This window comes from Carcharhinus amblyrhynchos, chromosome 20 (assembly GCF_965287045.1).
Source record: "Carcharhinus amblyrhynchos chromosome 20, sCarAmb.v2.hapA, whole genome shotgun sequence".
NCBI classification, from domain to species: Eukaryota; Metazoa; Chordata; class Chondrichthyes; order Carcharhiniformes; family Carcharhinidae; genus Carcharhinus; species Carcharhinus amblyrhynchos.
The window spans coordinates 40630021-40702109 of NC_137343.1; the positions used below are offsets into that span (position 1 = coordinate 40630021).

Here is a 72089-nt window from a genome sequence, read left to right on the forward strand (position 1 = left end):
ACTAATTTAGGGACAATTTATTTCTTCCAATCAGCCTAATAGCACATCTTTGGGGTGTGGGAGGAAACCGGAGCACCCGGAGAAAACCCACGCAAGCACGGGGAGAATGCGCAAACTCCCACAGACACCGGCCCAAATCCATGTGTCTGCACAGCCAACAGTGATAGTCACTGAGCTGTCATGTTGCCCAGCATCTGGTCCGGTTTAAGCGTACACTGACGACGTGAAGCACAAGGCCAATCTCGAACATTCAAGAGCAGCCCACACTCAGATTACAGAATACTGATTAGAATGTGAGTCTTTACAGCTAATCAAGTCTTAAAGGTGCAGACAATGTGAGGGGAGAGAGCGTTAAGTACAAGTTAAAGAGATGTGTATTGTCTCCAGCCAGGACAGTTAGTGTGATTTTGCACACCCAGGCAAGTCGCGGGGGTTACAGTTACTGTTGATCCTGGTTGAGGCCGTCCTCATGTGTGCAGAACTTGGCTATCAGTCTCTGCTCAGTGACTCTGCGCTGGCATGAGTCATGAAGGCTGCCTTGGTCACGGGCATTTGGCCTCTGATTTTCGGGTAAACGTTCTCCAAGGCGGCCTTCACGACACACGACAGCTCAGGCTCGCTGAGCAGAGACCGATAGCCAAGTTCCTCACACATGAGGACGGTCTCAACCGGGATCTTGGGTTCGTGTCACACTATCCGTAACCCCCATGACTTGCCTGGGCTTGCCAAATCTCACTAACTGTCCAGTCTGGAGACAATATGCATCTCTTTAACCTGTGCTTAACCCTCTTTACATTCACATTGTCTACACCTTTAAGACTTGATTAGCTGTAAAGACTCACATTCTAATCAGTATTCTGTAAACTGAGTGTGTGCCTTTATAAGCCCTATTTGTGATCAGAACTCTCTACTCACTGACGAAGGGGCAGAACTCTGAAAGCTAGTGTTGTTTGCTACCAAATAAACCTGTTGGACTTTAACCGGGTGTTGTGAGACTTCTTACAGAGTAGACCATCCAGCTGACTGGCTCCAGAGGTGAAAAGTACTTTAATTCCCTCTGTTTTTTTTTGTTCACCAAAAGCTATGCAGCAACCCCTTAAAATTGTTTACGTAAAGTTCCTGCCAATGTCTCCTGGAAAGGCCATCCCAAACATTTAGCATCTTCTGTGTGAAATGATCCACAGCAATGTGGTTGACTCTCAACTGCTCTCTGCAATGACCAAGCAAGCCACTCAGTTCAAGGGCAACGGGGGAATGGCAGTAAACGCTGGCCCAGCCAGCGACACCCATGTCCCATGAATGAATTTAAAAAAATACTTCAAATCGTACTGCTTACTCACATTCCCTTCTCTGACACCATGGTTTGACGGAGACGTGGCCTCATGATCATGGTGCTATGTTTTATGCCCTGAGGATGCTGGATTCGAATCCATCCACTGCAAGGTGTAAAATTAACACCTAATTCAATAAATGTGTTGTCTGGGGCCAGAATATGACCATGAAAGCAGTTGTGTCACTGGAAAAACCCAGCTGGCCCATTAACGTACTTCCAGGAAGGCAACGGGCCAACCCTGAATGTAATTTTAATCTTTCATTAGATTATTAATTTTTAATCTCATCGGAACAACTAACATAATAGAAGCAGTTAAGCCAGTGCTGTCTGCATCCCAGGAGTAAATGGAAATGAGCCTTCTCTGGAGTAAGTGTTTGCAGCCTTCAGCATCTCCTCTAGGGGGTCTTTTAAACACCAGAGAATTCAATCCCTCCTTTTAGAACAGCCTCACTTGTCCCAGCAATCAATTCCAAGAGCAATTTTTGTATCCCCTCCAGGGTAAGTTATATCCTTCCTTAGCTACAGAGGACAAACGTACACAGTGCTCCAGGTATAGTCTCACCAATACCCTGTACAGTCACTGCAATTCTCCTTGGACTTTTTCTCAACCCTGTGTAACGAAGCTGTGGCTCAGTTGGTTACTGTTGTTACTGAGTTAATAAATAGTGTTTAGAGACTGAGTGAAATCTAGTCCAGCGATGCGCAGCTAGGCTGGTCACGTGAGTGATCCCTCCTTCATCTTAGTGGGCCGTAGGATTGAAATCAGGATTGTTCGCTAACCGTGTCCCCATGAATAAGAGTAAATACATTTAATACACGCTGGATATCTCATAAACCATAGAAAATGCTTAATTATTCGTATATGTATAGAACGGACTTCAAATGGTAAGAAGACTAAAGGTATATGGACACTTTGGGCACAGAGGGAGCGTACAGCTCTCACAGTCAGTGTTGTGAGCAATCAGCTCGCACCTCACTTCACGCGCCCTTGCTTTATGTGCGAATCACTTCAGACATTGGGAGTTAAAAAAAACTACTGGATGGAAAGTGGCAACACTGCACGTGGGCAACAGTCAACAAAATGTCTTGTAGGCCGTGCTCAGAACCCGGATGGGCTACATGTAGCCCCTGGACAGCAGGTTGCCCACTGCTGGTCTAGATGGGTCTCCAGAGAAAGACTGAGAGTAGTTTGTTTATATATTACCGTCAGCAGGACTGGGAGATTTGGCCAGAAAATACCTGAGGCCTAAGACTTGATCCTTGCTGTACCCCACACTAGTTTACTGTCCTGAAAGTGGCCCATTTAAACTCACTCCATACTTCTTGCCTGATAACCAATTTTCCATCTGATGCTAATATACTATCATAGAGTCATAATACCCCTACAGTGCAGAATGAGGCTATTTGGCCCATCGAGTCTGCACTGATAACAATTCCACCAAGGCCGTATCTCCATAACCCCATGCATTTACCCTAGCTAGTCCTCTTGGCATTAAGGGGCAATTTAGCATGGTCAATCCACCTAACCCACATATCTTTGGACTGTGGGAGGAAACCCATGCAGACACGGGGAGAACATGCAGAATCCAAACAAACAGTAACCCAAGCTGGGAATCAAACCCGGGTCCCTGGCGCTGTGAGGCAGCAATGCTAACCATTATGCCAGCATGCTGCCCCTAATTCACAATTCCATCAGCCCTGGTGTATTAATATTTTGTGCAGCACCTTATTGAATGTCTTTGACATTTTACTGGAATGACAGGCAGTTTCAGACTATCAAAGAAAGGACCAAGTATCACCAATCTCGAGAGACCTGGCTGTCCTGATTTAGACTTCATTCTTACCGAATAGGAGATAAAAAACCAAGTCCAGTTCCTGCTCCATCCAACTCACTCCAACCCACACTCCTGCCCTCCTGCACCCCTCCCCTCGCTTCCCCCTCCTGCCCAAACTGTCCCACTGCCCCCTGCTCTACCACCCTCTGCGAATTCACTCTCATACACTGTCCTCTGTCCCAATCTCCCCTGTAGCCTTTGTCTTATCTCCATTCCTCACCCACCGACAGTCATGGATATTCAGTGGTTCTATCAGGCTGTCACTGAAATGGAGATCTAGCTTTGTGTGTGCAGTCTTACTCAGTGGTGTGACCAGGAGATGTGGCTCACGTACAATTACGCGCTGTAAATCTGAGGCATTTTAATTCAATTCCAAATAGCTGCAAGGCGCCTAAGTCGGGAGGGGCAGATGCTCCAGTTATTTTGCTGTCTTTGATTTGGCAGAGAGTGCAGACCTATTGGGACACTGAATAATGTTTCTGAGTGTTGCTGCAGGATTACCTGTCAGAGCTGGCGCCTTCAGATAAGGAGAGTAATCATTTGCTGCCTTTTCTCTTGTTTATTTTGTTTTCTACATCCCCAGCGCTCACCCTCACCACTCCTCCCTCCATCCCCTCTCCTCTGCCCCCAGCTCCCTCACCAATTCTCCCTCCCTTGACTCCCTCACTAGCTATGTTGATTTCCCCCCACCCCACCTCCATCTCTGGCTCCATCTCAAATTGACCCCCCGCCCCCCCCAGTTTTACCCTCAAATCTCCCTCACCCCTGGCCCTTCACTCATCTTTGTCGCTGTCCGTTTCCAAAGTGACATTTACATTTGAGGGTTTTGTTCCTCTCCTCTAGCCAAAGCTGGCCATATTTGTATCTTGCCCTTACTGTTGGCTACGGCACAGACCCGAGTTTGGGTGTCCTCACGTCCGAGAGGTAGAATCTGATTGATTCATCCATCATAGTCAGATTCTCTGGCCTTGTCAGACCTGTTTAATCCTCCATGACAGGAGTGGAAAGACAAGGCTCTTTATTCCATGGTTCTTCGATCCCCTTTCCTCTGTAACCCTTGTCTCCAATATCAAAGAGTTCACGGGATTCTTCACCCTGAAATGATTCACAAAGCTGCCTCAGCTTTACTTCCTCCCTTTTCCTCCTTGCTGTTTCCCTCAGTCTCCAATTTATTCTAGAATCCATCTTGTTATTCTGGTTCCTTTCCCTTAAAACGTCTGCCCTCAGTCCATCCATTATCTCTGTCTATGGCCCATTATCCTTCCTTTCCTTTTTTAGGTTGCTGTAGGAGTTCCCTCAATCCTGCTGCCTCTCCTCTTTCCCATCTTTAAAACCACTCTCAGGTGAATGTCGAGGCTTCCTCGACTCCGTGCAAGGAAGGCAGGTCAGTTCTTCCTGGGTGCTGGCCCAAAATTTATCCCTCAGCCAACGAGACCAAGAGCCGACCATTACAGAAAATCACGGAATCCCTACAGTGGAGAAGGAGGCCACTCGGCCCACCAACTCTTCGAAAGGCATCTTACCCGGGCCCACCACCCTCTCCCTGTAACCCCCAGGCATTTACATTGCTAACCCCCTTAACCTACACATCTTGGGACACTAAGGGGCAGTTTAGCATGGCCAATCCACCTAACCCACACATCTTTGGAAAGTGGGAGGAAACTGACTCAGACACTGTGCAGACTCCGCACAGGCAGTGACCCAAGCCAGGAATCGAACCTGGCTCCCTAGCGTTGTGAGGCAGCAGTGCTAATCACTGTGCCACCGTGCCGTATTTGTTAATTGATTATTCATTGCTTTTTGTGGGAGCGTTCTGTGCATACATTGGCTATTGTGATGCCTCCATTGCGATGACTGGATTGCAATTGTATTGCATTGGTTTTAATGTGCTTTGGGACACCTCGGGGATGTGAAATGTGCAATATAAATGCAAGTCCTTCCATGACAGCTTTGTGGTCCAGGTTATGGCTTGGCTAAGACAATGTGTACAATTCTCAGAGGCTGAACATTTTGGCTGCACTGCAGTAACTGTGTGAAATGACTCATTGTTCAGAACATTGAATACAGGAGTTGGGACGACTTGTTAAAGTTGTACAAGACATTGGTGAGGCCACTTGGAATACTATGTACAGTTCTGGTCACCCTATTATAGAAAGGATATTATTAAACTAGGAAGCATACATAAAAAATTTACTAGCATGCTACCAGGACTTGATGGCTTAAGTTATAAGGAGAGGCTGGATAGACTGGGACTTTTTTCCATGGACAGTAGGAGGCTTAGGGGTGATCATATAGCGGTCTATAAAATGAGGGGCATAGGTAAACTAGATAGACAACATCTTTTCTCAAAGGTAGGGGAGTCCAAAACTAGAGGACATAGATTTAAGAGAGGGGAGAGATACAAAAGTGTGCAGAGGGACAGTCTTTTCACACAGAGGGTGGTGAGTGTGTAGAACAAGTTGCCATAGTGGCACAGTGGTTAGCACAGCTGCCTCACAGCACCATGGACAGGGCCACTGTGTGGAGTTTACACATTCTCCCTGTGTCTGTATGAGTTTCGACTGGGAGCTCTGGTTTCCTCCCACAGTCCAAAGGTGTGCTGGTTGGGTGCATTGTCCGTGCTAAATTCTTCCTCAGTGTACCCGAACAGGTGCCAGAGTGTGGCAACTAGGGGACTCTCACAGTAGCTTCATTGCAGTGTTAATGTAAGCTCCTTGTGAGTAATAAATAAACTTTAACAGAGGCAGCAGTAGAGCTGGGTACAATTCTGTCTTTTAAAAAGCATTTAGACAGTTGCATGGGCAGAATGGGTATAGAGGGATATGGGGGCAATTGGGGCTAGCTTAGTGGTTAAAAAAAGGGCAGCATGGACAAGTTGGGCCGAAGGGCCTGTTTCCATGCTGTAAACCTCTATGACTCTATGACAGATCAATACAGCTCCTGACGAGCTGAGCAATCTCTGCTGCTTCAGGTACAAAGCTGATCTGTTCACTGGCTTGATGTTTCTGTGAGCTTGTGCTATTGTTCGGAATTTCTTTGGGAAATTAGAGTGTGGAAATCAACGAATCCTAAGTGTGAGCCTTCTGTCATTCACTAAAACCAAGAGTCATTGATGAAAAAGCAGGAGTGATAATACTCAGACTGGGGATATCAGTATGACACAATACGTTAAATAGGAGCAGATCGCATCACAGCAGTTCCTCCTCCTGCAGGTACCAATGCCCAAACACCAAATTGGCATCCATGGATTTCCATTGGATTGGTCAATGACTGTGTTGGGCTAAGTAGTCCAGTGGTTTGCCATTGTCTTCTGCAATATGGCTGAGCAGGAAGCTCTCCCACCCTTACCGCCTGCCACTGGGAGGATTTACAGCCTGATAATCAAACTGCTTGGCCACATTACCAACACCTCTGTCAAGTCCTGATGTGGGACTTGAACCCAGAGGTAGGGGCACTGTCACTGTGCCACAGGATCACCTCAGGGCATTCATGCGTCAAATACTGTAGAATGAAGACATTAGCAGTGCAAGATTCGGTAGAATTCTCAAGTTAACTCAGGGCGGCACAGTGGTTAGCACTACTGCCTCACAGTGGCAGGGACCCGGGTTCGATTCCTGGCTTGGGTCACTGTCCGTGTGGAGTCTGCAAGTTCTCCATGTCTGCGTGGGTTTCCTCCAGGTGGTCCGGGAACTTTGCGTTCCCATGTATCTGCTGCCCTTGTCCTGGATGGAAGTAGTTGTGAGTTTGGAAGGTGCTGTCTAAGGATCTTTGGTGAATTGTAGATAGCACACACTGCTGCTACTGAGTGTCAGTGGTGGAGGGAGTGGATGTGTGTAGATGTGGTGCCTATCGAGCATGGCTGCTTTGTCCTGGATGGAGTCAAGCTTCTTGAGCTGGAACTGCACCAACAACAGCTGCACTGGGCCCATTGCTTGGAAGAGGAGAGACCGATGTGCACGGAGGAGAGGGGGACATTGATCCCAGGGTGTTGGGATAATTCAGCACCCCCCCAACCCCCTTTTCTCCAAACCACTGTTACCTCCTTCCCTGCCCTCAAGAGCACTTAATTAAAAGATAAACCTGTCACTGAGCCTCGGTCTCACCCTAATTTTCCCCTTTTCTATCTGCTGTTCACCTCTCTGTAATTTTGTATCTCCGTGACCACAATGTAAGAATACAGTTTATCATCTTGCCTGACGAGGAATGGGGCAAGTTTTATGCAGCAGTCTTCACAGCTATTGAACGTGTCAGCGTACTCCTTCACTCATACGCAGCAATTGCCACAGTTTACCAGTCAGTTGGAAGAGCCACATTCTGATAAACTTCTGCTGAATGGACAGGACAAATTGCCACTAACTTACTCTCCTCATCCGATTCTCCTGCCAGGAAGAGGAGAGCCAGCGTTTGCTGTGGCCCATCATATCTTACATTGTGATGCCATTTGTGGTTTTTGTCTGACCCCACAAAAACCTCAACTTGGAAAACAAACTTTTACGCCAGCAACATAGATTCCACATGGTCCATGATGGATTTCCAGTGGGATTGTGAAGCAGGCTTGCATGTTAAAGGCAGCTCCGACTGAATCAAGTTATTTTTAAACTCATTTACAGACAGTGTACAGAGGCCGGGCCAACATTTACTGCACCAACCGCCTTCTGCTTCAGAGGGAATTTAAGAGTCAACCACATTGCTGAGGCTCTGGAGTCACATGTCGGCCAGACCAGGTAAAGACAGCAGATTTCCTTCCTTAAAGGACATTAGTGGGTTTTCCCGATAATTTAGTACATGTGCTCGCTTCAGCAGCACATATACTAAAATTGGAACGATTAGCATAGCTCTGCGCAAAGATAACACGCAAATTTGTGAAGCCTTGCATGTTTCAGGGTGCCACAGTGGTTAGCACTGCTGCCTCACAGTGTCAGTGACCCAGGTTCAATTCCAACCTCAGGTGACTGTGTGTGGAGTCTGTATGTTCTCCCTGTGTCTATGTGGGTTTCCTCCGGGTGCTCCAGTTTCCTCCCACACTCCAAAGATGTGCAGATTAGGTGCATTGGCCATGCTAAATTGCCCATTAGTATCGGGGGAAGTGGCTTGGGTAGATACATGAGAATAAGATTTGGGTGGGATTGTTGTTGGTGCAGGCTTGATAGGTTGAATGGCCCCCCTCTGCACTATAAGGATTCTATGATTCTTTGGCAATGGTTTCATGGTCATCATTAGACTTTTGTAATTCCAGATTTTTAAAAATTCTATTTGAATTTCACTATCAGCTATGGGGCGATTCGAACCCAAATCCCCCAGGGAATTACCCTGGGTCCCTGGATTACTAGTCCAGGGACACTAGCACTGCGCCATCACCTGTCCTGATGAAGAGAACATGAGGAAGTATTCCAGGAGGGATCAGGTGTAACAGATCATGCCCCAAAATTATCCCCACCCTACTGCTACTTATTCATTCCAAATAGCAGGTGAGTGTGGGGCCAATTCTCCTCCAAACTGTTGTTGTACGAACCAGGCTCTTTTCCATCCTTCAAGCACCTGGTCTAATCCCACTCTGGCTCCCCATAACTATCATTTATTTTCAAAGGGCAAGAGGCAATACTTTCAGCTTTACTAATCTGTAAAGGATCAATTGCTGGTTCATTTTTTGAGATTAAATTTATGCCTTTTTAATTTTTTACTCCATTCTTGAAGTTACAAAGCCAGTGCTCAGAATGGACCAGGTAAATCCAAATCCATAAATCCAAATCCTTGCTTGCTCCAAAAACCAAATTCAAATTGAATCCAATTCAAGGTCCCCACCAGAGAGAGACAAACCGGATCCAAGCTGGCATTGCACCCCTTCTTGGGCTTGATCTGACTTTTTGCTGTCATCTTGTCTAACCCATCACTTTCTCCCGACCTTTCACAAGGTTGAAGATCTCTTTCATTGTCTCTGCATTGAAAATATCCCAATTTTCAAGTTTTTTTCCCTTAATTATATTCCCTCATCCCTGGTAACATTCCGGTGAGTTTGAACGGCAAGTTTGTTACGTTTCCTTCTGATCATTGTGATGTCCAAAACCCAACACAATTCTCCAGGTACAGCAGTCTAAGGCCTCGTATGATTTTAATCTTGTTTAGAATCCAAAACATAGTGTCAAAGAGGGACATAACACATCTTACAATGTTCTCAACATGCTCCAAAGTGCTTCACAGTCAATGGACTGTTGCTGTTGTTTTATACGCAAAGATAAGTGTTTAGTAAGTTTGTTTTATTCGTTTGAGAAGTGGGCATTATTGGCCAGGCCAACATTTATTGCTGATCTCTAAACCTCCTTAAGGTGGTGAGCTGTCTTCTTGAACTGCTGCAGTCCACGTGGCATAGATACACCCACAGTGCTATTACACAGGGAGTTACTGGATTTTGACCCAGTAAAGGAACGGTCATACATATTTCCAAGTCAGATGGATCTGCTGCCCTTGTCTTTCTAGGTGGTAGAGGTCACGGTTTTAGACGGTGCTGTCCTGGTGAGTTGTTGCAGGGCATCTCGCAGATGGTACACTGTGTTGGTGTTGGAGGGAGTGAATGTGGATGGCTGGTGGTTAGGGTTGGGCTGCTTTGCTCTGGATGGTGTGGAGTTGTTATTGGAGCTGCACACATCCAGGCAAGTGGCGAGTATTCCATCATTCTCCTGCCTTGTAGATGGTGGAGAGGCTTTGGGGAGTCAGGAGGTGAGTTACTCGTCGCAGGATTCCTGGCCTTTGACCTGCTCTTGTAGCCACTGTATTTAGTTTCTGAACAACAGTAACCTCCAGGGATGTTGACAGTGAGGGATAGTAATGTCATTGAATTTCAGGGGAAGATGGTCCTTGCTTTGCATTTGTGTGGTGAGAATGTTACTTGTCAGCCCAAGTCTGGTTATTGTCCAGGTCTCGCTGCCTTTGAACACAGACTGTCTCAGGATTGGAGGAGTCACAAACAGTGCCTGAACATTGTGCAGTCATCAGCTAACACCCACCCCCCCCTTCGAACAATATGATGGAGGGAAAGTCATTGATGAAGCAGCTGAAGATGGTTGGGCCCAGGACAGTACCCTGAGGAACTCCTGCAGAGATGCCCAGGAGCTGAGATGATCGACCTCCGACCACTACAACCATCTTCCTTTGTGCAAAGTATGACTCCAACCACTGAGGGGTTTTCCCCAATTCCCACTGACTTCCAGTTTTGTTTGGGCTCCTTGATGCCTTCCTGGACCAAATGCTGCCTTGATGTCAAGGGCAGTTATTGTCAAGGAAGTTCAGTTCTTTTATCCACGTTTTGATAAAAGCTGTGATGAGGTCAGAACCTGCTCAATGTGAGCATCATTGAGCAGGTTATTGCTGAGTAAGTGCTGCTTGATAGCACTGTCAGTGACATTTTCCATTACTCTGCCGATGATGGAGAGTAGACTGATGGGACAGTAATTGGCCAGGAAGGATTTGTCCTTTCTCTTATATACAGGACAGAACTGGGTAATTTTCCACATTGCTGGGTAGATGCCAGTGTTGTAGCTGTCCTGGAACAGCTTGGCCAGGGCACAAACGAGGTCTGGAGAACAAGTCTTCCATATTATCACTGGAATATTGCCAGGACCCATAGACTTTGTGGATCCAATGCTTACAACTGTTTCTTACTATCCTGTGGAGTGAATGATAGAATCCCTACAGTGCAGAGGAGGTCATTCGGCTCATCATCTCTGACAGAACCTCTTATTCAGGCCCAATCCCTACATATTTAATCCACTAATCCCCCTACACTTCTTTGGACACTAAAGGACAATTTAGCATGGCCAATCTGCATAACCTGCACATCTTTGGACAATCATAGAATCCTACAGTGCAGAAGGAGGTCATTTGGCCCATCGAGTTTGCACCTACCACAATCCCGCCAGGCCCTATCTCCATAACCTCAATCATTTACCCCAGCTAGTACCTCTGACACTAAGGGGACAATTTAGCATGGCCAATCCGCCTAACCCGCACATCTATGGACTGTGCAAGAAAACTAGAGTATCCAGAGGAAACCCACGCAGACACAGGGAGAAGGTGCAAACGCCACACAGACGGTGACCTGAGTCAGGAATCGAATCCAGGTCCCTGGCGCTGTGAGGCAGCAGTGCTAACCACTGTGCCAATATCAATCAAATAGGGCAGCTGCGGTGCGGGGAACCTCAGTCACATGCTACTGCCATTCTTTGACATGCATGTAGTCCTATGCTGTAGCTTCACCAGGCATGGGTCCATTTGGGCTGATCAGATGCCTTACTGATCCAGTGAAACCCAGGAACTTTCTCTCAGTCGGGACCCTTAGATGTGGCAAGGGGGGTATGTTGGGGGTGGGGGGGGGAATGGGCGCAGAATCTCCCATCCTAGCCTTTTCTCCATGAGGTGAAACCCCAACAAAACTGGACAACTGTTATGGTGCCCAGGGCAAAATGCTAAAGGCCCCAGTTTATCTGCTGACAGCTAGAGTGAGGCAAACTGATCTATAATTCCCTGACAGGTGCCTGTTAAATTGAAGCAACAAAGAACATGGTGATGGACAAGTTGGCAGACAGAACCTCAATTCCATCATGTTCTATAATGATATTGCAGCCCAGAGAACAAGATTTATCTGTACATAAACCACAACAGACAATATAGCATCGATCCAGGAATCCACACACAAGCAACTGGAGCCATACATTTATAATTGGCATTTTAAATCTCCATTTAATTATTCTGCATTCTGGTCCCAATGGAGCATAATTAATAACAATTGAATGCTTAATAATCCTTTAGAAATGAGGTTGAGCTTTGCCCACATGCATATTTATAGTCACAGGATCACACTGAATCCTGCATTTCAGCTTTTTATTCATTCGTGGGACATGTGTTTCGCTGGCTGGGTCAGCATTTATTGCCCATCCCCAGTTGCCCGAGGGCAGCTGAGATTCAACCACATTGCTGTGGCTCTGGAGTCACATGTAGGCCAGACCAGGTAAGGATGGCAGATTTCCTTCTCTAAAGTGAACCAGATGGGTTTTTCTGACAATCAGCAATGTCTTCATCAGTGGTTTCTTAATTCCTGATTTTTTTTTAAAATTTGAATTCAAATTCCACCATCTGCCATGGCGAGATTCGAACCCAGGTCCCCAGAACATTAACTGAGTTTCTGGATTAATATTCTCGTGATAGTACCACTCGGCCATCACCTCCCCTCTCCTCAGCTACTCCCTATTATAGACACTCACCAAAACCTTTAACCTGGCCCGTCCAGCTGGGGTCAGTTTGGCTGCCTGGTTAAAGCTCTCCTGGGTTTACGCTGCACGGACCCAGTTTCCATCCTCTCGTTCATCCTAGTGGCAGCTTCCCTTATCCCCACTTTCTTTCTCACTAACTGGTTGTTTGAAGATGGCTTCCCAGCAGGCTGGGGCACGTCACCCTCAAAGCCTAACTCCCTCTGCCACCACCCCACACACAAACTGCACAATATTAAATCATGCAGACAGGGAAAGGAGAGAGTTGAGTCTCTGGTCAGTGTAATGTCAGCCAATCTGGGCCTGTGCTAAGATGGGATTTCTCTCTCCTAGGCCCTGAGCAAGGGGAAGGTGTTTCAGACTTGAATGGATCTTTTAGTGAGGGAGGAGAAAGAGAATCATGGGAGGAACCTTCGCAAATCGTTCAATTGCAGCTCCATGGAGATGTCCTTATAAGGAATACTCTATATTCCCAAGCTGGGAGGAGAGTATGAATGGAGACCAGCAAGGTGTAGGCCAGATTCCAAAGCTAATGGTCAGCTGTTCATGCAATCTCTACAGTGCAGAAGAGGCCATTTGGCCCATCAGGTCTGCACAGACTCTCTGACAGAGTATCTTAACCAGGTTCTCTCCTCTGCCCTATCCCCCGTAACCCCATACGTTTACCATGGCTGATCCCATCTAACCTACACATCTTGGGACACTAAATGGACAATTTAGCCTGAACAATCCATCTAACATGCACATCTTTGGAGGAAACCGGAGCACCCGGAGGAAACCCACGCAGACATGGGGAGAACGCGCAAACTCCGCACAGTCAGTGGCCCAAGCTGGGAATTGAACCCAGGTTCCTGGAGCTGTGAGGAAGCAGTGCTAACCACTGTGCTACTGTGCTGCGTGAATTTCTAAGGCCTCAGAAGACACTGTCACAAGGACTGTGTCACTGAATCTGTGGTTAAAGAATCACAGAATGAAGCAAAGGAACTCTGGCCCCTCCAGCTTCCTTCTCCCCAATGTCCAATACGTGCTCCTGGTGGACATCACCTACATTCATTCCCAGGAGAATGACAGGAGGCAGATTGGATCATCAGGAAGGGGTTGTGGGGTAACAGTCAATCTGTGTAGCTTACAGAGCACTTACAGCCGCTTGGAGGAGGATCGCTCACCATTTCTCTCAGTGACTCTCACTACCACAGCAGCAAAGAGAGAGACTGAGAGAAGCCAACACCTGGGGGTAGTGAGGTAGAGAGCTGAAAAACTGTTCTGGAACATTCCAGATCAGCTACTTATGAAGTTTGGGACGGGGGTGGAGGTGTGACAGGGTGAAATCTGCTTCCAACATTCCTCAACTTGATGAGCATTAGAAAGAAAAAAAAATTAAACAGAATTGAATCATGGTGTACGGGTGGCCACTCAGCCCACTCTCTCTGTGTGTGGGTTCTCTGTAACTGCTAGCCACCTCTAAATTCTCTCACTCCCTCACTCTTTCCCCATCGCCTCGTTATCCCATTCCTTTGTTTGTTAAAATTCACCATGGAATCTGCTTCCCTGCCTTCCAGATCACAACGTGGAACAAGAGGACAGAGTTCATTTAAAATCCAAACTCTCCAAAGCAAAGGTCAGCAAGCCCCACTGTGACCTCTGGTTTCTACTAACGGAGAGGCTTTGTGTTCCCGGAATGATTCTGACATGCTCGAGGGTATGAAATCCAGGGGTATATCACCACAAAACCGACAAAACACCAGGATGTTCTGCAGTGAAGCTATGTGAGTTCATGCAAGAACGCATTGCAATCTTGTTTCTGCTATTTCAATGCAATCACCAGGCCAGTCACTATAACGACTTAGTTACGGTGGGCGCAGAGATAAATTAAATACTAACGTCTCGAGTCGGTGTGAGCATTAGAGTCATTCTCATCCCTGATATTCTGAACTGTCGCTGAAAGATAAATCCTCTGATGCTGCATAAAAGACCGAGGAGTTATAAACAGCTTGTTACAACTTCAAATATCACCTGTTAATGACATTAGTGATTTTATATTGAGCACTGCACCATGGTGTACAGTCCTTGGTGAGGGTCAGCAAGCTGATATTGGACCCGGGCTGATATTTACTGTGGAACTCTGGCAGCAGAGAAATATAAAGAATGCTGTTGTTTCAGTTTATAGTTCCAGCTTCTTGGAAACTCGGGATTTCCTCAGTAGTTTGGAATAGAAAGAGATTTTGCTCTGAATCTGGAAGAGTCGTTTGATAAAGTCTCCAGAGCGTTACGATATTGCCTCAGTTTCTGTCAGTTAGTGCTATTTGCAATCCTGATCCAGGAGGCACCTCCTCTCGGTCAGCGAGACATCATCCGGACAAATTCTGGAAATCAACAACAGTGTTAAATCACAAAGACACGAGCTCTGAGAAACTATCACAGAATAAACTGATAGGATACAAAACCCAGCAACTCTCCCAGAGCTCTCCCTCTGATAGCTCAGGGTCAGAGTTCACTCTCTGATAGCCCAGGGTCAGAGTTCACTCTCCGATTAGCCCAGGGTCAGAGTTCACTCTCCGATTAGCCCAGGGTCAGAGTTCACTCTCTGATAGCCCAGGGTCAGAGTTCACTCTCCGATTAGCCCAGGGTCAGAGGTCACTCTCCGATTAGCCCAGGGTCAGAGTTCACTCTCCGATTAACCCAGGGTCAGAGTTCACTCTCCGATTAGCCCAGGGTCAGAGGTCACTCTCCGATTAGCTCAGGATCAGGAAGGGTAAGGGAATTATGGATCAAACTGCTGTAGAAGACAGTGGTCACTGGATAAACCAAGACTGAGTCTGACAGATAACAGTAGGGTAAATATCAAAGGCTGTGGAATAAAAAGTATGTAAATGGAGTCGAAAACCAAATTAACCGCAGAAGGATAGAATCAGTTCAAGGGGCTGAATAGCTGACTCCTGCTGTTACCTCGATGGAAACTCAACAAATGAAAAAGTACGTTTAAAATGTGAAAGTAAATCAGGACTGCCAGCTAATAGTGACTAGTTCACATCCTGCCTTCCTGCAATTGACGCGTATAACAAGAATGGAGCTGTTGACAAATCACTGTAATCAATCTCTAACAACCAGTGTACAACAGACCCAGACACGACACAAGGAAACCCCAGGACTGGAGAACTTTAGCAATGTTTGCTGAAAATGTTAACGGGGGAGTGGGGGTCGAGGCTGGGCTGGGCATGTTTGGGGGGGCCACTGATCGGGCCGTTGGGGGGGTGGCAGTGCTAAGAGTGTTTCGGGACTGGCCAGCGATCGAGCTGGCCAGTAATCGGGAAGCTGGCAGACAGAGGCCACTCCACATGCCCGTATCTCCCACATTATGGCTGCAGTGTAAGGTCCAAAATAGCCTCCGTGGCGCGTACACACTTCAGCTGACAGCCGCTTCAGACCCTATTGAAGAGATGAGTGTGTATGCCAAGAGCGTTTGTTAAAAGTATGCAGAATAGGCAATCTGCGATGTAGGTCAGTCTGCAGCACTGATTGGAGGCCAGCACTGTCATTTTCCACCCCAACCCTCCAGCTCTCTCATCCCTGGCACAGTGGCTGCTACAGCCGTCACTATTTAAAGGCAGCACCCACGACCTTGGCTGGGTTTGGAGTGTTAGAATGTAACCAGTGATAACATTGGATCTGTTGTAATGCGACCAATGGTAATAAGCTGTCAGGGTCAGCTGACCCAGTAAACTATGTAACCAATGACAGAATGATGTGATGATCAGCTGACTCAGTATAAATTAGAACAGGTTGGGAATTGTGGGGAACTTGGAATGGCTTGAGGTGAGGCTTCAAGTTTGGAGTAATGAAGTTTTTTATTAAACCTTTTCTTTGATTTATAAATTGGAGTAAGTTTGGTAATATCTTATGTTGACACTGGAAGAGTTCTCTCTGGGTTAACATGTAGAAGGGCTTGGTGGTTTGTACTCCTGCTTCCAGTTTCTAGGGAGTGTTGTGTAATGCGAGGGCCTTAGATTTGACTTCAACGGTTCTGTTCTATTTGTGCTGTCCAGATCCCGGTGAGCATTTACAGACTCATGCTGTTTGTAAGCTGTCTGCTTCAGAAAGTAGCAGTAAGGGCTAATCATGCACTATGATCCCTGTGTCCTTTACCAGTAGCTAAGTCCCCAGTTTCTTCCAATTCAATGCTGTCCCCTTTTTTCTACCCTATACTGTATGTAGTGTACCATAGAATAGAATCCCTACAGTATAGAAGGAGGCCATTTGACCAACAATAATCCCACCCAGGTCTTATCCCTCTAACCCCACATATTTACCCCACTAACCCTTCTAACCTATGCATCCTGGGACACTAAGGCAATTTAGTATGGCCAATCAACCTAACCCGCACATCTTTAGAGTGTGGAGGAAACCGGAGCACCTGGAAGAAACCCACGCAGATATGGGGAGAATGTGCAAACTCCACACAGACAGTGACCCGAGCCAGGAATCGAACCCAGGTCCTTGGCGCTGTGAGGCAGCGGCACTAACCAGTCTGCCACAGTGCCACCCTGTGCTTTGTCTGGATAGACCCCTTGCTATGAAAAGTTAGCTAATGGAATGTTACAAAGCTAAGACAATAAAATTGGCTCTTACCTTCAAAGTCAACACGCCCATCCCCATTCAGATCAACATCTTTCAGTATTTCTTCAATGTCTCTGTGTCCAATCTGCTGGCCCAGTAATTTCTTCATGGCTTCCCGAAGTTCCATTGTGCTGATCTCTCCATCTCCATTGGTGTCAAACTGTGGATTTAAGAGCGTGCGTGAACAGGGTTTGCCTTTTTGCAGCTATTTCAACAACCAAGTAATTCTGAAGCCCCCTCTGCACGTTCTTTTCACATTTGCCCCTTGCGCTATTGTTTAAATTGGTCGTATTCTCACCAGACACAAGGCTGTGACTTCAGTTCCCACTCCTGAGACTTGAGCACATAATCCAGGTTAATAGCTGAGTACAGGGCAAAGGGAGTGCTGCACTGCTGTCTTTTAAAGGAGACCTTAAACTGAGGCACCGTCTGGCTGTTTATGCCTGTGCTTTGTGCAGACTGAGGAGGGTAGGTCTGCGTTTACACCAGTGCTTTATGTGGATCAAGGAGGATGTTTTGGTCTGTGTTTATGCCTGTGCTCTGTAGAGACTGAGGAGGGTGTTTAAGTCTGTGTTTATGCCTGTGCTTTGTGCAGACTGAGGAGGGTGTTTCAGACTATGTTTATGCCTGAGTTCTGTAGAGACTGAAGAGGGTGTTTAGGCCTGCGTTTTGTACAGATGGTGGAGGGTGTTTAGGCCTGTGTTTTGTGCAGACCGAGGAGGGTGTTTAGGCCTGTGTTTTGTACAGATGGTGGAGGGTGTTTAGGCCTGAGTTTTGTACAGATGGTGGAGGGTGTTTAGGCCTGTGTTTTGTGCAGACCGAGGAGGGTGTTTAGGCCTGTGTTTAGGCCTGTGTTTTGTACAGATGGTGGAGGGTGTTTAGGCCTGTGTTTTGTGCAGACCGAGGAGGGTGTTTAGGTCTGTGTTTAGGCCTGTGTTTTGTACAGATGGTGGAGGGTGTTTAGGTCTGTTCTCAGTGTCTCTGAACACAGCAGGACTCTGATTTGAAGAGATTGACGATAACTGAAGTGTAATGAGAAGACGTTCCAATGGCACAGTCTGAGGAAACCTGACATTGCTAATGATACTAAAGAGCAAGAATCCATTGGATTAAACCTGGATCCCCAACGCCATCCCCCCAGGGGTCAGAGGGAATGGGAAAACGGGATGAGCAAATTGCTGTGTCTAATAAAACCACGAGGCAGGAGGCTGACTGCTTCAGTTTGAAAGGCCTTCAGGGTGAATCAAGTCATGGGTTTGTTTACCATGGGTGACCTTAATTTTCCAGATGCAGTGCAAACATTTATTTGTAATATCTGTGTTCAACTATCTCAGCGATTAGGATGTTGCCGTTGATTTGGAACTCTCAGGTTGGGAAGATGTAAAATTCTCCAATAGTCGGAAGCAGCCGGTGTCCAAAAGAATCACTAAGATGGCTGTCCTCTGGCATTTTGCTCAGTGACTGCTCTTCAAGACCTGGCCCAGGTACTGAGTGTTGGCAGCTTCTGTGACCCTGACCCTTACCCACTTTCCATCCACGTGAATTTAACAGCAATCAGGAGTGAGAATCCTGACTGACTTTCTCCTCTCCTCCAACCAGTGGTACCAACTTAATAATGATGGCAGGAGCAGCATTAATTGTCCATCCCTAATTGCCCTGGACTTGGGTGCCTTGCTAGGCTATTTCAAAGTACAGTTAATAGTCAAGCACATTGTTGTGGGTCTGGAGTCACATGTAGGCCAGACCAGGTAAAAGTGGCAGATTTCCTTTGCTAAAGGGCATCAGTGAACCAGATAGGCTCTTTTTAAAATAATCGATGATGGTTTCATGTCATCATTACTAATATTAGCTTTAAATTCTAATTTTATTAATTGAATTTAAGCTCTACTAGTTGTCGTGACAGTCAGAATATGAGAGGGGGAAAGTTCAAAAGAGATGTGAGGGGAAAGTTTTGTACAGAGAGTGATAGGTGTCTGGGCTGCCAAGGGTGGTGGTGGAGGCAGATACGATAGGGGTTTTAAGGGGCTTTTAGATAAGCATATGAATATGCAGGGAGTAGAGGGATATGGACCAAGGGCAGGCAGGAGGGATTAGTTTAATTTGGCCTCATGCACAACATCGTGGGTTGAAGAACCTGTTCCTGTGCTGTACTGTTCGATATGATTTAAGCCCATGTTCCCAGGCCTTCAGCCTGGACCCCTGGATTACTAGTCCAGTGACATTACCAATACACTAGCAGCTCTCCCTGCAGTAGCTCTTCTCACTATCCCAGCTAAGGCCAACTGACTTAGCACAGACTCAGCAGGATTGAACCTGGCACTGTCTTGGTCTGTCTGCCTCAGTTCCACACGCAGTGGTGAATCTACCCCGTCAGCTACCAGAGACCAAAATGGGTGATTCTTCAGCCCATACAGATGTTTTTTTCAAAATAAAGTTTTCGCTTTTAAAATGCAAAATGAGAAGGGCGAAAGAAAGGCCATTTGCTCCACTGAAAATAGACCTCTTGGTATGCTAACTTGTGCAACCTAGCTTTTGGTTGCGTCTCATTGTTCAAATTGTAGTCTGTTCTGCTTCATCAATTATTCCAGAATGACCTGGGCTAATATAAAACTAACACTTAGAATTTCCCTGGAGGCTTTTCTGATCTGCTGTATGTTGGGTGGAAAACCATAGAGAAATAGTGAAGAAGATATGGAAGGAGATCAGGGTGGCATAGTGGTTAGCATTGTTGCTTCACACGTCCAGGGACCTGGGTTTGATTCCTGGTTCAGGTCATGGTCTGTGTGGAGTTTGCACATTCTCCCCATGTCTGTATGGGTTTCCTCCAGGTGCTCCGGTTTCCTCCTGCAGTCCAAAGATGTGTGGGTTAGGTGGATTGGCCAAGCTAAATTGCCCCTTAGTGTCTCGAGATGCGTAGATTAGAGGGATTAACGGGTAAAATACAGGGATAGGGCCTGGGTGGGATTGTTGGCGGTGTAGACTCAATGGGCCAAATGGCCTCTTTCTGCACGGAAGTGTTTCTATGGTTTCGAAAGCCCAACGAGAATCCCAATTACAGCTATCTCACAATCACTGAAATAAGACTATGGGATATAGGAACAGAATTAGGCCATTCAGCCCATCGAGTCTGGTCTGCCATTCAATCATGGCTGATATGATTCTCATCCCCATTCTCCTGCCTTTTCCCCGTAACCCTTATTGATCAAGAACCTATCTATCTCTGTCTTAAAGACATTCAATGACCTGGCCTCCACAGCCTTCTGTGCCAATGAGTTCCACAGATTCACCACTCTCTGGCTGAAGAAAGGAGTGTCCCTTCATTCTAAGGTTGTGCCTTTGATTTCTAGTCTCTCCCACGTCCACTCTATCTAGGCCTCACCTCCTTGAAAGCGTCTCGAAGCTCTTTCACTCCAATCATGTCTGCCGTTTCCGCCAATAGCTTTGGTCCCATCAGTTCCAAAAAGTCATCAAAATCAACATGGCCACCCACTAAAAATAAAACACAAGGGAACAAGCAGCTGGGTGAGCTCATTCTGTGGTGTGGAATACATAGAAACATAAAGATAGGAGCAGGAGGAGAACATTAGGCCCTTCGAGCCTGCTTTGTCATTCATCACGATCATGGCTGATCATCCAACTCAATAACTTAATCCTGCTTTTTCCCCATAATCTTTAATCCTATTCGCCCCAAGTGTTATATCCAGCGTCTCTTGAATACATTCAATTTCATTTCTTTTTATATAAAACTCACAGCCCCTAACATAGAATCAATTTAGTACATTCCATATCGGACTGTCCAATAAATAAACAATAACAGCAAAGACCTTACATCACAGATTACTGTGCTTGATATCAGTGGATAAGTGTCCAATAGTATTGAGTGATTTTAATAGAGCTGCATCCTATTTAAATTAAACAGGATAACATCTATAATCAAGTAACAGACAAAGGAATATCTCTCACACACACACACACGTAGACACACACACACACACGCACACTAAAACATCAACTGCTAACATCTGCAACTGTTATTTTTAGATGCCAGTCTTTTCACTCTTTTTTCACTCCCACTAAGGAACATAGACTCACCCTTTCTCGAAATCACCTCACTGCACAAACCTTTCCCTAATTATACATATCGTTATTGAGCTGTGTGAGTTGGCACCTGTGACTGTACATTTGTTATATATTTCAAAGGGTTGCAGGTTGCTTTAAAGAGCTGATCACATGATTTGACAGTGATGTCATTAGGGTGTTGCAGAGTTTCACTTTCAGTTTGCACTCTGTGCAGTGCAGAGAATATCACTTTCAATAAAACCTGCAACATGTCAGTTTGAATCTATGTGTGCAAACTACATCTTTTTCTTTTGTGTAAAATCCATAACCCCTAACATAGTTAGGACATCACAGCACTAAAACATTATCTGTTCTTATGCTACGAATAAATCTGGCAAGGCTGCATTATTGGTGATTCTTAGCTGCTCTGATGCAATGATGATGGTGACAAGCCTTCTTGACCCTCTGCAGTCCTTGCAGTGACGGTGCTTCCAACAAACACAGGACAGTGAGCGGGCAGTGTGCAGGAACAGTGTTTCCTGTGTGGCAGACCTCCGAAACTGGCATGTGCTCAGGGACCCCAACCGAGATGTCAGTGACCCAAAGGAGAGCTGTGCGATTGTTGCAGTCAGATTTTTGAGTTTGTAGAATGCGCTCGTGTAGAATGGGTAATAGGAAATCGCAGCCTTTCAATCTGAATTAAATGAAAATCGGGATTGATATAGGACGGGCTGTTTGCTCATTGTCACTGATTCAGGCTAAAGTACTCCCTACTCTAACACGTTATTGGTAGACAGGAACAGACATGATGTTCTAATAAATAAAGATTTCAGAATTCTCCCTTGCCTGTCCTCAGACACTCAAATATCTAATGACCCTGTGGGTCCCCACAGTCACCCTCCACTGACTGTCTCGGGCCCGCAGCTCTCAGCTGTCATATGCTTTCATGCATCCCTTTTTAGATCTTCTTTTTCCCCTGATCAGAATACATTGCATCAGGGATTGCGACCCTGTCATTAATCTGAGCGTGCCTCTGCTATTTTAAGCCGTTTAGCTTTCTGTTCAAGGGCTTCGCGTGAACATTATTTCAAAGTGTTTTCTAAGCCTCATTTCATTTCTCCGGCAGTTTGCATCATGGTGACGAAGTGCTTCAGAGTGTTGCTAAAACGTCACTGCCTCTGCTCTATCCAGCGTGACCAGGGACCTTTTCATTCTCCAGGTGTATTTATGATGGTTAGCATTTGGTTTCAGTGTCTCTTGCCCCCACCGATATAAAGTTATCCTTTCTCTCGCAGTAAGGCTCAGGAATCACGCAGTCACATTTTTTAAAAAAAGCCACAAAAGTGCTAAAAAGGTTATTTGTTTAAAATTGTAATAAAGATGCTTGTATTAGTCAGAAGGCTGTAGCCCAGGGGGAGCAGTGAGTCGCTCCAAAAGGACATCATTTTATTTTACAGTCTGTTAAATCTGGTTTACGATTATTGCAGAGAAACCTCCCCCGCCACAGATTCAAGGGGGAGGCAATTTTATTTTTGGCTGCTATCGTTTAACATCTTCCCCCCCAATATTCAGTTCTATTTTCACCCCGATTCAAGCACCCCCAAAGTTCAGTAATGAAGCTGTCATTCTGAACAGTAGGGAGACCAGTGGGGTCTGCACAACCCAGTTTGGTTATAACTGCGACAACTGGGGGGCACTGCACATGCACGAGTGCTGGATAGAAGGGCCAATCTACCCAAGACACCTAGCTGCAGGGCTTAGAATGCCAATCGCCTGCTCCAACAGACTCCCCGGAAGTGGGAGGGCTGTGAGCTCTCACTCGGTGGAAAGCCAGCCGATCAGTTTGAAGGATTCACCAAGCATCTCAATCACAGCAAGGTACATCTCCCATTCGTCAGTCAACGTCAAAACCTTTGGCAGAGATGGGCACTGAGAAGGGCAACAGTGCCAAGCCACAGTGCAGATGAGGAACAAAATGTCTGGGCCATTCAACTCTGTCACACTGCTAACAGTGTGTCACTCCTGTATTAAATAACTGACCCAATGACTGCTGATGGACAGGTTTGTATAAATAAATGCAATGTCGTAGGAACACTGACCTCCTGACAGGAGCGGCATGGTGGCACAGTGGTTAGCACTGCTGCCTCACAGTGCCAGCGATCCGGGTTCAATTCTGGTCTTGGCTCACTGTCTGTGTGGACTCTGCACATTCTCCCCATGTCTGCATGGGTTTCCTCCGGGTGCTCCAGTTTCCTCTCTCAGTCCAAAGATATATAGTTTAGGTTGATTGGCCGCGTTAAATTGCCTCTTAGATTCAGCATTAGAAGGGTAAATACGTGAGGTTATGTGGGATTGTGGTTGGTGCAGACTCAATGGACCGAATGGACTCCTTCTGTACTGTTAGGGGTTCTATGATTAAATGATCAGCACACTCACACGATGATATCAAATCTGGCTCACAATACAATGTGCCAACTCAATGCCCATTCCCAGAGCAGAATCTCTTCCTTACAATTAAATATCTGACCTTGCAATAAATCTCAATACTGTACTGAATTAGGTGAATTGGCATCTAAATGCTAAATTCTCCCTTAGCGTACTGTGACTTTAGTGTATCTTCAAGAAAGTTTTTTTTTCATCATGATCTCTGCAGTTCTGGCAGCTTTAGTGTTTCTCAGCTCACAGCCTCAGTTTGTTTTTCTCATTGCTATTGGGCTTTCTACGAGAGTCTTTTTATTGCTGCTTAAACAGGGGTTTGTTTATTTTTATTGGGATGTTTATGATGCTGCATTGTTAGGAGAAAAACCGGTTGGCGAGTCATTTTCAGTTTGGAGCTGTAGGTTTTAGTTTTAGAAGGGGCACCAAGCTGAAAAAAAGTCTCTCTCTCTCTCTGTCTCTGGTTTTAGAAATTCTGCTGGTGAGCTGAAAGCAAAGTCTTGCCCTTCTGAAGAGGGGGGGGGGGAAATCAGCTGTTGGTGGCTTACCTAGAGCCCCTGGTGTTTTGGGAAGCTGTTCTGACTTCAAACTGTTCTGAGTCTATCCAGAGAACTGCAAGTTTCAGCCAAAGTCCAGTATCACGTGAGCATTAGTCTCTGGTGCAAAAACGGATTTTGTCTAAGGGACTGGTTTGATTGGAACACATTAGATATATTTTGTTAAGGCTTATATATTATAGTGGTTATTTTGTTTCTTGTTTGTAATTGACAAGAGTTCTTGCTAATTTTCTTACTATGCATGTCAACTGTATTCTTAAATAAACTTTGTTTGATGAAAGCTCCCTAGTGGGTCATTGGAATCATACCTGACGTGAAGCTTATCATTGCTTACCCTAGCCAAATTCAAGATGCAAAATTTGTGAATCAGGCAGGCCTTCATAAAACACTTTGGAGTTTCTGACCTGAACCACAACAGTGTCTGAAAAGGAGTGTGATTTTCACTGTAACTTCATTGCAGTGTTAATGTAATCCTACTTGGGACACTAATAAATAAACTTGATAACACGGGATCTGTAAGATTTGATACCAACTTAGTGTGGCAGGTCAGAAAGCAAACTCCCACACGGTAACAGGGCCACTGAACAACAGATACTGAAAATTCCTGGATTGAAATCACTTTTTACGAGGTGCGAAAAGCTCTGTTTAATCGAATGCGGCCTAACCATTATCAAACATAGCATTTAATCATTGGCTGGGATTACTTCACTGAAACTGATCAATAACAAACTCACTGCAGGCTCAACAAATCTAAACGGACTTGGCTGCAAAAGAACCTTGGGTGAGTTGTTAATCTGAACAAGTGCTGAATAAACCGGTGAGTGTCGGGGGAGAGCTGGATTTAAAATAACACACACTGAATTGCTTTTCTCTTTCCTTTTGGAAGATCACAGATTGCAATGCTTCGCACTTGTTTCCTCTTGGTTGCAATGCATTTTTAATCTCCGTTTCATTGAACTTGCCACCTCACTCTGTGTCGCAGTTCCTTGTTGACAAGGCTAGGGGAAGGGGTTGTGTGTGCTGTTGTGGGGAACGGCTTTACACTGTGTCAGTGTTACTCTTGACCCAGACACTTAGAGTGGTTAATGTGTAGCTGAGTCACGGTCTCTTAGAGGGAATCAGGCTTCTGCCCCTGTGAGATGTGTTGGGTTAGGTGACCCCAGGCATGGGGAGGGGGGGGTGTGGTGTTAGAACAGACCTTAAAATCACTGACTTGAGGAGGGCTAAAGTCATTACCCGACTGCTTAAGCAAGAATCAAATGATGTGGGTATGCTGATTTGTAGTTTGGGCAGTGACAGGATTTGACATGATACTGCGGTACCCCATTAATGTCCATCCAGGCTCACAACACAAGAATGGGAAAGGCACGTCAGACAGACACCTTCATGGGGGGGAAGGAAGAAAATGGGGCAGTGTAAGAACTGAAGGTATTGGGACCAGCTACCCAAGGCCACAATAGCACCAGAGTCACTGGGCACTGACCAGGTGGCATCAACCTGCCCCATTGAGGATATGCCTCCTGGTATGGTGAAGGAGCCCTGCACAAAGCTGCTCCATCAGCAACATCAATTTGGCAACTGTCATAAGCACTTGGCTCCGTGATGTAACTGTCATGTGCATGTGCACACGCACTCTCATGCAGATGCAATACATGCACGAAGATACAATACACGCACACGCATACGCAGATACAATACACGCATACGCAGATACAATACACGCATACGCAGATACAATACACGCATACGCAGATACAATACACGCATACGCAGATACAATACACGCACACGCGTGCAGATACAATACACACACATGCACGAAGATACAATACACGCACACGCGCACAAAGATACAATACATGCACATGCATACGCAGATACAATACACGCACACGCATACGCAGATACAATACACGCACACACATACGCAGATATAATACACGCACACACATATGCAGATATAATACACGCACACACATATGCAGATATAATACACGCACACACATATGCAGATACAATACACGCACACACATATGCAGATACAATACACGCACACACATATGCAGATACAATACACGCACACACATATGCAGATACAATACACGCATACGCAGATACAATACACGCACACACATATGCAGATACAATACACACATATGCAGATACAATACACACATATGCAGATACAATACACGCACACACATATGCAGATACAATACACGCATACGCAGATACAATACACGCACACACATATGTAGATACAATACACGCATACGCAGATACAATACACGCATACGCAGATACAATACACGCATACGCAGATACAATACACGCACACACACACGCAGATACAATACACACACACACACATACGCAGATACAATACACGCACACACACATACGCAGATACAATACACGCACACGCGTGCAGATACAATACACGCACACGCATGCAGATACAATACACGCACACGCGTGCAGATACAATACACGCACACGCGTGCAGATACAATACATGCACATGCACAAAGATACAATACACGCACACACATGCACACGCACACACATAATACTCATGTGCACATGCACCTAAAGCTGAAACTCTGAGATGCTTCAGATGTCAATACCTGAAAGAGAACTCGATTACAAACACATTTGCTTAGGGTCATCATTGTGTCTGAACTTACGGTTCATGTTGATCTGCTGGGAGAGTTCGATCAGCTCCATCTCTGTTGGCATGTAGCCCATTGTCCGCATGCAGTTACCCAGATCCTTACATCCAATGAAACCATCCTTGTCCTTGTCAAATTCCTTGAATGCGTCTCGGAGCTCTGCCAACACAGAGTAATTTGTTCAAACACAAACCTCACTCCATAAAACAAAATCAAATAGAGAGCGAGACCAGCAACCACTTGCATTTATATAGCACCTTTCATGTAGAAAGATGCTTCACAGGAGGTTAATCAGACAAAAAACGGGATATGGAACAAAAGGAGGCGAACACAACTTGGTCAAAGAGATGGGGTCTGGTGGTGGGGGTGAGGGGAGGGGGTACGCTGGGGAGAGAGGGAGTGATGGAGGGCAGGATTTTCCGGCCATGCTCACCCCAATGCCCGAAAATCTCACCCGAGGCCTACAGACCTTCGCACGGTTCTGTGTCCTGCCCGCTACGATTCCCACGACAGGCAGGATGGGAACATTCCGCCCGGAGAATTTCAGGGAGAGAATTCCAGGCCTCTGAGTTGCGGATACATTCCAATTGTTTGAGTGTATCCCAGACATTTGGAACGGCTGCACTGAGTCAGATGACAGGGGCTGAAAGCAGTGCAGAATGAGAGGTGGGAGTTGGGAGTACATGGGGGAGGAGGGAAACATAATGAACAGCCTGTCAAATATATCTAACAGTTCGTCTTCAAACACTCTGTGATGCTTCTTCAGCAGGCTTATTTCAGCCTCTTTGTTGGTATTTTGCATTATCTTTTGTGCTAAGTCAATTTGTCAATAGATTAAGAGTTTCTTCCAAGGAAGGTAAAATGAAAGAGGATGAGAAAGGGAATTCCAATGATCCCGATCTTCAGGTGGACCCTTTGGGATTGCGAATGGACAAAGCTCCAATGAGCTGGACACGGGTCCAATCCCACTCCTTGCCTTGTCTCATACCCATTACCAGGATTGAGTAATCTCAGGTCAGTTTTACCCCAGAAACAAGTACAGTAAAGCCCAAATTCTCCTCCTCCAACCAGGTGCCTTAATTCCAACCTCACAAAGATTCATTCTTTTAATGTCTTCATGTTTTCAATAGATTTTTCCAAGTGTGCTATTAAAAAAAACCCCGTAGTTGTGAATGTGGCCCAGTGTTTGAGCATGTGACCCTGCATTTGTACCTGTGGCTTGGTGTACGCGGGGCCCTGTGTTTGCCTATGAGGCCCTGCGTTTGTACCTGTGACCCTGCATTTGTACCTGTGCCTTGGTGTACGCGGGGCCCTGTGTTTGCCTTATGAGGCCCTGCGTTTGTACCTGTGACACTGCGTTTGAATACTTAGCCCCGTACTTGTACCTGTGGCCCACGGCTATGTGTGAGGGGCCCTGTTGCTGTGTATGCGGGACCCCGGGGCTGCGTACACTCTCCTAATGAGTGTCCTGCATTGCCTGGTCTAAGGGAGGCGGAGTAAAGTTCAAGTACTCTAATCCTACCAGCTGACTTCAGCCCTGACCCCAACCTTACAGAGCGATCTTGTCCCTCACTGTTAGTATCTCTGATGAAGGTTACTGATTGAGTGTTGATGTGCGGGCAGACCAGTGGCTGTAGGATCTCTAGCAGCTGGCAAGGCTGCATGGTTTTTCATTCTGCTGCTCTGTGGGGGTTTGCACCCAGGCCCTGAAGGACGGGCAGTGACATGATCCAGGGCATCACCCCGATTTCATCCCCAACATAAAGACGATTGCTGAAGAGCCTGAAGGATGTAGTCGTTGGATTTTGGTGGCTGTGTAAAGGTCTCATCATTTCAACTCTTACAAAACACACACAAGCCTTACTGTAAAACTCAGAGAAATCCTTTAGTGATGCAGTAATGAGAGCTACACATACACACACCGAATGTAATCAATCGGACAGATTGGAATCATTCATTTGTAAGCAAATGACATCTCTAAAAGGAACAGATTATCCTTTCTGCCTTTTTGGAGATACACTTTGAGGTTAATTTGGTAAATACCACCTCCCCACTAACCACCCTGCTCCTGCACCTTCTCCATCCCAGGGGTCTTTCTGCATTGTCAAACTCCCCGCTTTGTGTCCTGATCTGTACTCAGCTACCTGGTCTCAACGTTGGGCAGCACTCTGGATGCTACAATTGGCCTCAGTGCCCCAGGACAAAGGAGAAAATTAATCCCAGTGCCCAGCTCCCGACCGTCTCACTGTGGGGCTGGTATGGGTTGAATCTGGTTGGGCGACGAGGCTCTCTCCATTCAAACGGCCCCTCATTTTAGCTTCTTCAACTAAGTTTAAACATTGGAGAGGCTGGGACTGCCCTCCTTACAGGCAAGAAACTGAAGGAGAGATTTGACTGAGGTTTATGAAATGATGAGAGGTGCAGATAGAGCAAACAGAAAAACTATTTCCACATTTGGCAATGTCGCTAATTAAGAGGACACAGCTTTAAGATAACAGGCTCAAGAATAAGAGGAGGAAGCTGATTCAATAATAACTAATCCTGAGTACAGTGTTCTTCTAAGCCTTTTCCTAAGTAATTGTTTTACGGGTGTCTGTTGAAGGTTCTGAGCATGTCGGGTTTTGGACGCCTTTACAAGTCTGTCAAACAGCGTTCTGCAAAAAATACCTGTTTTACTCGTGCTCCTGTTTTCATAGTTATTATTGGTTATGCAAAGTTGGTAGTATTGTTAAACTATGTTATGTATTTACATAAGGTTCATTCTTTAAACAATGCATTTGAATACTTTATTGTTGTCTTAAGTTACCAAACTTTCTAAAAAGAATTGGAGAAATATGTGAAATGGAAACTGTTACACGGGTATGTGGAGCACAGTGGTTAGCACTGCTGCCTCACAGTGCCAGGGAACTGGGTTCGATTCCAGCCTTGGATGACTCTCTCTGTGTGTGGAATTTGCATGTTCTCCCTGTGTCTGCGTGGGTTTCCTCCAGGTTCTCCGGCTTCCTCCCACACTCCAAAGATGTGCAGGTCAGGGGGTTGGCCATGCCAAATTGCCCCTTAGTGTTCAAGGATGTGTAGGTTAGCGGGGGGGTTAGTGGGGTAAATGCGCGGGGAGAGGTCGGATGTAAGCCTGGATTGAGAATCTGTGTAGACTCGATGGGTCAAATGGCTTCTTTCTGCTTTTGGGGATTCTGTGATATGGGAGAAGAGAAGGGAGAATGAGACAAGGAGCCAGCACGGTGGGCTGAATGGCCTCATCAGTGCTGTAAAACTCTATGACATTGATGAGTGTATAAGTGAGGAATATATCTTAAGTTGTGCAGTAAGTAACTTTTTCTTTTCATACGAAATATTGGGATAGTTGACCCGAATGCAAGTAGGAATGACACAGCCATTGCGGAGTTAAGGGGTTTCTGAGCAAATATCTAGCTCCAGAACGCTGGTTAATTGCACTGATTACTGGAAAAATGGCATCTGGGTAAAGAAACAAATATTCTCGCCATATATGATGCTTCAAAATGATTCTGCAAAGAGAGGCCACCAAATCCCCCACAAAGCATTCTAAACATCTTCACCGCATGCGTTTTAATAAAATATTTCATCAGGTTTTCAGAGAATCTTACAGGGCAGAAGGAGGCCATTTGGTCCATTGAGTCTGCACAGACCACAATCCTAGCCAGACCTACCCCCACAGCCCCATGTATTTACCCTAGCTAGTCCCCCTGACACTAAGGGGCAATTTAACATGGCCAGTCCACCTAATTGGCACATCTTTGGACTGTGGGAAGAAACCGGAGCACCCGGTGGAAACCCATGCAGACACAGGGAGAATGTGCAAACTCCACACAGACGGTGACCCGAGACTGCAATCGAACCCGGGTCCCTGGCGCTATGAAACAGCAGCGCTAACCATTTGCCACCATGCCACCCGCATGGTAAAGTGTTCTTGTAAATACGACACAAATGAATGAAAATCAAAATAGTTATTTACCTTCAATTTCCTCGGCCCCGAGTTCTCTGTCCTGGTGATAAAACAATTTGATATTAGACTGTTTCCCATACACTCTGCCGATGTTAAACACACACACAACGCAAACACAACAGTGCCAATCACATTAACAACACAAATAGCATTTGGTTATCTTCAACAGGAAGGCAATAACTTCATTGATTCATTCCCGTTTTTAACAGTGTTAGCTGTGTTTCTTTTCATTAAAATAACCACACATTGGATTTCCCAAAGGGATCTAACAGAGGGATCACTTGGGGTACACGATAGAAACCCAAATGATTAAAAAAAGATCAAATATTATCGTCACCACCCACGCTGCACTCGAGTCCCTGTGGTTCTCACTGGTCACAAAACATAATAGTCAGAATTTTATCGGCATGCCCACCCCACGAGGCTCACAGAACGGCATTCTCCATTGGCCTCGGGTGGCCAAGGCTGTGAAGTTCGGGTAAATCTGTGAGCTCCTCATTGAGAACAGTCCACATTAAAAATAACTGCTTCCGTACAGCATGCAGAATTAATGGGCTCACACTGTGACCCAAAGCCGCAAGCCGGGGGCAGCACTGACGGAATGCATGCCCGAGAACACTGTACCATCATCACTGCATTGTCACCATTGCAGCGTCACCACTGCACCATCATCACTGCATTGTCACCATTGCAGCGTCATCCCTGCAGCGTCACTACTGCACCGTCATCCCTGCACCATCATCACTGCATTGTCACCCCTGCAGCATCATCCCTGCACCATCACCCCTGCATTGTCACCACTGCAGCATCACCCCTGCACCATTACCACTGCAGCGTCACCCCTGCACCGTCACCACTGCAGCGTCACCCCTGCACCATTACCACTGCAGCGTCACCCCTGCACCGTCACCACTGCAGCATCACCCCTGCATTGTCACCACTGCAGCATCACCCCTGCACCGTCACCACTGCACCGTCACTGACCGCGGTCCCTGGGGATGAGCTGCTCCTGAAACAGAAAATGCTGATAAGCACTCAGCGGTTCTGGCAGCTTCTGCAGAGAATCAGGTGACTTACCCGAAATGGTAACTCCCAGTGGGATTTCCCACTCCTGTCCGCCCGCAGGAACCGCCGTGAGTGGGACGGGAAATTCAGGGCAGGAATTCTCCCCGGTTCCTCCCTCCGCGGATGCTTGACTGACCTGCTGAGTATTTGCAGCAACTTCTCTTCCTGTTTTGGGTTTCCAGTAATCCAAATCCCTTCACATCTTAAAAGATACATTTGTGGGTGGGGATTGGGGGGGGGTGAGATTTCTGGCTGCTCACCAGACCTCGACCTTCTGTACGTCGGGATGGTAAAAGCTATGCCTCGATCTGAACAATATGAGGGTGCCGGGGAATGTGATAGAAGTATATTCCTCCTATACCAGTGGCGGGCAACCTGCGGCCCGAGGGCCACAGGCGGCACATCTAGGTTCCGTGTGCGACCCAGAAGACATTTCGTTGCGCAGGGTTGCTGCATTCCGCTGATTTCCATTTGTGTAGCCTTTTTTTCCCTACCAGTGTGACTGAAGTGATTCACACGTAAAGCAAGAGCGAGCAAAGTGAGGTGGGTGTCGAGTGCTCACAAAAACCGTGCGCTCCCTCTGCATCCAAAGTGAAAATAAATATACGTTTTGCTTTCACCATTTGAAATTGACGATTGTTCTATTAGTAAATGAACGATTACACATTTTCTATAACTTGTTATGAAATATTCGGCGTGTATTAAATGTATTTCAATCTTATTCGTGGGGACATGGCCAGCGAACGGGCCCGATTTCAATCGTAGGGCCCACTGAGATGAAGCAGGGCCCACTCCTGCCGCCCACTCACTAGCCCAGGTTGCCCGTCACTGGACTACATAAAGAGCATGTGCACTATCTGTGTGAGTGCACGGTGTGTGTCTCCGTTGTGGTGCATTGTCGTTCTGTGTACTGACTGCTGTTGCTCAGTTAAGAGTAGACACACAGAATAGACGTACTGTCATTGCGATGGTCACATAAAAAGGAAAGACCCCAGGTTGTCCCAGCGTGCGTTGCAGGAAATGAAGCAATCTTTGAGGAGCACTCACAGCTATAAGGTAGGAAATACAGCAGTCAATTTGCATCTAACAAGCTCCCACAGTCAGCATTTAGAAGATAACCGGATAATTTTTATTTAGTAACGATGGTTGAAGGATAAATATTGGCCAAAACACCAGGGAAAGTGTCACTGTTCTATTTCTAAAAAGTGCCATGGGATCTTTTGCATCAATTTGAGAGGGCAAAGGGCATCGTGATGTCACATCTCATCCAAAACGTGGCACTTCTGACAGCGTGGCACTGCCCCAGTCCCGACTTGAGGTTGCTCACACTGAGCACATTAAGGATAAGGAACATTGGGAAGAATGTGGTGAAGGCAATGGCTGATTTCACTGAAATAAGAAGAGAAAATGCTGGATAAACTCAGCAGGTCTGGCAGCATCTGTGCAGAGAGGAGGAGAGTTAATGTTTCGAGTCCGTATGACTCTTCCTCAGAGCGAAAGCGAGGGGAAATGCTGATGGGTTTTATGCTGTTTATGGGGTGTGGTTGGAGCCAAACAGAAGATCAGTGATAGGTGTGAGAAAGGAGAGACTGCACGAGGAATGTTAGGGCACAAGACAAGGCTTATTGGACTGTGGCACTTTGCCATTTTCCTTGTGGAAACAACTCAAGAGTGAACTAAAATCCTCCAAACGCAGTTGAACATGCTCACTACAGAAGGTGTAATATTCACGGCTGGAGGCTTTGTCCTGTTTAAGTGTCAATTACCAGTCTGCACTGTGTGTTACATTATTATATCAACACAGAATGCTTATCTTCACTTACACATGCTGTGTGGCTCTATGTTGGCACAGTGTCAGGGGAAGAAGTATGAATTACACCCCAAATTCTTCAACATTTAAAACCTCGATGAATAGCTTCTTCAAGCCTGTCAGCAACTGGTGCCTGGACTGAAGAGGCTAAGACAAGAACAAAAACAAGTTGCGCTCTTGAGGACTATTCATAAAGACCTACTGGCCACCAGCGAGCACTATACTTACACATTCAGCTCATTCATAAAGATAGACCAACAACCAGCAAGTACGGTACTGTACCTTAACACTTAGATCATCAATAACAACTACCAGTCACCGAACCATCACAGTTCATTCATAAAGCTTCCATGACAATGCTAAGATTGAGTCTTGCACTGGAGTGTTGTTTTGTACACACCTTTATTCCTCCCCTTCCGGTGAGGGAATAATAGATTAAAGCCTATACACCACTCTGTCGGGTACACAGGTAACTCGCCTTCAGATCCTGCTCTCCTATTCTTCATTCTCCTTCCAGCCCGGATCTTTGTGTTTTCCGAGAGAGATGTGAGAACTTTGATGGCCCTGGCAGCTGAGGTCATCTGCAAACGCATCTCGGCACTTGGATCGAGATCGACCCCCTCATCAAGATTGCCTACTCACGCAGCCACACCTTGTGGGGAGATCCAATCCATGTTTTTTCTAATTCTTTCATGGGATATTGGGGTTAATGGTAATATTTGTTACCCATCCCTACAGGGTGGATAAGGGGGACACACACACATCACTGCCCCCCCCCCCACCTTTATCCAACTCCCCCACTACCCAGACCGATTGCCACCCCTGCCCCCCCTTCCGCCCCCGCCCCCACCGATCACCAGCAGAGTGGCGGTGGGCTCCCCCCCACCTCAATACCAGAGATCCATCTGCCCCCACCACCAGAGATACAACTGACACGCCTCCTCCTCCTCCCCACCCCAACCAGACAACAATCTGACCTCACTCATCTCCCCTCCCCAACCAGAGAATGATCTGACCCACCCCCACCCACACCACTGATCTGAGTCAGAGAGCCGTTGGAAACACTGAACACGTTCTTCAGAGGCTGGAGCACCCGACTCAGCCTCTTATTTAGCAGGTCCCTAAAAGTGCGGTCCTGGATTGGTAAACGCAGTGGTAAAGGGGGAAATGCTGATAGAGTTGGGCAGGCAGTTCATTAATTCAATTCAAATACATTCAAAAGTATTTGAATTGTCATTGCGCCCGATTTGGGTACGGAACGGAGCCCCGCCATTCGCGGGTCTCGGTAAAGTGGCGGTCTGCACGGACACGGGTGCAGATCGCGATAAAGGCCTCACACCCGACTTTACTGCGATTTCGCGCCCGAAATCGCGCCCAAAGGAGCAATTTAGCATGGCCAATCCAGCTAATCCGCACATCTTTGGACTGTGGGAGGAAACTGGAGCACCCAGAGGAAACCCACGCAGACATGGGGAGAATGTGCAAACCCCACACAGACAGTGACCCAAGCTGGGAATCGAACCCTGGTGCCTGGCGCTGTGAGGCAGCAGTGCCACCGTGCCACCCACGAATTGGATTTTGAATTTGGTTTTTGGAGCAAGCAAGGAATGGATTTGGGTTTGCCCGGTCCACTCAGAGCATTGGCTTTGTAACTATAAGGATGGAGTAAAATTTAAAAAAACACAGTGACCCCATTCGCCAGCCGGAAAGCTGGGGGAACCCTGCCACGGCCATTTTGGACACCCCGATGCGACAGCCATCAGTCAGTGACTGTCCGTCACCGGGGCATCTGTTGCTTAGTGGGTCAAGATTCTGCCTCCAAGAGCTGCTGGCCAATCGGATGGTAAGTGGTAAAGGTCATGGGTGGAGAGGGGACTCACAATGTTGAAATGGCGGCGCGGGCTCGTTGGGCCGAAGGGCCTGTTTCCCATGCTGTGTTGTTCTTTGTGGCATTGGCAAGGACGGGCCATGGTGAAGAGAGATCACAGCAGACGTGAGATAGCAAAATAAAATTGTGAAAGATGAGATAATTCAGCACGTATTGGCATTCATACTGCCCTGGCATCTATAACAATCTGTCAGGCTTCACCCTGGACAGGCTAGTGCTAAATCCACACAAGGTCAGAGAGTGGTGAGTCTCTGGAACGAGCTGCCAGAGGTAGCGGTAGAAGAGGGTACAATTTTGTCTTCTAAAAAGCATTTGGACAGTTGCATGGGTAAGGTGGGTATAGAGGGATATGGGTCAAATGCGGGCAATTGGGACTTGCTTAGTGGTAAAAACTGGGCGGCATGGATTTAACCAAAGGACCTGTTTCCATGCTGTAAACCTCAATGACTCTGTGATTCTAGGTCCTTCTGGCATACCTGTGCCTGAATAAAGTTTCTAAAAGTTTATTTATTAGTCAAAGAGGACTTACAGTCATACTGCAATGAAGTTACTGTGAAAATCCCAGCACCTATTCGGGTACACTGAAGGCGAATTTAGTACGGCCAGTCCACCTAACCAGCGCATCTTTTGGACTGTGGGAGGAAACCAGAGCACCCGGAGGAAACCCACACAGACACGGGGGAGAATGTGCAGACTCCGCACAGGCAGTGACCCAAACCGGAATTGAACCCAGGTCCCTGGCGCTGTGAGGCAGCAGTGCTAACCACTGTGCCGCTCCAATAATCTTGGACCTAATCTTGCACCTAAGATGAATACCATATAAATATATCGTATAAATAGCCAACTTGCAATTAGATAGCAACACAACACCAGGAAGTCACAAGCATTTCACAAACACTGAGGTACAATTATAGCAACGGAGGGAAATGTAGTGGAGTGTGCGCTGACAGTCAATTAGTGCTTAACAAGCTCCCGCAACAGCAGACGAGAGAAATGACCAGCTCATCTGTTTAACCAACGCTGTTTGAGAGGTAAATATAGGCCAGGATAATAGGCAGAGCTTCTCTTCTGCCACTGGGATCCCTGATGCCCACCTGAGGAGCAGATGGGAGCTCAATTTAACACCTCATCCAAGAGCTGGTGCCTCTGTCATTGTGGAACTCTCCCAATGTTGCACATGACTCTCAGCTCAGATCATGTGCTAAGGTCTCTGACGTGGGGGTTTGAGTCCATGGCTTCAGGATTCAGAGATGAGAATGCTGCCCACTCAGCCAAGGCTGAGAACCTAAAACAGCACCAAAGCTATAGAAGACATCTATAGAATCCCCTACACGGCAAAAGTAGGCCATTCAGCCCATCAAGTCTGAACCGACATTCCGAAATTTTACCCAGGCCCACCCCCTGGTCTACCTCTGCAACCCTGTTCATTTCCTGTAGCTAATCCACCCAACGTAAACATCTTGGGACAATAAGGGGCAACTTGGCACAGCCAATCCATCTAACTGCACGTCTTTCGGACTGCGGGAGGAAACCCATGCAAACACAGGGACAGCGTGCACTCTCCACATAAACCGTCACCCGCTTCAGTCCTGGATCCCGGGCACTGTGATTCAGTTCCCATCCCAGTTCCCTGCCATTCTGAACAAAAACCAGGCAGAACACTGAGCAAAGATCACAATAACTGCAAACAAATCAATGATTAAAATTGTAAAGAGTGTAGCGCTTGGTTCCACAACCCTTCCTCCTGCCTTTAGAACCCCACCAGCCGTGTCACACATTGCCGAGTCTGCCTATGATTTAGTGCAGCAGTCACAAAGCACCTTCTATATCATCGCACCCACATGTTTTGTTGTGTTTAGATGAATTGGCTGCTCAGACTGACATTAATAAATAGGAATACGATAATTGATACCCAAGAGAGATTAAGTGGGAATAAATGACAGAGAGGGGTCAGGATGACTTTATTAAGCACAGAGTAAAGGCAGAGCAGTTTGTATCTAATGCATGAATCACCAGATAACATTAACAGCCTTGAGGTATCTTAGTTTTGGTATATTTTGCATGAATTGTACTCAGTGTTTTTCCTCAGGTTCCACCGTCTCCCTTTAAGATGGTGAAACGTGCTGCGATATAATTACCTGGGTAGTAGCAACCTCCACCCCAGGGATCATTCTTTGTTTGTGAGAATGGACAATAAGTGTCGACAGGTGTGGGAGGCCTCGGCCCCGGGCCTGGCCTGCTGTCCAGCCACAACTGTGCACTTTACAGTGCAGTTGACTGGATGGTGATCAGTTCAGGGGCCTCACTTCCTGGTGCTGTGGGCCGCCCAGACCACAAAAAGTGCCTTCTCTGCCAACCTTAGCTGGGATCAACTAAGAAGTCTCACAACACCAGGTTAAAGTCCAATAGGTTCAGTTAGGAATTCCGAGCTTTTGGCGTGCTGCTCCTTCCTCAACCTATTGGACTTTAACCTGGTGTGAGACTTCTTACTGTGCCCACCCCAGTCCAATGCCGGCATCTCCACATCATGGAGATCAACTGACTCAGCAAGGCCAAGGTATTGAACTTTCTTGCTCTGTGCTGCCATCAGGCAGTACATTTACTCACTGACCCATGGGGCAAATGCTCCAGAGAATTATTTAACTGTTTGGAGTCTAGTTTTCTTTCTCTGAGAAGATGCTGATGATGGCCCATATCCAGAATATTCCGGAATGACCTCCACTCAGGAGTACGGTTCTGACAAAGCCCCGTAACTGTAGCCAGTGCCACTTGAGATGTGAGACGTCGCAGCCAGTATATCCTATTCCATAGAAAATGGTTATTCTTGATATCTACATGCAATAATCACACTTTGTCTACCAGGCTGAGTGTAGCTGAAACCGAAACTAAAAACACGAACAGCCAATGATGCACAGCAAGGGGGGGGAGGGTGTTTAACTGGCCCTTCATGGGGGTGGGTCTGGAAAATGCGATGAGCTATTGAAAAGTCTGTTGACTTCAGCGGGACTGTAGAATCTTTGTGGTGGGAGTGGTCCATAAGCACTTGGAAAAGGGAATACTATGTAAACTAATTTTACCCTCCAATTATATTTGTCAAAATAGAAGTTCAGATACTGGTATCATATAATTATAGAGGCCCTACAGTGTAAAAGAGGCCATCAAGTCTGCACCTCAGAGCAGAGCATCTTACCCAGGCTGGCTCCCCTGCCCTATCCCAGTAACCCCACACATTTACCATGCATGGCCTGTTTGCCTTTGGACAATGGGAGCAAACCTGAGCACCTGGAGGAAACCCACGCAGATACGGGGAGAGTGTGCAGACTCTGCACAAACAGTGACCCAAGGCTGAAATTGAACTTGGGCCCCTGGCGCTGTGAGGCAGCAGTGCTAACCACTGTGCCACCACAGTATGATTCCACTCTGTCTACATTATTTTTTATTCAGCATTTGTTGTAAGAAGTCTCACAACACCAGGTTAAAGTCCAACAGGTTTATTTGGCAGCACAAACCACAAGTTTTCAGAGCGCTGCCCCTTCCTCAGGTGAGTGGAAGCTCTGTTCACAAACAGGGCATATAAAAACACAAACTCAATTTACAAAATAATGGTTGGAATGCGAGTCTTTACAGGTAATCAAGTCTTAAAGGTACAGACAATGTGAGTGGAGAGAGCATTAAGCACAGGTTATAGAGATGTGTATTGTCTCCAGACAGGACAGTTAGTGAGATTTTGCAAGCCCAGGGAAATCATGGGAGTTACAGATAGTGTGACATGAACCCAAGATCCCGGTTGAGGCCGTCCTCATTTCAGCCTCTGATCTTTGGGTAAGCGTTCTCCAAGACAGCCTTCACAACACACGACAGCGCAGAGTCGCTGAGCAGAAGCTGATAGCCAAGTTCTGCACACATGAGGACGGCCTCAACCGGGATCTTGGGTTCATGTCACACTATCTGTAACCCCCACGACTTGCCTGGGCTTGCAAAATCTCACTAACTGTCCTGTCTGGAGACAATACACATCTCTTTAACCTGTGCTTAATGCTCTCTCCACTCACATTGTCTTTAAGGCTTGATTACCTGTAAAGACTCCCATTCTAACAATTATTTTGTAAATTGAGTTTGTGTCTTTATATGCCCAGTTTGTGAACACAACTCCCACTCAGCTGATGAAGGAGCTCCGCTCTGAAAGCTTGTGGCTTGTGCTACCAAATAAACCTGTTGGACTTTAACCTGGTGTTGTGAGACTTCTTACTGTGCTTACCCTAGTCCAGCGCCGGCATCTCCACATCACAGCATTTATTGCCCATCCTTAGTTGCCTTTAGAGGGCAGTTAGTTCAGAGTCAACCACATTGCTATGGGTCTGGCGTCACATATAAGCCAGACCAGGCAGATTTCCTTCCCTAAGGGACATTAGTGAACCAGATGGGTTTTTCTGACAATCGACAATGGTTTCATGGTCATTGGTAGATTCATAATTCCAGATATTTTTTACTGAATTCAAATTTGACCATCTGCCATGGCAGGATTCGAATCTGGGAACATTAGCTGAGTTCTGAGTTCCTCGGGTGGATGTAGTTGTTACTAGGGGGCATAACTATAAGGTTCATGGCGGGAGATATAGGAGGGATGTCCAAGGTAGATTCTTCACTCAGAGAGTGGTTGGGGTGTGGAATGCACTGCCTGCTGTGACAGTGGAGTCGGACACTTAAGGAACTTTCAAGCTGTTATTGGATAGGCACATGGAGCACACCAGAATGATAGGGAGGGGATAGGTTGATCTTGGGTTCGGACATAGCTCGGCACAACATTGAGGGCCGAAGGGCCTGTACTGTGCTGTACTGCTCTATGTTCTAACACAAAGGGTGTGTAAGTGTTTGCCGAGGCTATTACACAGATCACAGAATGATGAAGTACAAATAAAGGCCATTTGGCCCATTGAATCTATGCTAGTTATATATAATTTTATATATAGTTATTTAATTAGTCTCACTCTCTTGCCTTTTCCCTGTAGCTCTATATTTCTTTTACTTTCAAGTATTCACTTCTGTTTTGAATGCTACTGTTGAAACTGTTTTCCTAACCCAATCAGGCAATGCATTTCAGATCACATCCTGCTGTGTAAAGTAGTGTCGTCATATTGCCTGATTCTTTTAGCAAGTATTTTCAATCTCTATTGTCTGGTTACCAATCCTTCCAGACCCAGAGCCAGCTTCTCCTTATCTATTCTCCCAACACGAGTCATGATTTTGCACATCTCTATCAAATTTCCTCTCTGCTTGAATTAAAAGTTTAAAGTTTATTTATTAGTGTCACAAGTAGGCTTACATTAACACAGCAACAAAGTTACTGTAAAAATCCCGTAGTCGCCACGCTCCAGCGCCTGTTCGGGTACACTGAGGGAGGATTTAGTTTGGCCAATGCACCCTAACCAGCACACCTTTCGGACTGTGGGAGGAAACCGGAGCACCCGGAGAAAACCCATGCAGACACGGGGAGAATGTGCACACTCCTCACAAATAGTGACCCAAGCCGAGAATCGAACCTAGGTCCATGGCACTGTGAGGCAGCAGTGCTAACCTCCTTAAGTTCTTTACCCTGGTACTATTCTTTTTAGCGCGGCACAGTGGTTAACACTGCTGCCTCACGGTGTTGGGGACCCGGGTTCAATTTTGAGCTCGGATCATTGTCTGTGTGGAGTTTGTACATTCTCCCCATGTCTGTGTGGATTTCCTCCGGGTGCTCCGGTTTCCTCCCACAGTCCAAAGATGTCCATGTTAGGTTGATTGGCCATGCTAAATTGACCCTAGTGTCAGGAGTAAATATGTGGGTTTGTGGGGATAGGGCTTGGGTGGGACTGTGGTTGGTGCAGACTTGATGGGCTGAATGGCCTCCTTCTGCTCTGTAGGATTTTATGATTCTAATTCTCTTCTGCATGGACATTCTGGTTTACCATTCCTCCACAGGGATCATAACAATGCAGGTATCCTTCAGATAATGTGCTGCCTGATCCTGAACACAATAATTCAGCTCAGACCTGACCAATAGTTTCTTTTAGAATATCTTCCTTGCGTTTATAATCGAATTACAAAGCCAAGGATCCCATATGCTTTTCTCAACCTTCCATCTCATCTTCAAAGATCTGTGTATCTACACCAACCCTTTCACCCCACCTTCTCTACCCTGTAACCCTTTAAAATTGTATAATTTAGTTCAAATTGACTCCCTGCACTCTCCTTACCAAAATTAATCATCTCACATTTCTCTGCGTTAAATTTAATCTGCCATGCATCATGTTTATTCCTCTAGTCTATATATTCCTGACGTCAGTTGTTAGCCTTCTCATTGTTCACTACATTTTAGAATTTTGTTGAAATTGCATTGTCCGTGCGCCCATCCATTGACTCTGTCTACACTTCCCGCTGCCTCAGAAAAGCAGCCACCATAATCCAGGACCCCACGCACTCCAGACATTCTCTCTTCCACCTTCTTCTGTCGAGAGAAAGATACAAAAGTCTGAGGTCATGTACCGACCCGACTCAAGAACAGCTCCTTCCCTGCTGCTGTCAGACCTTTGAATGGACCTACCTTATATTAAGTGGATCTTTCTCTATACTCCATTGGTAACTGCAACACTATATTCTGCATCTTCTCCTTTCCTTCTCCCTTATGTACTCTATGAATGGTATGCTTTGTCTGTATAGCTTGCAAGAAACAATACTTTTCGCTGTATACTGTGACAATATCAAAAAAGCATACACAAGTCTAGGTCATTAATATCTAAAAGAAGAAGCAGTGGTCCAAATACTGAGTCCTAGAGAACACATATGCAAAATGTCCTCTGAGAAACAAGCACTCATTATTACTCTCCTTTCTGTCCCTTAGAGATTTTTTGTGTCGATGCTGCCACAATCCATTTAATTCCACGGCTGTTACTTTCCTAACCAGTCTACTGTGTGATATTTTGTCAAAAGTTGATTGAAAGCCTACACGCCCAACATCAATCATGGGCAGTTTAGGCCTATACTCCCTGGAGTTTAGAATGAGAGGCGATTTAATTGAGATTTGCAATTGATAAAGGGGGATTTACAAAGATGAGATGGAGAGGATGTTTCCTCTTGTTGGGCAACCTAGAATATGAGGTTATAGTTTTAGGATAAGGGGCAGCAGATTTAAAACGGGTGAAAAATGACTTCTCTCAAAGGGTGGTGAGTCTGTGGAACTCACTACCCCAAAGTGAGGTGGATGTCGGGACTTTGAGTAAACTTAAGGAAGTGGTGGACAGATTTTTAATTGGTAAGGATTTAAAGGGCTATGATGAATGGTCAGGAAAGTGGAGTTGAGGCCGAGATGAGATCAGCCCCAATCATATCGAATAGCGGAGCAGACTCGAGGGGCTAAATTTCCTTGGTCTTATGATTCTTATGAGCTGCATTACCTTCATCGACCCTTCACTTGAAAAACTCAATCATATTAGTTAAACACATTTTGCCTTTAATAAATCCATGCTACCTTTCATCTTATTAGCCCAAATGCCAATTAATTTTGTCCCAGATTATCATCTCTAAGATTTCCCCCACAACCACTATTTAGTGGGCAGCTCCGTGACACAGTGGTTAGCACTGCTGCCTCACAGCGCCAGGGACCTGGGTTCGATCCTGACCTTGGGTCACTGTCCGTGTGGAGTCTGCACATTCTCCCCTTATCAGCCTGGGTCTCCTCTGGGTGCTCCAGTTTCCTCCCTCAGCCCAAAGATGTGGGGCTTAGGTGGACTGGCCATGCCAAGTTGCCCAATAAATGTTCAGATTAGCCGTGGTAAATGCACAGGGTTACAAGAATGGGGCTGGGGAGAGAGCACAGGTAAAATGCACAGAGAGTTGGTGCAGACCCCATGACTGAATGATTTCCTTTGCACTGTAGAGATTCTATGTAGCTAACTTGCTGGATTTATCACTGTTCCCATTTTTAGTGTTCATGTCACATTTGCAATCCTCCAGTCCTCTGGCTTGTATCCAAGATAGATTGCAAAATTGAAGCCAGATCCTCTCCAATCTCCAACCTGATTTCCCTCAATAACCTTGAATACATTGCATCCAGACTGGATGACTGTTCTACTTTAATGATTGCCAACTTCTAAGTATCTCCTCAGTATCTATGTTATCCTATCTAGTGTCTCAACTGCTTCCTTTTTCATTGCAACCTTGGCAGTGTCCTCTTCTCTACTGAAAACTGATGGAAAGTATTGAGTGTCTCAGCCACATCCTCTGCCTCCATTAGAATATCTTCTTTTTAATCCCTAATTGATCTTTTTTTTTGTTCATTGGGGGATATAGGCTTCAAAGACTGGGCCAGCATTTTTTGCCCATTCCCTAGTCTCCCTTGAACTGAGTGGCTTGCTAGGCCATTTCAGAGGGCAGCTGACAGTCAACCACATTGCTGTGGCTCTGGAGTCACATGTAGGCCAAACCAGGTAAGGATGGCAGATTTCCTTCCCTAAAGGGCATTAGTGAACTAGGTGGGTTTTCCTGACAATGGTTTCATGGTCATCAGTAGATTCTGAATTCCAGATATTTTTATTGAATTCAAATTCCACCATCTGCCTTGGTGGGGTTCGAACCCGGGTCCCCAGAACATGAGCTGAGTTTCTGTATTAAAAGTCTAGTGATAAAACCACTAGGTCATCGCCTCCCCATATTCTCTCTTTGTCTACCTATGGCCTTGCCTGTTCGGTGGTGGGTCACCTGGCAACCAATCCCTTATTGTTTCAAAGCTTCAGCATTTTCTTCAGGGCCAAGATCCCATTACTGTTAGTGAAATGAAAAGCACGGCCCATGAATTCACATATAAGGATCTGTTTAGCATCCTGAAATGGTTCTGAACTTTAAATAAATTGTGTAGATTTTATTTTTAACATACCCTTCTAGATTTAGAGTATTTTAATTACTTCAACAAAAGCCTGTAATCACATAATCCAATCAACAAAACCTGCTGTGATAATTTGATCATTAAAACCATCTGAAGGGTTTCCAACAGCATTTGTATTCATTTTTTAAGCTGCTAATCTATTTTCATGCTCTCTCTCCCTCTACTCCTAATTTCCTTTTTAAAATTTCTTCTACTTTCTATATTCAGCTTGGATCTCAGTTTGCATGTCTTTTTTCTGTCTCATTTTAACTTGTATATCTTTAATCATCCAGGGAGTTCCAACTATGGACCCCCTTTCTTTGCCTCTCCCCAGCACAGAAATACGTCCATCTCTTCTTTGAAGGCTTCCCATCATTCAATTAATTGCCCATTCAGTTTCGATTCCAATCCATCTGGGCCACCTTCCTTTTTAACATAGAAACATAGAGGATAGAAGCAGGAGAAGGCCATTTGGCCCTTCGAGCCTGCTCCGCCATTCATCACAATCATGGCTGATTGGCCAACTCAATAGCCTAATCCTGCTTTCTCCCCACGATCCCATTCACCCCAGATGTTATATCCAGCTGCCTCTTGAATACAGTCAATGTTTTGTATAAACTACTTCCTGCAATAATGAATTCCACATGCTCACCATTCTTTGGGTGAAGAAATGTGTCTGTAATTAGCTCTCCTTTTATTATGTATCTTAATGCGTGATTGCTCATGGACCTTTTCCAGAACCATTCCAAACCTTCTGTGTTGTGATCAGTGTTCCCTAACTGCTTCCCTAGTGAAACCTGCTTCACTTATCCCATTTACTTTCCAGAACTAGATCCGGCGTTACGTCCTTTGTAATATTAAGTTCTCAATCTTCCCCTTCTCTGAACCAAATTTCTGTTCTTGTCAATCAGTGTCCCATGTGTTGACGTGTCTGCAACTCACCAGCCTTACGTACCATGCTCGCATGTCTGAATGCACACACACTCCAAACGCATATTAAACTGCCTCACATTTGTCGCATATCTAAGCATTTCTTTTTCTGAACTTTTCTTTAGGAGCAGGAGTAGGCCACACTCAGCCCTTTGAGCCTGCTCCGCCATTCTATAAGATCATGGCTGGTCTAGTCGTAGTCTCAATTCTGTATAATTCCTCTGTTCCCTATAAGCCTTGACTCCCTTATTTATCAAAAATCTAACTCTACCCTGAATCAATCCAATGGCGCAGCCTACACTGCTCTCGGGGAAGAGAATTCCACAGATTAATGGATAAGAGCAAATTACAACAAATGCTGGAATCTGAAACCAAAAGAAAACATGCTGGAAAATCTCAGCAGGTCTGGCAGTATCTGAAAGGAGAGAAAAGAGCTGACGTTTTGAGTCCAGATCACCCTTTGTCAAAGCATAGCTGAGGTCATTCTATCTCTCAACAACTTCTCCTTTAACTCATCTCACTCTCTCCAACTCAAAGGAGTAGCAATGGTACCCGCATAGGTCCTAGCTACGCTTGTCTTTTTATGGGGTATGTGGGACATTCCTTGTTGCTGGCCTATCCAGCTCCCCTCCCACAATTTCTTTACCAGTACATGTTGTTGTCGTTCGTCCATCGTCGTCGATGAGGACCTCGACACCATTAGTCATTTTGAGGCTGGTTGCGGTGTGTCCGAAGATGACTGATCAGGCCAATTCGGGCACGGAATGTCCTGGCACATATTAGACAGATTTGTGTAGACACTGTAGTTGTTGCGCTGGTGGCTCTGGACTTGCGCAGCTCGCGCTTAGTGCTTCAGCAATACACCTTGCTTCATGACCTTGACAGCCTTTGTGGATGAGGCAGTGCCAGGTAGGGCAGTTTTGTGCCAGTGTTTCCCTGGTGGTCGTTTCAATGTCAAGTGACTTCAGGGAGGCCTTGAGTGTGTCTTTATAATGTTTCTTCTGCCCTCCATGCGAGCGTCTTCCATCAGAGAGTTCCCCAAAAAGGAGCTGCTTGGGTATGCACTTGTCTGACATACGGATGACATGACCTGCCCACCGGGTCTGCGCTCTCAACAGCAGTGTGTGGACTGATGGTAGACTTGCTCTAGAGAGTTCTTCAGTGTCTGGTACTTTGTCTCACCATCTGATGTGTAATATTCTGCTAAGACAAGTCATGTGGAAATGATTGAGCTGTCTTGCATGCCTTCGATACACAGTCCACGTTCCACAGGCATACAGGAGGGTAGTGAGTACCACGGCGCTGTAGACCTTCAGTTTTGTTGCTGGGCTGATTCCTTGACGTTCCCATACAGTGGAGCGCAGTCTACCGAAAGCCGAACTTGCCTACACCCACCTATTTACCAGCACATAAAAGAGTTTTGACAAAGGGTCATCGAAATGTCAGCTCTTTTCTCTCCTTACAGATGCTGCCAGACCTGCTGAGATTTTCCAGCATTTTCTCTTTTGGCCACAGATTAATGACCCTCTGAGGGAAAGAAAATCACCCAATCTCCATTTTAAAAGGGAGATTTCTTATTTTTTAAATGCTACCGCTTAGTTCTCACCTCTCCTACAAGAAGGAACATTGTCCTGGCATCCACCGTCACACTCGAATCCCTTGTCAGTTAAGAATCTATCTACCTCTGCCTTAAAAAATATTCAATGACACCCCCTCCTCCCCACAGCCTCCATTGGTTTCTGGGTGAAAAGGATCCCTCAGGCTCACAACTCTCAGAGAAAAAAGTTCTCCTTATCTAGATTGGCACAATGGCACAGTGGTTAGCACTGCTGCCTCACAGCACCAGGGACCCAGGTTCGATTCCAGCCTTGAGTGACAGTGTATGTAGAGTCTGCACGTTCTCCCCATGTCTGCATGGGTTTCCTCCAGGTGCTCCAGTTTCCTCCTGCAGTCCAAAGATGTGCAGGTTAGGTTGACTGGCCGTGCTAAATTGATCCTTAGTGTCCCAAGATGTGTAGGGTTGGTGAAAAAAATGTGGGGGGTAACAGAGTTCGGGCAGGAGGAGCGGGCCTGGGTGTGATGCTCTGTTGGAGATTTGATGGGCCGAATGGTCTCCTTCTGCATTGTGAGGATTCTATGATCTCTTGTCTTAAATGGGAGACCCCTTTAAACTGGGTCCCCCGGTCCTAGGCTCTCCCATGGGGAGTCAAAACCCCTCAGCGTCTCACAGTACTTATTTAGATTATAGATACAGATGCTATAATACATCTTGTGGAAGATCTTCAGTTAGAACAGAACATGGGACCAAAGATGTGCAAGTTAGGTGCATTGGCCATGCTAAACTGCCCCTTAGAGTCCCGGGATGCACAGGTTAGGTTGGAGGGATATGTGGGCTACCAGGATAGGGCCTGAGTGGGATTGTTGTTGGTGCAGACTTGATGGGCTGAATGGCCTCCTCCCTATAGGGATTGTACGATTCTATGGTACAAGTACACAACATAGATCCCTTGACCCCCTGGTTTTCAGAAAACAATTCTAAGGAGTCTGCAGCTTCTGCCAGCAAACTGAATCTGGTTTAAGTTCAAAAGATATAGAGGGCGGATGAGAAATGAATGGGGAAAGGGCTGCAGGTCTGGAAAGGATCAGTGAAGATCAGATCTGAGCCAGTGGGTAAGTTAAAGCTGTCCCTGGGGTGCACCGAGGCGGAGATGAATGACGCCCCCCCCCCCCACGGCCCCTCCAGCTGGCTGCTATCCGCCCTCCCCTCCTTCAGACGGAAAATCTGTCTGCCCAAAGAGCAGGAAAATCGCAAGGGGCCATCACTGGCCGCAAGGGACGAGTGGCCCCAGAATCCGGGCTGAATTCCACTGTCCTGGCACAGAAGGGGGGGGGGGGCAGGGCCGGAAAGCGCGGCGAGACATTCAGCAGTCCATTGAGCTCGGCGGGAACGGAAAATCCCAGCCAGACAGAGAGAGCTGGCAGGGTGATGACATAAAGGCATTCTTGGCCGTGGTAAAAATACCAAGAAATATCAAAGTCAGATATGGCTTTTAAAAATATTTGGCTACCGTTTGGTTACTAAACTGATACAAAGCTTCCTTAAATTAGAAACTTAATTTATTCAAGACAGGACAGGGAATTTTACAGATTCCCAATTGGTCTGTGGCTGAGAGAATGGGGATAAAAGAGGGAGAGAGATTTTACTGAACCTCTGAACCCACTGAGGGGAAACTTTAAACTTCTTCTGATCTGTATTTTTATTTCAAAACAGCTGCTGAAAAGATAAATAAATAAAGCAAGCGTTACACCAGCAAAAGAGAGGCCCAGCTGCCTGTTTGGAATGAATGAAGTGTTTTGCCCCAGTCAGGATGGGATGATGTGAATGGTGAGGGAGTGTAACAGAGGAGCTGAATGAGATGGTAGTGGATGCAGAGAGAGAGAGAGAGACAAAGCTCCCCCCCGGGTTGGATGCACAATTTCCAGGTTGAAAGACTTACTTACAGCCTGCCTCTCTGCGAATCCCTTCCGGAGGAAGATGCAGGCTGGCCCGAGGAGATTGTGCATGAGGGCACAGTTGTGAGCGAGGGCGAACAAGGGCTCCTGGTACTCGCTCCCTCCAGGGGACGCTGCCGCTGCTGATGCCGCTGCCGCTGGATCCTCGCTCGTCCTGACTACTTTGTAGCTGCTTTTCTCCTCATGTCGAATCTTTCTCACCCCCAACCATCAGCACACACAAAACAGATTAGACTCCAGCATCCAATTCTGACTGTTATTCACCCCCCCCCAAAAAAAAAATCTGGATATCTCCCCCCTCCCAAATAAAGGTTGCATGCTTTTTTAAAAAAAAGAACTTTGGGTTAAATTTAAACCACAAAGTTTTCAAATGCGGCAAAAGTCATGGATTTGCAATTTCCCCGCGTGCATATCTTGCTGCTGGAATATTCAATGTGCATGCCATGCAGCTATACTTAAAATTCATGCAGAATACTGTTTAGTAATTTATAATCTACACAGAATACTGTTTAGTAATTTATAATCCCTACAGAATACTGTTCAGTAATTTATAATCCCTACAGAATACTGTTCAGTAATTTATAATCCCTAAGAATACTGGTCAGTAATTTATAATCCCTACAGAATACTGTTCAGTAATTTATAATCCCTACAGAATACTGTTTAGTAATTTATAATCCGTGCAAAATACTGTTTAGTAATTTATAATCCATGCAAAATATTGTTTAGTAATTTATAATCCCTACAGAATACTATTTAGTAATTTATAATCCCTACAGAATACTGTTCAGTAATTTATAATCCCTACAGAATACTGTTTAGTAATTTATAATCCGTTCAAAATACTGTTTTTTAATTTATAATCCGTACAGAATACTATTTAGTAATTTATAATCCCTACAGAATACTGTTCAGTAATTTATAATCCCTACAGAATACTGTTTAGTAATTTATAATCCGTTCAAAATACTGTTTTTTAATTTATAATCCGTACAGAATACTGTTCAGTAATTTATAATCCGTGTAGAATAATGTTTAGTAATTTATAATCCCTCCAGAATACTGTTTATTAATTTATAATCCCTACAGAATACTGTTTAGTAATTTATAGTCCACACAGAATACTGTTTAGTAATTTATAATCCATGCAAAATACTGTTTAATAATTTATAATCCGTGCAAAATACTGTTTAGTAATTTATAATGCATACTGAATGCTGTTTAGTAATTTATAATCCGTACAGAATACTGTTTAGTAATTTATAATCCGTATGGAATACTGTTTAGTAATTTATAATCCACACAGAATACTGTTTAGTAATTTATAATCCGTGTAGAATACTGTTTAGTAATTTATAATCCGTACAGAATACTGTTCAGTAATTTATAATCCATACAGAATACTGTTTAGTAATTTACAATCCGTATGGAATACTGTTTAGTAATTTATAATCCGTGTAGAATACTGTTTAGTAATTTATAATCCGTGTAGAATACTGTTTAGTAATTTATAATCCGTGTAGAATACTGTTTAGTAATTTATAATCCGTATGGAATACTGTTTAGTAATTTATAATCCCTACAGAATACTGTTTAGTAATTTACAATCCGTATGGAATACTGTTTAGTAATTTATAATCCCTACAGAATACTGTTCAGTAATTTATAATCCCTACAGAATACTGTTCAGTAATTTATAATCCGTACAGAATACTGTTCAGTAATTTATAATCTGTACAGAATACTGTTTAGTAATTTATAATCCATACAGAATACTGTTTAGTAATTTATAATCCATACAGAATACTGTTTAGTAATTTATAATCCATACAGAATACTGTTCAGTAATTTATAATTCATGCAGAATACTGTTCAGTAATTTGTAATCTGTACAGAATACTGTTTAGTAATTTAACATAAATCTTAATTAGAAGCTGTGTTTATAGATTCCGCACGTGCACAGACAGCATTGAACTGACTGCTCAAAAGACAAATTCAATCCTTGGCAATATACGGTAAGACCCAATCCTTTTTTTTCCCCCAAATGCATTTAAATTTCAAAGCACTTCCCCAGGTAGGCTCCAATAAAACTCGAGATAGTTATCCGGTTACAGCTCCAAGGGACTGTCGCTCAGTTTTCCAACATGCATCGTTATGTGCTTTGGGTTTGTACAGAGGCAGGACCCTGGCGCAATACTGAAAATGCCACTCGCAAAAGAAACGAAACACAAGCCCCTGATCGTTCCAAACTGCGCTTCTTTCTTACCTTTTTGGAGAGATTTCTAAGCGGCGATTTGACACAGTTGCCCATTGTTTACTGACAGGTGGTTTTACACAAAGAGTGAATTCCGTCTCCAAAACAGTCCCATCCAAGGTAAGTGCTACCCTAAAAGCGTAACGTTGTTGAAGTGCAGTCCATGGAGGGTGGGGGGGGGTGGAGGGGAGGAGGGGGTTTCTGCTGGAGCTGCCTGTGTGTGTGTGTGTTAATGCAGATTGAGGCAGTGGATGTGTAATCCGGGGAGGATTAGCGCCACTCTGGGCAAACTAATGAATTATTGCGGTGACGAAGGGCGGATTTTGAGTGGGATTTAAGAGACTGGAGGAGGGGGGATGAAGTGACTTTAAAATGATCATTCGGTAGGGTGGCGGGGGGGTGGAATGGAGACGTCTCTCGATCTCGTAGCGGGCGCCGGATATAAATGCAAAAACTGCAACACTCCCAAGATGTGACTGAGCGTCAGTGGTGAGGCAGCACATTGATTACAGCTTGTTGTTTACCAGGGCAGCGCTAAACTTCACGGAATTAACTGCTTCTGGGAGCCCCCAAGTCAGTGCGCCCGGCTGAATGTGAACCCCTTTGCAAATTGACAACGCACCCTCCCTTCCAAATGTACAAGCTGAGAGAGAGAGTCGTCAACTCTCCCCCTGCACAGTGTGTGAGATTTGGGGGGGGATTCTACTCTGTATTCAGAATCAGGCGTCAAAGCAAATAAAACCTCCAGGACAAGTCCGGGAAAAGCAGGAGACAAATTCAGAGCTGTTCTAAGCACGCAGCCCCACAGGGGGGGTTTATGAAGACAGATCTATTCCCTACTCCCTGCACTGAAATATGGATTGCATTATCCAGCAGTCTGAAATGAAGCGGCGCAAATATCAAGGCAAGGCTGGGGATTTGATGCTGAAAGTGTGAGTTATTAACTAATTTAAAGTGAGTGATTTTGGATTAAAGGGGAGAGATTATGTAAATGCACCGCTTTATGCCGATGGAAATGCCTCCACACACTCATTCACTATACAGCCTCATTTTAATAAGGAAAGAAAGTAAAAGGGAAAATGTTGGTGTCCCATTAGTGGGATATATCAATGCAGTGCCTGTCCCCGATACAGTGCCATATTCAGAACTATAACCCAACTGGTCCTGGGATAAACAATACATTCTTGCAAATTATCCAATCTCTGCAGTGTAGGAGGAGGCCATTCGGCCCATCGAGTCTGCACCGACCACAATCCCACCCAGGCCCTATCCCCATAACCCCACATATTTGCCCTGCTAATCCCCTGACACTAAGGGGCAATTTAACACAGTCAATCAATCTAATCTGCACATCTTTGGACTGTTGGAGGAAACCCACACAGACACAGGAAGAACATGCAAACTCCATTCAGACAGTGACCTGAAGCTGGAATTGAACCTGGGTCCCTAAGGCAGTAATGCTAACCCACTGTGCTACCATGCCGCCCAGCAATCAGGTGATTGTGGGACAAAGGACCAATGTCTCAGCGAACTAGCCCACTTAGCCTTCTTGGCATTATCAGACAGTGCATTCGCTGACTGCTGGTATGGGTGTGTGATCCAGTTGGTAAAGGTACATACTGAATAGCTTACTCCTGCTTCTATATTCCAATGAATAGCGCACATCTTCAATCCCAGATGTATACTGTGCCACATGCCAAACTTCAATGCAACAAAGATGCAGGTAATCAAGATTTTTATTGCAAACCAGGGGTCCTGCAGGGGTCTTTCCCCACTATCACACCAGGACCCTCACTTCCGAGAGAGAGAGAGGAAGGATGTGGGTCACATTTATATAGCATTTCTATGCAAGATGTCCCAAGACACATTACAGCCAATGAGGTAGTTATGAAATGTGACTGCTAATGTTTAAACATGACAGCCAAATATTGCACAGCAAGCTCCCATTAATAGCAATGTGATAAATGGTCATTTCATCCTTTCTGTAATGGTGTTGGTTTATCGATGATTATTGGCCGGGCCCCTGGGGCAAACTCCCCTGCTTTGCTCTGAGAAACATCATGGGATCATTTGCATCCACCCGAGTGAGCAAACTGGCCCTCAGATTAACCAAAAGAAGCACCGCCAGCAGTGCAGCACTCCCTCAGTTGGAATTTTTAAATAGAATATCAACAGACGTTCACTTTTAAACAAAGCAAATATAAGAATGAAATCACGCCACTGCAGATCAAAGAAATATATACAATATTCTGCAATTTAATTAGTTCAGTGCAGGTAATAATGAATGCCGAGGAATGTGTGTCACAGTTTTACTGTAGACCATATCAATATACAGATACCAAGAAATTTATCATTAAGCATCAATCGCAGCTATGTCCATTATTAGAAAATTCATATATACAGTTCAACATCCTTGATAAGAAACCATATTGTGCCTGTTCAATTTGTTGGGGAATTATGCCCATTGGATATAGTTCCATGGGCACACAGTTGGGTGGCACGGTGGCACAGTGGTTAGCACTGCTGCCTCACAGCGTCAGGAACCCAGGTTCGATTCCTGGCTTGGGTCACTATCTGTGTGGAGTCTGTACGTTCTCCCTGTGTCTGCATGGGTTTCCTTCGGGTGCTTTGGTTTCCCCCCACAGTCTGAAAGATGTGCTGGTTAAGTGCATTGGCCATGCTCCCTCAGTGTACTCAAACAAGTGCCAGAGTGTGGTCACTAGGGGATTTTCATAGTAACTTCATTGCAGTGTTAATGTAAGCCTACTTGTGACACTAATAAATAAACTTATCGTTCTTTTGTGGTGTGGGTTCAAACCACACATTATCAAACAGTAGTGAAAAGGAGGGGGGGAGGAGTATGAGGGGAAGGGGGGGAGTAATCCCATCTGTTCTGCAAAAGGATGCCACGTAGTTTGAAAGGTCATAATATTTCCTTCCATCTGACAGCAGATTAATCTACTTTCTTGCTCCTGACATCATTACAGTGCTGGTTCATACATGGATGAAAGGGCTGGATTCCAGTGGTGAGGCGAGAGTGACAGCCTTTGACATCAAGGCCGCATTCGACCCAGTGTGGCATCAAGGAGCCCTAGCGAAACTGGAATCGCTAGGTGTTGGGACAAACTCTCTGTTGGTTGGAGTCATACTTGGCACATAGGAAGATGGTTGTGGTTGTGGAGGGTCAGTCATCTCAGCTCTAGGACACCTCTGCAGGAGTCCCACAGGGTCCTAGGCCCAACCACCAATGACCCTCCCTCTGTCATAAGGTCAGAAGTGGGGATGTTCGCTGATGATTGCACAATGTTCAGCACCATTGACGACTCCTCAAATACTAAAGCAGTCCATGTTCAAATGCAACAAAGTCTGGACAATATCCAGGCTTGGGCTGACAAGTGGCAAGTAACATTCATGCCACACAAATGCCAGGCAATGACTATCACCAGTGAGAGACACTCTAACCACTGCCCCTTGACATTCAATGGTGTTACCATCACTGAATCCCCCACTGTCAACATCCTTGGGGTTACCATTGACCGGAAACTCAACTGGACTCACCACACAGTGGCTACAAGAGCAGGTCAGAGGCTAGGAATACTGCAGTGAGTAACTCACCTCCTGACTCCCCAGAGCCTGTCCACCATCTACAAGGCACAAAACAGGAGTGTGATGGAATACTCACCACTTGCCTGGATCAGTGCAGCTCCAACAACACTCAAGAAGCTTGACACTATCCAGAACTGCTTGATTGACACCACATTCCCTCCACCACCGATGCTCAGTAGCAGCAGTGTGAACTATCTCAAGATGCACTGTAGCAATTCACCAAAGATCCTTAGGCAGCACCTGCCAAACCTACAACCACTTCCATCTCAAAGGACAAGGGCAGCAGATACATGGGAACACCACCATCTGCAAGTTCCCCTCTAAGCCACTCATCATTCTGACTTGGAAATATATCACCGTTCCTTCGCAGTCACTGGGTCAAAATCCTGGAATTCTCTTCCTAACGGCATAGTGAGTCAATCCACAGCACACGGACTGCAGCAATTCAAGGAGACAGCTCACCATTACCCTCTCAAGGGCAAACAGGGATGGGCAATAAATGTTGGCCAGCCAGTGATGCCCATGTCCCACGAATAATGTTAAAAAGTGCACGTTGATTCCATACTGATAAAATATCCTTTTTGTTAATGGTACAGTTCTCTTTGATGTGTTCTCTCGATTAAAAATTAGAGTAATCACCCTTGAGACATTTCAGTATCTACAGGAGGTCATTGGGAAAATCTACAGACAACCCTTGGGAGCGTGCCAGTATATACAGAGGTTATTGGGAATGTGTCACTTGTTACAATCCCTGTGAGACTGAAAACGTTTAAAAAGAAATTAGAATTCCTAGTGGCCAACTTAAAGTGATTACACAACAAGTTTTCAATTTTTAAGACTTTTACTGTAACAACCAAACTAAAAGCAATATTGACTCAGCACTATTTTGTAGACAATTTAAACTACAGAAACATTCCCTTGGTAATCCTTTAATGCAACCAAAAATCTCCCTCCATGGCTGAACTTTACTCTAACCCTTAGATGGATAATCTTCTTCAGGAGTTCATTCTGTGACTCTTCTGAACATACAAACAAAGTCTCTTGAATCTGCTCTACCATTTAATGAGATCATAGCTGATCTGATGGTAACCTCAAATCTGCACCCCCTGCCTTGATAACCTTTCACTGCCATGTTTATTAAGAATCTTCCACCTCTGCCTGAAAAATATTCAAAGACTATGCTTGCACTGCCTTTTCTGGAAGAGAGTTCTAAAGACTCACGACCTTCTGAAAGAAATGACTCATCTCCATTTTAAAAGGGTGACTTATTCTAAATGCCTTATTTTTAACAGTAACTCCTAATTTTGGTTTCTCCCGCAACAGGAAACATCCTCTCCACATTCAACCTGTCAGGACCTGTTAGGATCCTATACGTTATAACCAAGTCACCTTTTACTCTTCTAAACTTTTCCAAGCCCAGCCTGTCCAGCCTTTCCTCGTAAGACAACCCACCCATTCTAATTATTAGTCTGGTAAACCTGCGCTGAACTGATTCCAACATACTTATTTCTTTCCTTAAATAAGGTGACCAGTACTATGCACAGTTTTCCAGATGTGGTCTCACTAGTGCTCAATATAACTGAAGCATAACTTCTCTACTTCTTGCAATAAATGATAACATTCTATTTGCTTTCCGAATTATTTGCTGTACCTGCATAGTATCCGTATGCAATTCATGCACTAAGATGCCCAGATCCCTCTACATCTCAGAGCTCTGCAATTTGTCACTGTTTAGAAAATATGCTTCTCTTTTATTGTTTGTGCCAAAATGGACAATTTAAAATTTTTCCCACATTACATTCCATTTGCCAGGTACTTTCGACTTAATTAACCTATCTATATATTTTGCAGCCTCCCTGTGCCGTCTTCGTAACTTACTTTCTTACCTATCTTTTTATCTTCTACATATTTGCCAACCATCCCATCATCCAAGTCATTTATATAAATCGCAACAGCTGAAGTCTCAACACTGATCCCAACGTACAAAATAGTTATAGGATCAAGAGAAATCAGATGTTGTATCTTACCAACCTGAAAACAGCCCATTTATGCCTCCTCTTTACTTCCTGTTAGCTTGTCAATCTTTTATCCGTACCAATAGGTTAACCCCTATAGCATGAGCTTTTATTTTTTGCAATAACCTTTGATGTGGCACTTTATCAAATGCCTTCTGGAAATCTAAGTACAGTGCATCCCCTTTATCCACAGGATAATTAAATCTCAAGGAACTTCAATAAGTTAGATTTCCTTTGCACAAAACTATGCTGATTCTTACCTTTAACTTATCTAAGTATCCTGGTCTCCCTTCTTTAATAATAGCTTCGAACATTTTCCCTATGACAGGTGTTAAACTAACTGGCCTGTAGTCTCCTGCTTTTCTTTTTGATTAATGGAGTTACACTCAATACTTTCCAATCTAATGGAACCTTCTGCAAATCTGGGGAGTTTCGGAAAATTAAAACCAATGCATTAACTATCTCACTGGACACATTTTTTAAATCCGAGGATGAAGTTCATCAGAGGAGGGGCTCTTGTCAGTTCAGCAATTTTACCATTTCTCTGGTGATTGTAATTTTGCTGAGTTTCTCATTCTCTTCCATTCCTTGATTTATAGTTGCAGCTGGGATATAACTTGTATCATCTGCAGTGAAGTCGCAGCTGTCTCCTGGATTTTGGCAGACTGAATCTGTCTGTAAGGTTTAGTGATATTTTGAGAGAATATCCTGTAAGCTGATTCTATAATGCCTTCCTATGGACTCTTACCCCCATCAAAGCCCATCTCCATGGCACTATGAATCACATGGGCCTTATATCTGGGTAGAAACGCTAATTAGCTATTCTCTAGACCCTCAACTCTGTTTTATCTTGAAATTAAATAGACAGTTTAGAGTATAACCATTTGCAACCTGACATTCTTAACCACTCCCTGGGACTTTAGACCATCTATCCACTATTGTCGCAGTTGCTTTTGACATTGTGAACGGGTGTGAACATTTTTCACCTTCCCAGTAAAACAACCTGGGCCCTCTTTAATCTTTAACAACCAAGTATTGAGGTCAGCATAATTCAGAGCAGATCATATGAGCATCCTCAACTAAAGGCAAACAGCAACCTTATAAAACTTCGCAGTTGTAATATGCTATTTATAGAGGGTTTACTTGAAAAGTGCCAGTATTTACAGTGGGGGCGGGGGGGTGGTGGTGGTGGTCGTTTGGGGGGGGGTGTGGTTACTGGGATGGTGCCAGTATTTACGGGGGTTACTGGGAGTGTGCAGATATGTTATGGGATGGGTTACTGGGAGTGCTGGTATTTACGGGAGTAACTGGGAGTGTGCAAATATTTAGGGGGGGTTACTGGGAGTGTGTTAGTATTTATGGGGGGGTTACTGGGAATGTGCTGGTATTTCGGGGGGTTACTGGGAGTGTGCTGGTATTTACAAGGGGGTTACTGGGAGTGTGCTGGTATTTACAGGGGGTTACTGGGAATGTGCTGATATTTATAGGGGGGATACTGGGAGAGTGCTGGTATTTACAGGGGGGTTACTGGGAATGTGCTGGTATTTACAAGGGGGTTACTGGGCGTGTGCTGATATTTACAGGGGGTTACTGGGAGAGTGCTGGTATTTACAGGGGGGATACTGGGAGAGTGCTGGTATTTACAGGGGGGTTACTGGGAGAGTGCCCGTATTTACAGGGGGGTTACTGGGAGTGTGCTGGTATTTACAAGGGGGTTACTGGGAGAGTGCCCGTATTTACAGGGGGGTTACTGTGAGTGTGCTGATATTTACAGGGGGGTTACTGGGAGAGTGCTGGTATTTACAGGGGGGTTACTGGGAGAGTGCTGGTATTTACAAGGGGGTTACTGGGAGAGTGCTGGTATTTACAGGGGGGTTACTGGGAGAGTGCTGGTATTTACAGGGGGGTTACTGGGAGAGTGCTGGTATTTACGGGGGGGGGGTGGTTACTGGGTGTGTGCTGGTATTTACAGGGGGGTTACTGGGAGAGTGCTGTTATTTACAGGGGGGTTACTGGGAGAGTGCTGGTATTTATAGGGGGTTACTGGGAGTCTCCTGGTATTTACGGGGGGGGGGTTACTGGGAGTGTGCCAGTATTTACAGGGGGGTTACTGGGAGTGTGCTGGTATTTATAGGGGGGTTATTGGGAGAGTGCCCGTATTTACAGGGGGGTTACTGGGAGTCTCCTGGTATTTACGGGGGGGTTACTGGGAGTGTGCTGGTACTTATGGGGGGTTACTGGGAGTGTGCTGGTATTTACAGGGGGTTACTGGGAGTGTGCTGGTATTTACGGGGGTTACTGGGAGTGTGCTGGTATTTACGGGGGGATACTGGGAGTGTGCTGATATTTACAGGGGGGTTACTGGGAGTGTGCTGGTATTTACAGAGGGGTTACTGGGAGTGTGCTGGTATTAACAGAGGGGTTACTGGGAGTGTGCTGGTACTTATGGGGGGTTACTGGGAGTGTGCTGGTATTTACAGGGGGGTTACTGGGAGTGTGCCAGTATTTACAGGGGGGGTTACTGGGTGTGTGCTGGTATTTACAAGGGGGTTACTGGGTGTGTGTTGAAATTTACAGGGGGGTTACTGGGAGAGTGCTGGTATTTATAGGGGGGTTACTGGGAGAGTGCCAGTATTTACAGGGGGGTTACTGGGAGTCTCCTGGTATTTACGGGGGGGGGTTACTGGGAGTGTGCTGATATTTACAGGGGGTTACTGGGAGCGTGCTGGTATTTATGGGGGTTACTGGGAGTCTGCTGGTATTTATGGGGGTTACTGGGAGTGTGCTGGTATTTACAAGGGGGTTACTGGGAGTCTGCTGATATTTACGGGGGGGTTACTGGGCGGGGTGCCAGTATTTATGGCGGGGGGGCGGGTACTGGGTGTGCGCCAATATTTACAGTGTGTTTATTTGCAGTGTGCCAGTGTTTACAGTAGTTGGGGGGCTGGGGGTGGTGGTTACTGGGAGGGTGCCAGTATTTACACAAGGGGGGGTTATTGGGAGTTATAGAGACATTCCTCTCAGAATTACGAAGAAACATAGATTGTGTGTCCTTTCCTACTCCTTTGCTGAAACCAAGTGTAATTCTCTTCCTAAACTAGAGCCCTAAATTCCAGATTTAAGTGCCTTTTTCCTAAACTCTCTCCAGCCAGGGAATCTGCTTCTCAGCCCCACGTACAACATGAGGACTTTGTAGTGAGTTGCACAGAGCCTCACTGATCTCTGTGAGAATGGGGTCCTATGGCCCACATTTCGGAGTTGTTGGCAACATGACAGCAATGACAGCCGACAGCAAAGAAAACCGCCCACAAAAATCTAGCAAGGACTGGAGTTAATGGGCGGAGCATTCCCATCCCGCCTGTCACAGGAACTACAACGGGCGGGACACGCACCCTGCAAAGGTCCATTGACCTCTGGTGAGGGTTTTCCAATCTTGGGATAAGCTCAGCTAGAAAGTCCCACCCCATAGAGCCATACAGCACTGAATCTATACCGACCATCGAATATCAATCTGTACCAATCCCATTTACCAGCAATTGGACCATAGCCTGTGGCGATTGTAAGCGTTTGTGCAGATGCTTCTTAAATGTTGCGACAGTACCCTGGCTCCAGCACCCTCTCAGGCAACACCTTCCATACTTCCACCACCCTCTGAGTGGAAAAATATCTTTCCTCCGATCCCCTCTGAACCACTTACTCCTTACCTTAAACCTATGCCCTCTGGTCTAGGGCTGGAATTTTACCACCTCGCCAACCCCAGAATCGGGTCGGGTGAGACTCACAGAGCAGCATTCTCCATTGGCCTCAGGAGGGATCTTACAAGGTGAGGTGGTAAAATTCCAGCGTCGATTGCACTTTTCCCAGTGCTATTTCCACACCAGCATCCACTTGTGGAGGATTTCTGACATCCAGCAACAGTGAGGGGCAGCACGGTAGCACAGTGGTTAGCACTGCTGCTTCACAGCTCCAGGGACCTGGGTTCGATTCCCAGCTCAGGTCACTGTCTGTGTGGAGTTTGCACATTCTCCTCGTGTCTGCGTGGGTTTCCTCCGGGTGCTCCGGTTTCCTCCCACAGTCCAAAGGTGTGCGGGTTAGGTTGATTGGCCATGCTAAAATTGCCCCTTAGTATTCTGGGATGTGTAGGTTAGCGGGTAAATGTGTAGGGATATGGGGGTAGGGCCTGGGTGGGATTGTGGTTGGTGCAGATTCGATGGGCCAAAGGGCCTCTTTCTGTACTGTAGGAATTCTATGTTCTATATGCAGCAATTGAAAAGACAAAGTAGCCAGCTGAAGAATTTTCACAAAGTCCAGAGAGTAAAATATACTTAAGTTTTTCATCATTTTACTGGGAGAGAAATAAAGATTGAGACATACTCATGGAATTAATGTCGGGACTGAAATATCATAAACTATAATTTTCATAAATTTAAAATGAGTTTTTTTTGAGCAATCTGGCAAATGTAAAACCACTTTATCAGAGCCAGAAAGGTTTATTAATATTTAAGATTTAGTAGCTTGATAAAATCCCAGTTAGCTTCACTCAACAGGGCATAATTCTTCCAAGGCTTTTAATGACAAGGTGAATAATGGAAGTTCATCTCAGATCGAGTGATTTCTAAGATTTCCATATGCAAGGATATCGACACTGGAAGAGAGGGAAATCAATCTCAGCAACTTCTAGCTTTCCTCGTATTTATTGTGCCTGTGTGGACATGAGAAGTTGCTGTCAGTTGCACAGTATATTGATGGCAAATGCTCACTGTCATTATAACTGTAAAAGTCAGTGTCAGAGGTTGGAGTGATGCCCTACTCAATGTGCTCTAACCTTCCCAGTGTAGCCTCAGCATTGATCGATTGAAGTTTAAACACATCACTCCAGTCTCATAATTTTTTCATTGTTGAGTTAATCATTTTTTTTTATGATGAATTACCATCTTTAATATGCAGCTGGTGCTGACTGGGATTTTAATAAGCAGCGTGTATGCAATGCCTGTGTTGTCTTTTGCTGGACACCCAAGCACAGCGTGTACAGTAAACAGAGAGCCTTGTAGCCCATTCCCCTTATCAGCAGGGTGCGTACTTGCATTCACTCTGCCAGCCCCGAGGTTGGAGGCCGGACAGGATTTACAGCACGACTCACAAACAGTGTACTCTACAGCAAACAATGTCGACTTACTCGGCATACAGCAAAGGAAACGGGTCTCTTTAAATACTGTACCACAGCAAACAGTCTACAGAGTCTATTTAGAAAGAGTCTCGGTGAACTACAGCTAACATAACCCATGATTGCAACACTGGTAATATCTGCCTACAAAAACCGGTGATTTCCAGAGCAAAATGCAGTGAGCGGAAGATAGTTGCATAACACAAATTGCGTGTGAAAAATCAATTTGCTGCATTGCTGAGGAGCCATTTTTCAGACGCTGTGTTAAACTGGGGTCCCCTCTGCTCTCAGCTTGATATACATGATCCCTTGGCACAGTGGTTAGCACTGATGCCTCACAGCGCCAGGGACCCAAGTTCAATTCTGGCTTTGGGGTGTCTATGTCTGCGTGGAGTTTGCACCTTCTCCCCGTGTCTATGTGAATTTCCCCCGGAAGCTCCAGTTCCTCCCACGCTGCAAAAGTATTAAGTTGATCTTTCTCTATATGCTAACTATGACTGTAACACTACTTTCTGCACTCTCTCCTATCCTTCTCTATGATCAGTATGTTTTGTCTGCAAGAAACAATAATTTTCATGGTATACTAATGCATGTGACAATAATAAATCAAATCAAATGACGTACTGGTTAGGTTGATTGGCCATGCTAAATTGTCCCTTAATGTCCTAAAATATATTGTTAGGAGGTTAGGGGGATTAGTGGCGTAAATACATGGAGTTATGGGATAAAACTGGGTAAGAGTTGGTGCATTTTCGATGGGCTGAATGGCCTCTTTCTGCACTGTAGGCATTCTATGATGATTCTGTGTGAAGGGTAGCAGGTGAGAGTGCCCCGTGTTGTGGCTAGAATTTTACCTCCCATCCCAATGAAACAGATAATCTAACTATTTATCTCATTTCTGTTTGTGTGACTTTGCATACGTGAGCTACCACGTTAAGACAGTAACTCGCCTTGAAATGTGTTCCACTGGCTTTGAAGCACTTTGGGATGCCCTGTGGTAAAAGGTTCTTTAGAGAGGAAAGCTCTTTATTCTTTTACTCAGCCAACAAAACTTAAAATTAACAACAACAACTTGCATTTATAAAGTACCTTTAAGGTAATGAAACATCCCATCAGGCACTTCACCAGAGCATTATTATCAAAGTATGACACTGAGCCACATAAGAAGATTTTAGGCCCGATGACCAAAAACTAGGCCCATGAGGTCGGTCTTATGGAGCATCTTAAAGGAGGAAAACCAAGGAGGGCGTGGGGAGGGTATTCCAGAGCTTGGGACTGAGACAACTGAGGCATGACCACCATTGGTGGAGTGGTTAAAATTGTGGACGCGCAAGAAGTTACAATGTGAGCAGATACCTCATAGAAACATAGAAGATAGGAGCAGGAGGAGGCCATTTGACCCTTTGAGTCCACCATCCATCATGATCATGGCTGATTGTCCAACTCAATAGCCCAATCCTGTTTTCTCCCCATAACCTTTGATCCCATTTGCCTCAAGTGCTATAACCTGCCGCCTACTGAATACATTCGACGTTCTGGCTTCAACTGCTTTCTATGGTAATGAATTCCACAGGCTCACCACTCTTTGAGTGAAGAAATGTCTCCTCATCTCCATCCTAAATGGTCTACCCCGAATCCTCAGACTGCGACCCTTGGTTCTAGACACCCCCACCATCGGGAACATCCTTCCTGAACCTACTGTGTCTGGTCCTGATAGAAGTTTATAAATCTCTATGAGATCCCCCCCTCATTCATCTGAACGAAACAATCCTAACCTGGTCAATCTCTCCTCATACATCAATCCCGCCATTCCCGGAATCAGCCTGGTAAACCTTTGCCACACTCCCCCGAGAGCAAGAACCCCGGAGGGTTGTGGGGCTGGAGTAGACTATGGAGATAGGGAGAGGGTGAGGTGATGGAGTGGTTTGAAAACATGGATGAGAAAATCAGCGGATCAGCGAGTATGGAGTTGATAGGGGAACAGGACTTGCGGTGAATTCAGACTAGACAGCAGCGCATTGGAATTATTGAATCTCAAGGGAACAGCGAGCAGGATTTTTCAGCCTTTCCCACCAGCGGGATCTTCCGGTCCTGCCGAAGGTGACCCCCAAATGGTGGGATGGGTGAGCCACTCAGAACATCACAGACATTGCGAGGGACCAGCAGATCCCACTGGCAGCCAATGCTCCGGGGGGGGAAAGTCTCATGCAAAGGCAAGAGTGAGGGTTTCAACAGCAATTGGGCTGAATCATAGAATCCCTACAGTACAGAAGGAGGCCATTCAGCCCATTAAGTCTGTACCAACCACATTCCACCCAGGCCTTATTCCCCTAACCCCACACATTTATCCTGCTAATCTTCCTGATACTAAGGATAATTTAGCATGGCCAATCAACCTAACCCACACATCTTTGGACTGTGGGAGGAATCCAGAGCACCCGGAGGAAACCCACACAGATATGGGGAGAGCATGCAAACTCTGCACAGACGGTCACCCGAGGCCGGAATTGAACCCCGGTCCCTGGCACTGTGAGACAGCGGTGCTAACCACTGTGCCACCAAGCCACTGAGACAAGAGTGAAGTTGGGTGATATTACGGGGAGGGGGACACAGACGATCTTAATGATGGATGAACATGAGGTCAGTAGCTCATCTCGGGTTCAAATGTGACACCGAGATTGTGAGCAGATTGGCTTGAACTCCATGGAGAGGGACAGTGTCAGTTGCTTGAGAAGGCAGATGGAGCAGGGACCAAACACAATGGCTTCATTCTTCCAAATATTTAATTGGTGGAAATTTCTGCTTGTCCAATAATGGAAGTCAGGTGCACAGCCTGATAACCGAGCGGGGGAGTCAAGAGAGAGAGAGGTGGCAGTGAGGTGGAGCTGGGAACCATTCAGGGTACATGTGAGAACTACTGCCGTGCTCTTACATGATGTTACTGAGGGGCAGCACGTCGGTGGGAAAAAGGAGGAGCATCAAAGATTGATCCCTGGGAGACACCAGAGGTAATGGTGTGGAAGAGAAGCCATTCACTGGCTAGGGATAAAAATGGAACAATGTGAGAGCAGTCCCTTCCCTCCCCAGCTGGATGACAACGGAGGAATTTCAATGCAGTTAAAGGCATTGGGAAAAGCTGTAGATTGACGGAAGATATTTCACTTGACCAGAGACTCAGCAGTTAAACATACAGAAGGTTCTCTTTCATGTATATAAGGGTTGAGTCACTGTCTCATTGTGTCTGAGAATTTCTGGTTTTACAGTAACTTGTTTAGGCGGATGGTCAAATGTCCTTGAGGTCCATTCCAGTGTGCGATTCCCTCGTGCATAACAGATTGCCATTAATGAATATTTTCAGTGAATACTAGCAAGCTGATTGCGATATAATGAACTGTCAATCACTACTGTAAAAATCAATGACCTTTCTGCAAAACATTTCCTTAATCGTAGGAATATTGGAAAAATGCAGTGGTCTTTTCCCCCACATTTTTTCCCTGTTTTGGTGATGGTCTGCTCGTCCTTGTATTTCTGATTTGCCTTTCTCATTCGTCTGTATATTAAAATGCACAAACCCATTGCTTATAATGTCATGGTAATACAGATTCCCCCTCCCTGCTATTCTAATTGTTAAAACTGCATGTGAAACAAATGCATACCATTGTGATGTGGTTGACTCTTAACTGCTCTCCAAGAACAACTAAGGATGGGCAATAAATGCTGGCTAGCCAGTGACACCCCCAAAAAAATGCTCAAACATTTTCTGGCCCACAGTTTTGTGTCATCAGTGAATTTTCTAATAGTTCCAAGGTGATCCCTCCACGCCATGTCGTTCATAGATAGTTTGAGCAGCAGGAGTATCAAGGCAGACTCTCAGAACTCCACTCATAGGACAGCACGGTGGCACAGTGGGTTAACACTGCTCCCTCACAGTGCCAGGGACCTGGGTTTGATTCCCGGCTTGGGTCACTGTCTGTGTGGAGTTGGCACATTCTCCCCATGTCAGTGTGGGTTTCCTCCGGGTGCTCCGGTTTCCTCCCACGCTCCGAAAGATGTGCTGGTTAAGTGCACTGGCCGTGCTAAATTCTCCCTCAGTGTACCCAAACACTGTGGGATTTTCACAGTAACTTGATTGCGGTGTTAATGTAAGCCAACTTGTGACAGTAATAAATAAACTTTAAAACTTCTCACTGTCACTGCTTCCTCGCCACAGAAATTCCCATTTATGATTTATTGTGATTTTATTCTGTCTTGGCAGCAAAGATAATCCTGTGGGCAAAATTAGCATTAATTCCCCGAGCCAGATTAATTCCTACTGAAGATTGTACATGAAGATGATTAACTTTCAAATGATCCATCAGCCGGTGCTTGTCCGGTGTGGCTGCTCCGCTGACGCTATGCGTGTTGTCGAGTTCTGGAAGCCTTCTCTTGCACACTTTGGCAAATCATGTGTAATTGCCTTGGACATTCTCAGTGTTTGACTGGAGAAAGCACTGTGCACTTCAGAACAAATTACCATCACGCAGCCTCCGACCCGAGCTCTGTCACTCCCTTTCAAATTTTTCAAACTGTGCCATAATTGGTGGCCTGCCCTCTTGACTCTTTTCCCATTACCCTTAAGAACAGGAGGAAGCCACCCAACTCCTCGGGCCTGTTCAGCCATCCAATTAGGTGATCCATACTTCAACTCCATCTTCCCTGACCTTGTTCCATATTCCTTGCTGCCCCTTTGGGCATTTGCCAGCCTTTTCATAGGAATTAGGAGGGGGTGTTGGCATGGTGGCGCAGTGGTTAGCACTGCTGCCTCCCAGCACCAGGGACCTGGGTTCGATTCCCAGCTTGGATCACCGTCTGTGTGAAGTCTGCACATTCTCCCCGTGTCTGCATGGGTTCCCTCCGAGTGCTCCAGTTTCCTCCTGCAGTCCAAAGATGTGCGGATTAGGCGGATTGGCCGTGCTAAATTGCCTCTTAGTGTCAGTGGGACTAGCTAGGATAAATGCATGGGATTATGGGGATAGGGCCTGGGTGGGATTGTGGTCGGTGCAGACTCAATGGGCCAAATGGCCTCCTTCTACACTGTAGGATTCTATGAGCAGGCAGTTCTGCTCTTCAAACCAGCTCCACCATTTAACATGATCACGGCTGACCTTATCTTGGCCTCAACTCCACTTTCCCGCCTGTTCCCCATATGTTTCATCAGAAACATATCTACCTCTTTCTTGAATCTATTGATTGACTCTGCCTCCACTGCACTCTGGGGCAGTGAGTTCCACAGATTCACGATGGGAGATGGTATGTAATGTAGGGGAGTTGGGAATTGTCCATATTTGTAGGAAGAATGGAAAAGCCGAATATTTTCCACAAGGTGGAAATCTGGGAATTGCTGGCATTCGGAGGGATTTATACATTAATCCACAGAAAATTAACATGCAGGTACAGCAACCAATTCAGAAGACAAATATCATGTTAGCCTGTATTATATTGCCAAAAGGGTTGGAATGTAAGAGTTGAGCTTTGGAGGGGCAGAACCTGGAACCCTGTGTATAATTTTGATCTGACTTCTGCTTCCAGTCAGCCCAACAAAGATTCATCTGATTGATTCATGGGCAAAGAGGCCTGACCTATCAAGAGGATTGAGTGGAATGGGCCTACATTCTCTGGAGTTTAGAACGAGACATTGGCCAGGATTTCCAACCCTTCTTGCGCAGACCCTGCAGCGGATTCCCTGATGGCCTGGCCATCGAGCAACGCAAATGGCCGTTGACTTTGGCTGGACCAGACCCCGCCGCCGGTGAAAGGCAAGCCACCTCCGCCACTGGGAAACGTGCTGCGGAGGGTCTGGAAAATCCCGCCTATGATCTCAGTGAACTGTAGAAAATCCTGAGAGATAGGTGCCGTGAGGTTGTTTCCCTTGGCTGAGGTCTACAACGAGAGGGTTTGGCTCAGGAAGAAAGGCAGCCATTTTGTACCGAGATGAAGTGAGATCTTTGCACTCGGGGTATTGTGAATCTTGGGACTTCTCCCTTCCCCAGAGGCCTGAGCATGCCCAGTTGGTGCGCATATTCAGAACTGAGATTGAGAGACCTTTGGGCGCTAAGGGAATGAAAGGTTTTGGGATCGGATGGGAAATGGTGCAGAAGCCCAGTCAAGATGATCAGCCATAATAAAAATGAATAGCAGAGCAGGCTCAAAGGGCCAAATGGCCTGCTCCAACTTCTCGTTTCAATGATCTTACTGAATATGGGAGCCAGCTTGATGGCTACAATATTGACTACTCCTGCTTCTATTTATTCCGTTCTGTTTAGCCTGCCTGATGCAGCCAACCAGCACATAGAGAAGAGGTAGGTTCAAAACTGAGATAAGGGGAGGAACTACTTCTCTCAGAGGGTTTTGGAACTCACTAGCCCAGGGTGCAGTGGAGGCAGAATCAATCAACAAATTCTGTCCACATGATTGGTGTGAGTTCTGACTGAAGGCAGAGCCTTGGTTCATTATCTGCTGATCCTGAGCCATTTTGACAACAGTGGCTTGTCATTGTCATTATCTCTCAGGGATGGGGTGAATTCTGGATCATGTGCTAGCCATGTAGCTAACTGAACAAAGTGACCCCCCACCATACGCTTACAAAAAGTGAAAAATGAAGAACATTGAGTTTATTAGTATTAACAAAATAGAAAAAACTATAAAATTTTCATTGGTACAGAGCTGGGAGAAGGATTATCTATCAAACATCTTGGGGGAGCATTTCCTTTGGGTACTTGAGCTTCCTGTCACATCTTCCGGTATCTATTTCTTTCTTGAATCTGTCGATTGATTCTGCCTCCACTGCACGCTGGGGCAGTGAGATCCACAGGTTCACAAACCTCTGAGAGAAGTAGTTTCTTCTGTTCTCAGCTTTGAACCCCCCTACCCTCACTCTATGTGCTGGTTAGACATATTGGCCAGGTTAAGTTCTCCCTCAGTGTACCTGAACAGGCACCAGAGTGTGGCGACTAGGGGATTTTCACAGTAACTTCATTGCAGTGTTAATGTAAGCCGACTTGTGACACTAATAAATAATTAATAAAATTTTCTTGCTCACTTATTTACTCTGCCCATGTCCTGTTCCAGCCCCTTTCATTCTCCTCACAGCTTACTTTCACACCTAGCTTTGTGCCAACTCGGATAAAATCTTGGATATACACTGTGACTCCTTCAGTCCAAATGCTTGTGACTGTCGTTTCTGCATTTCATAACTTTCTCAATTATAGAATGACGTTAAAATGCCTCGCCACAGTGTGTGAACTGGGGAATGCAGTCGAGATAAATACTTACCCGAAACATAAAGCATTGACAAAACATTATAGAGCAGCAATAGATATTTTACCTATCCGTATACTGAACCCTCCATGTTCTGCTCCCAAAATATTGGACCAAAATGATACTATTTCTGAATAATAGATTTTTAGATCAGAGAGGTTACAGTTTATCACTCTCAGCCCTCACATCTATGATGTGGCTTGTAAATAGCCAAACACTAACCCTTGTAGCACTCCATGAGTTGCACTCTGCCAACCCAAAAGTAACCCATTTCTTCACCCAAAGAGTGGTGAGCCTGTGGAATTCATTACCACAGGAAGTAGTTGAAACTAAAACATTGAATATATTCATGAGGCAGCTGGATATAGCACTTGGAGCGAATGGGATCAAAGGTTATGGGGAGAAAGCAGGATTAGGCTATTGAGTTTGGATGATCAGCCATGATCGTGATGAATGGTGGAGTAGGCGCGAAGGGCTAAATGGTCTCCTCCTACTCCTATCTTCTGTGTTTCTATGAAACCCATTTATCTCGCCTCTCTGCTCTCTGCCTGTTAACTAATCCCCAATCTATGCTAATATATTACCCCCCATCACATGAGCCCCAATCTCATGTAAACAAGCTCTTCTTGTGTGCCATTTTATGAATGCCTTCTGAAAATATGTCTACTTTATCACTAGTTCCCCGCTTACCTGCCAGCGAGCTACACCCTCAAAAAGCTCCAATAGATTTGTCAATCATAACTTCCTTTTCATAAGACTGTGTTAACTCTCCCTGATCATACTGTGATTTGGCAAGTGCCCTACTAGCAAGTCCTTACTAATAGATTCTAACACTTCCTCTACTACAAACGTCAGGCTAACAGGTCCAGAATTCCCTGTTTTTTCTCTCCTTCCTTTCTTCCTGATCTGGATACACTATGCCCCCTTCTCCCTGCATCCCCAACTTTGAAATCAACATACATTTACCTGTTTGCTAGTCCAAATCATTCTTTCTCAGGACTTCAGAATAGTGCTGTGTTGCTTCTTCCTCCCACAGTCTTCAGATCGCTCCTGATTTATCTTCTCTTACCTTTTTGCACTTAAATCTTGACACCCAATTTCAAGCCGTCATTCTGAGTGTGGAAGACATTCCTTTGATGGGTTTATTGACAGGGAGGCATGAGGCAATGGAGTTGCTGTTGGATTCTCTTCATTGCTTCGTTTATTCAGATGTGACATGATGATGTCCTCAACCCATTAACAAGATCAGATTGGAAAGGATCCATTACATCCCAGAGTGTTGGAAGAGCTAGCTTTGGAGATAGCGAATGCACCGGTGATCATTTTCCAAAATTCTATACACTCTGGAATGGTTTCTGCAAATTGGAAGGTAGGAAATGTCACCCCACTATTTAAGAAGGAAAGAAGAGAGAGAAAACAGGGAACTACAGGCTTGTCAGCTGTATATCAACCTGTAGTCCCCTATTTTCTCTCTCTTCTTTCCTTCTTAAATAGTAGGGTGACATTTGATACCTTCCAATCTGCAGAAACCATTCCAGATTGTTTATCAGCTGGAATTTATTATAAAGGATAAATGGACACTTGGGTAATAATGATGTGATTGGGCGTAGTTTGACCTCTCGAACTATTTATGAGTGGAAAATCATGTTTGATTAACCCATTGGAATTTTTTTGCGGATGTTACTAACAGAATTAATAAAGAGGATTCAGTGAATGTAATACACTTGGATTTTTAGAAGGTATTTTTTAATAAATTCCTCCACAGGAGGTTGATTAGCAAATTTAAATCTATCCAAAAGGCTCTGGATTGCTACAAAGCAAAATTCCACGAGGGCATGCTACGGGATAGACATCCGGTTTTTGGGATAACAAATGAAAGATTATTAAGTCAAGCAATGACTCATAATTGGCTGAGGCAATCTGTCATAATGTTAATTAACATATTAACATGGAAGGAAAATAAACAAAGCTAATTAGTAGGTGTTTTAGAGATAAGCAACAACTATAATTGAATTGTAGGAGTTTTTGGAGTTAATATATACAATCATAGAGTCATAGAGGTTTACCGCATGAAAACAGACCCTTCAACCCAACTTGTCCATACCGCCCTTTTTTTAAAACCCCTCAGCTAATCCAAATTGGCTCACATTAAGCCCATATCCCTCTACACCCATTTTACCCATGTAACTGTCTAAATGCTTTTTAAATGAGGATGTGTCTAGGGCAGTGGATAGAGGAGAGCCAGTGGATGTGGTCTTTCTGGATTTTCAGAAGGCGTTTGACAAGGTACCTCACAAGAGGTTATTGCAGAAGGTCAGGGGACATGGAGTTGGGGGTAGGGTGTTAGCGTGGATAGAGGATTGGTTGTCAAATAGGAGGCAGAGAGTGGGGGTCAATGGGTGCTATTCGGATTGGCGGATGGTGACTAGTGGGGTGCCCCAGGGGTCGGTGCTGGGGCCTCAGCTTTTTACCATTTATATAGATGATCTGGAGGAGGGAACCGAGTGCAGGGTGTCGAAATTTGCTGATGACACCAAGATTGGGGGAACGGCAAATTGTGCGGAGGGTGTGGAGAGTCTGCAGAAGGATCTAGATAGGCTGGGCGAATGGGCCAGGAAATGGCAAATGGAATTTAATGTTGGCAAGTGTGAGGTGGTCCACTTTGGTAGGAAGAATGGTAGGAAGGACTATTACTTACGTGGCGAAAAACTGCAGCAGGCGACGGTGCAGAGGGACCTCGGGGTCCTTGTGCATGAGTCGCAAAAACCCAGCTTGCAGGTGCAGCAGGTGGTCAGGAAGGCGAATGGGATGCTGGCCTTCATAGCGAGGGGGATTGAATATAAAAGTAGGGAGGTCTTGCTGCAGCTGTATAGGGCATTGGTGAGGCCGCAGCTGGAGTAC

General features: G+C 45.5%; 1 protein-coding gene and 1 pseudogene across 1 annotated transcript; one reads left to right on the forward strand and one right to left on the reverse strand.

Moving 5' to 3' along the window:
• Positions 1-7955: 7955 nt before the first annotated feature.
• LOC145356240 (U6 spliceosomal RNA) lies at positions 7956-8050 on the forward strand (annotated as a pseudogene).
• Positions 8051-11603: 3553 nt separating this feature from the next.
• Positions 11604-51403, reverse strand: cabp1a (calcium binding protein 1a). The gene is made up of 7 exons (XM_080208706.1): positions 51120-51403; positions 48842-49045; positions 30758-30788; positions 26782-26925; positions 20422-20531; positions 17055-17202; positions 11604-14791 (listed from the first exon to the last, which is right to left on the reverse strand). The coding sequence occupies exons 1-7, from the start codon at positions 51162-51164 to the stop codon at positions 14766-14768; spliced, it is 708 nt and encodes a 235-aa protein (XP_080064832.1). The 5' UTR covers positions 51165-51403; the 3' UTR covers positions 11604-14765.
• Between the last annotated feature and the right edge of the window lie 20686 nt (positions 51404-72089).

Excerpts from the sequence above, each read along its gene's own strand:
- cabp1a (XM_080208706.1), bottom strand. The coding sequence starts at position 51,164 with ATGGGCAACTGTGTCAAATCGCCGCTTAGAAATCTCTCCAAAAAG. Across the intron at positions 17,203-20,421 it reads TTCGAGACGCTTTCAAGGAG|TTTGACACCAATGGAGATGG; the intron begins GTGAGGCCTAGA and ends TTAAATCCACAG. Across the intron at positions 14,792-17,054 it reads TGGGCGTGTTGACTTTGAAG|AATTTGTCCGGATGATGTCT; the intron begins GTAAGAGCCAAT and ends GTTGATTTCCAG.